General features: G+C 35.6%; 1 protein-coding gene across 5 annotated transcripts; it reads right to left on the reverse strand.

The window, feature by feature from the left end:
• Positions 1–11124: 11124 nt before the first annotated feature.
• On the reverse strand, positions 11125–44604 carry LOC105198305 (kinesin-like protein KIF13B). Of its 5 annotated transcripts, none has more exons than XM_039455342.1 (29): positions 44272–44604; positions 39743–39830; positions 28375–28538; positions 27283–27551; positions 26927–27174; positions 26722–26839; positions 26425–26637; positions 26078–26335; positions 25687–25936; positions 25435–25577; positions 25002–25349; positions 24512–24688; positions 23920–24445; positions 23586–23810; positions 23202–23468; positions 22865–23047; positions 22584–22775; positions 22217–22510; positions 21979–22121; positions 21567–21735; positions 19954–19971; positions 17720–17794; positions 16744–16895; positions 16222–16555; positions 15888–16141; positions 15573–15756; positions 15241–15441; positions 14941–15117; positions 11125–14864 (listed from the first exon to the last, which is right to left on the reverse strand). In XM_039455342.1, exons 1-29 carry the CDS (start codon positions 44324–44326, stop codon positions 14776–14778), a joined length of 5814 nt encoding a protein of 1937 aa, XP_039311276.1. In that variant the 5' UTR covers positions 44327–44604; the 3' UTR covers positions 11125–14775. The 5 variants fall into 5 exon arrangements, with proteins under 5 accessions (XP_039311276.1, XP_039311277.1, XP_039311274.1 ...); XM_039455343.1 differs by having other exon boundaries at positions 24512–24673; positions 44272–44603; XM_039455340.1 differs by having other exon boundaries at positions 23920–24673.
• Between the last annotated feature and the right edge of the window lie 6746 nt (positions 44605–51350).

Below are 51350 nucleotides of genomic sequence, written 5' to 3' on the forward strand. Positions count from 1 at the left end.
AGGGGTCATGATATTTTAAGAATGTTTATTATATGTGCGAGAGAATCTTTTCGTGTAAAATATGTAATAAGAAAAAGGGGGGGGGGCACTAATAGAAATGTCGATTAATTAGTACCCATATTTGCCATAATTACATAATGGTGTTAATGGTAACGTTTTATTTATCAATCGAACAGTTACTATACAATATCATCACACATCGTAGTAATGCAAAATTTTTTTCATTTTACAATTAGTTGTAATTATTTATCTGCACGGATACAACAAAAGATATTTATGTATATTAACTGAAACCACGAGTCTTGCGAAGACGAAACTTGAATGCTAATGGCTGAGTACATTGAACGAATGAGTAAGCATCGGACTTTTTTGGTGCACACGATTGCTGCTCTGCATTTCTCCGCATCTCTCAATGAATAAAGAGTTATCGTTCTTCTTTTCTTTGATTTAATTCGCTTAGATCTCTGGTTTTTTCCTTAAATTTTATTTGTAATTATTTCAGAATCTTTCATCGGTTCGTGAATGGTTTTTCGTTCTGTGCAAACGCGATTGTCATAAGGAATACTTTTCGATGCGTAAACAAAAATCCTACAATTATACGTATTTAGAAATAAAGATGTGTATATTAAGAAATTACTCTGCAAAAAATAACATTTTTTTATCAAGTAATGATATCTTTAGTATATTTTGATACATATACTTTCAGTGTTTTTAAAGTTAGATTACTCAAAATAATTATGATATGGATTTTCAAACAAATTTAATATTTTACTTGTGCATTAAGAAGTAACAAATTATGAAGTAACAAAGAATTATTTTTATGTGGAAATGTGTTTTTTTTTCTTTTATACACGTAAATAAGTATTTAACTTGAAAAAAGTTAATAAATTACAGTTTATGTGCTTCAAAAATGACTAGTTGAAAATAAAAATGAAATTGTTTAAAAGTAGCTAAGTTAAAAGCTATTATATATATATATATATATGTATATATATATATATATATATATATATATATATATATATATATGCACACATCAGTTCGGTAGTAACAAATTCAAAAGTTAAATAATAATGGTAAAAAATTAGTAGCTTTTAACTTAGCTACTTTTAAACAATTTCACTTTTATTTTCATACACATATATATATATATATATATATATATATATATATATATATATATATATACATATATATGTATGAAAGATAAAAAGTACACTTTGTCCATGAGGTTACTCCCCTGAAGCATGGTACAATGATACCTGCTTTTCAATAGAAAAGGAATAAGGATAGGTCGACGAAGACATCAGCTCGAGACGATCGCGTCCCCCATGCCGCGCCCAAAAAACTGTATTTCGTTCGCGCCAGTCCTTATTTATTTCCCTCTCTCTTGTCAAGCTTCGTACATTGTACTATAATTCTAATCATTTCTCCATCCAGCCGGTTCACTCGATCCGTTCGGTCATTCTTCTCTTCTTTGGACTCACCTGGTCAAGGTCACCTCGTCGCGTCGCATTCGACTCATCCCCTTTCTAATCATGTTAGCGAAATGATTATATCGAGTTTAATTAAAAAAAAAAAATAACAAATTTATAAAATAATTCCTCTCAGTCTATTGGGTCTTTTTTCTTGTTTCCCAGAAAATTACATTTATCAAAATTGTATCATCAATTAGTTTTACATTGACATTTCATAAGCGACTCATTGATAATGTGTTTTACAACTTTTCTTGTAGCGTAATAAAAAAAGGAAGTTTAATACAAAATCAAGGTTTGTGTTGACAATTTGAAATTTGTATAATAGAAGGAAGACTTCATTGTAAGAGTTACAATGAAGTCTTCCTTTTTCTCCAAAGAACAGGAAGAATACGTTAAACGGATTATGTATACAAGAGCCGCGCTTGCTGTACGGAAACTAACCACGGTATACTATTAATGAAAGCTGCACATTTTCCATACGCTTATGAGTGACTCATCGTAGAGCCTGCGATTCTTCGCGTAGAGAGAGACGCGAATATCGTCGGAAAAGGCATCTGTCGTAAAATCATCTAAAGAGTTGCTCTCTTATGAAGATTTATACTAGCAATTAAGTCGACTTAACCAAGAAATGAATCATCCTGAATTTGCATTCAAATTTTAAAACTAAACTGAATGAAAAAATGACGATATAAATGAAAGTGGTAATAAATATTGCAATTTTCTGACAATTCTATTACTCTAATGTTTCCTGTGTAAAACGCGAGCAAGAATTATATTAGATACTCGATGTCGGAAATTTCACTCTTCTTTTGTCGAACATACGGAAATTTGGGAATACCAACGTTTGTTGCACAATAAATATTGAAAGATGCTTTCATCGTGACTGATGAGTCAGCGAATTGTCCAGCGATCGTTCCCAGTAGTTGATCTACGAAAATTTTTTTCCTTCTTTCTCTTAAGAATCCTTTAATCCCGTAATCTATAAATTAACAAAAGAGACACGAAATGTAAAACGTAATAATATGAAATTTAACAATAAAAAATTTTATAAAACTCAATCGGGATAAAAAGCTACTCCCTATCCCGAGATTACGCTCTGACGTTCTGTCGTTTCATCTACGGTCGTAACCAGTTATGCAAATTGTAGCAAAATATCTTACCACTATACTTGCACAAAATATAGGAAATTTGTGCCAAAGTTCACTTTTCCGAGAACTTGTCGTTATCGCCTATATTTGATCGTTTTATCGCGTCTTGTCGCGTGTATCGAGCTCGATTATCCTTATTACGTTGTTAACATGCAGACTTGCCCTCGAACCGTTGTGATAATAAATCATTCCTATGCGAAAATCGTTCGCGTGATTATGCACATTCATCGTATTTCCCCTTCCCGTTTGATTCACATGCGGCACGATGGACCGTTCGAAAGGTCACCGTGTGCCAGATAACGATCCACGACGCATCTCGATGGAGGTATCTTTGCACCATCTTCCAATTAGACGAGACAGCCACATGTCTTTAATTCCACCGTTCACAGCGAACTTGAACGTATCCGCATAATCTCAAATGAATCACTCTAAGACTTGGCGAACTAAATGTCAACTTTTTTCGAGATGGAAACTCGCGGTATTAATTGGTAACACAACAACAGTCTTTATAAATTTTCGCGGAATGCACGATTACAAGGATTTCAAAACTGAGAGCGGAAGCAACAGTCCTGAGCAACAGTTCTGAGTCACCAAGTGTCACTTTGATCCAAGTGCACTTTAAGAGCAACGAACAAAGAAGGGTGTTGTAAAAAGGTCTGTTTTTGCCTCAAAAAAAAAAAAAAAAAAAAAATAGATATTGTTCCTCATATAATTTTGGAGACGAGCAATCCAATGGAATTTCATAGCACACTTCTTTTTATGATAATTGCAAAATTTGAATCTGACAAATACCAAAACATCACTCTGATTCTTTTTACCAATCAGCGGATATATATATATATATACGCTGCTTGGAAAGATGCGATGTGTAATATGTATTTGGAAAAAGCGTGGCTAATCGCGTTTTCATTTGCGCACGCGATCGTTCTTCTAACCGATGTTGTCACGAAAGCACGTGTTTTCGATTACTCGCGCCGCTCCGCATCGCAGATTTGTGACACAGTCAAGTGACGGAAGTCGAAATGACTGTGTATACGTAACTTGTACAGCTAGAAAATCAATGTTTTCGCCTTTACCACTGTGTTCAATGTAACGATCTGCTAAATTTCCATGAATTTCACGTGGAAGCGAAGACAAGCAGTTTTGTCATCAGAAATCCGAAGAAACGTTAATATGTAACTTGATTTTTTTTTCCAAGCTGGTGAGGTGTACATACATACGCCGTAACTCGATCCCTGCGCGTGCATGGACTTTCGAATTAAATATTATTGAATTATAATTGCCGAAATGTCGTTTCTTCCACTAGATCGATGTTGACACAAGTATTGAACGTAAAGCAACTGAAATGAAGAAAAAATGTGGCGCGCGATCGATTTCGCGACGACTTCATACGACTTTGTTGCAATTACGTCGTGGTTAAATTTCAATTGCACGCTTCGTTTCACGAAAATTGTCGCAATCGTCTCTGCGCTCGGTTCGCAGAACGTACTCTACGCTATATTTACAGATTTGTATGCCATTTGTTTTGCATACAATTTTCAGGTCTCTCGCTTTTATTACGCGACGGTTTTTGTGTAACAACTTAGTAATTCAACGTGCGCAAACATTTTCGTCATGCGGCGGTAGCGGCAGCGGCAGTCTCCCTAAAACGGCAAAGGTGAAACTCATCCTGTTTATTATAGGCAAAACAGCATACCTGGTTATTCCGTAGTGGTATTATGACCATAATAGGAATGCAGTGTAGCGATATTGTCAATAATATCGTTCCGTAACCCTAACAGTACAGATCTCCCAGGGACGTTCGTACGTCCTAAGGATATCCCTGGGACATCCCCCGAATGAAGTGTGCTGTTAGGGAAGGAAGAAGAAAGCGCAGAAAGTTCCAAATGCTCTTATCGATCGCGCTACTTGTTCGTACGTACGTGTCAATTACGGTTCGCGTGAAGCACATTTCTCGACCAATTATGTATTTCCATTTTAATTACATCCTCGGAAGTACATGACTTTTGCTGAAATTGACAATCGCGCGACTATTTATTTGAAAATTTCGTAGAAACATTTTATCGTCAACGAGTTGAGAGACTTTTGGCTAAGCATTTCTCTTTGCTTACAAAGAAACGGCGGCGGCGGCGGCGACGGCGGCGGCGGCGACGAAGGCGACACACGACACACAATTTACATTCACGTACGTATTGTCTATTGTCTACCTACCGTAGGAAACGCATTCGAATTTATCTCGCTGGCAGCGCGACAGTTGTTATTTTTTATTTCAAGTTATTAAATTACCTAGCCTTTCTTTGTTTCCTTTTGCTGATTGCGCGACGAGTACGTTGCGCCAGGGATTGCGCGCGACATATTAATTTTGTTGAAGATTATCGAAAATAGAAGGTAGGAAAGAAACAATAGTACTGCACGTGTAATCTCGAGAAATCTGAGAGACATTGTCTCGAGAGACGCATCTGCATCGACGCGGAATAAAGCGCGTGCGATGGACTCTTTTGTCCATCTTTACGATCCGTCGCACATTACTGGCGTCACAAAAAAACCTGACAGTACGTATTTATACATTATAGCGCATATATTATGTATACTTCATCTGCCAAGACAAGAGCAGACGGAGACGGCGGTCTGTGCTGACCATGGGTAGGTTCACTGATCCCATCGTCTTCGAAGCATACGTTCTTTCATCGCATCGCAGCTTTGAGATGCGAAATATATTCGCGACTCGCTCGTGTCGAGAAAAAGTCAGAGAGAGAGAAAGAGAGAAAAAGAGAGAGAGAGAGTAAGAGAGGGGGAGGGGGAACAAGGGAGAAAAGAAGAGAGGGAAAGACAAGGAAATGAAAAGTAAAGGGCAGAGAGGCACACACACACTCTCTCTCTCTCTCTCTCTTATACTCGAGAGAGAACATAGCCATGATGTGAAAGCAAAAGAGGGACATACGTTACATCCGAGTCCCCGCTCCGTCGGCTGCTGAATGTCAATGCCTGAGACGATTCCCAGAAGTAAAATAAGTCAGCTTCGCCGCGTCCTGAACCTCGTGAAAGAATGAAATTATTTAAATAGTGTCAGCTTCAACATCTCAATCAAACAATATATTTTTTAGAATTCTAATCTGATTATTCATTATTGCTGTTCGAACAAAGAAATATTATAATATTAGATGAATATTATTATATTGTTCGCAGATTTACGAGTTACATTTCAATTTTTCAACTGTTAGATAGATAAAGTTAATTCAACTTTTGTCAATGAGCGCAACTGCAGATGACACACGTGCTTTCGTGCGAACAAGTCATGGGCATGAACACGAAAATGCACATGAAAATGATTGGCGCGCGATTGGCCATGCCTTTTCAAAATATATACTATATACCACATCTTTGTAAACACGGCAGCGTTTATCCAGAAAGAGAGGAAAAAGGATGAGAGAATCATAATTTAAAACTTTGCTGTTTTGAAATTATTCTATGAAAACTATAAAAACTATATTGCTCTGCGTACGGGCAAACTGCTAACTTGTTAAACAGAAATTGCGTTTATTCTATATTTCAGTGATTGAAAAGTCAATTACTTGGAATTGTACATTCATCAAAGATTAAAGGCGCCTTACCGATAAAAAAAAATATATATATATATCTATATATATATATATATATATATGTATGTTCCGTCTGAAAGCTTTTTCCCAGTATAATTTGCCGAATTTTTGAATGATTCACCTTATTCGAGAGTCGATTGAAGATTAGGCGGATTTGATACCTGTCGAAATGTTACATGGTATGCGCTATGCGCCAATGACAATCAATGAATATTGTCATTACAGACGTTTAACTTTTCACCGAGGCAAATAACGACTGTCAGGGCCACTAAGGAGTACTATATATTAATTGCAGACATCTCTCGATAAGTCTCTCTCGAGCTATGGGAAAGAGTGTGCACGAGTGCACTCGCTCGCGCACGTTTCTGTTTGCGGTAGATCACGAGAGGAGGACTACACCTCCTCTTGTGCGGTGAGATGTTTCCGAGGACAAAAAAGACCTTGAAAAATCCTCCAACTAGAGTCACCGACATTCCTGCAGGAGTCATTCCATTATATTTAAATTAGATGACTACACACTACATTAAAAAGCCTATATAGCAAATTCACACACGCACACGTATTTGTCATGCAAATATAGGGTGTTCCATCGTCATACGATATCTTGATATATTCTTTAAATTAATTAGACTCGGAAATTCTACGAAAATGGCAACATTTTTTTTTTTTAACAATTTTCAACCATTTACAATTTAAGCGATTAGAGTTGGTCAATATCGCATAAAAATGATGGGTAATCAAGTTTATATTTGTGCGAGTATTAATCTCTCTCTCTCTCTCTCTCTCTCTCTCTCTGTGATTTGCACAACTTACAATCAGTTAATTTTTTTATGATTTCTTATGTGCACGGTATGTAGAATTTTTTCAATACAATTTTGCAATTTTATGCTACAAGATTAAGGAATAAATGCTGATTGAAGAATAAAAGTTAAACTGTTTCCGCTGAGTTATTTATTATCACACATCGAAACGTACAACGAAGCGCAAAATGCAAAACATAATAATAATAATAATAATAATAACAATAACAACAATATAATAGTGACAATTACTATGGTAATGATTATGATGATGATGATGATGACGACGATGATTATGATGATGATGACGATGAAATAAACAGATTTGTACGCAACAAATAGGGGGAAGGGGTTACTAAAATTAATCGTGTTAAATGTAGAATGCACACATAAAAAAAGAATTGAACCTTAATCGTGCAATTGGGTAATTCAATTGACGTTTAACAAACTTATGTTATTTATGTTTATTTCTTAATGCGAATATCACTTTGTTCTAAAAGATAAATAGACAATTTCTCTCTTAAATCATTCATACATAACAATTCGATGTGATATAAAAGAATATCTCGTAACTGTATATATTTATCGTTATTACTAAAGTATTGTTTCTTAAATGATAAAACGTAACGAAAAAAATTAAGATAGAACACATATGATTTCACTGTAGAAATTAATATAATTGCGTAATATATATCGTATAGTTTAATGTACATATATATATATATATATATATATATATATATATATATATATATATATATATATATATATATATATATATATATATACATATATTCGTGTATCCAGATTTTGGAACCAAATGTTGATTTGTTATTGTATAACTACAAACAGGACAAACAACAGTCGTTATCGGACTTGCAACGGATTCGTAGCAAAATCCGATCGACCACGCAAGATCGCACACATATGGAACATTAAATTATATTTTTATTATGTTCATAAAAATTAAAATGTACACACCTTATAGTTTAAGTGATACTTGTATCAGCTTCTATATGCATGTATGTATCGCGGTATGTATATTATTTAACAATAGAGGTATAGGTACTCTCGAGACGAAACGAGCTTATGAAATAAATATACGACTTTTTCCGACGAACGGGAGGATTTCGGAGAAAGAGATGATACGGCGTTTAGCTTACTCGAATGGATATTAATATTATTGACTGCTTATAAAATAATACTATTACACAATAATCATCCCTTGATTTGACTTGACACAGTTCTATTCTTCGTTAATAATAATTAGCTCTTGGTCTACGAGATCGAAAAGTACATTCTTGCTCTCTCGCGGCAAAGTATGGTAATCGTTCAAGTAACAGCGCTTACTGCAGCTACAAAAAGAATGAATGGCTTTCATTTGAATTTTAGAAGGAGCGTTACATGGAATATACTCGCTAATTATATTTTCTTTATTTTTACTTTTGCCTTTTCTTCTCACGAGTGCTGCTAAAGCAGGTATGTCCCTAGTGCGTACGCGTATGATTGAATGTGCATGTAATATCTACGCTCCTAAGTAGTGTGTGACACGTAAGAATATCGATGCTGCTGTTTAATCCTTAAACAGCAGAACGCGCTCCCTTAACCAAATCGCAAACTTAGCACTTGTGAACAAACTAGTTGTACGCTTTCATCTGAGCACGTAGGAATCACACAAACTTTTCGGAAAGATCCATCTTGTAATTCTCAAATTAATTCCAATGAAACTTGATTAGAGCATTCGTATCGTATGCAGTTTTAGTAATTTTATTGTGCAAGACAAATTTTGCTATAGAAGAATTAAAAAAATATTTTCCCTCTTTTTCTCTCTCTCTCTCTCTTTCTTCTCAAATATAAAATTAACAAATTAACCGAAGAACAGAGAACCGTAAGAGTCATCCATTATTAATGCGTGAATTTCTATCAAAACTAATGGTTAATTCTTAAAAAATTTACGCATTAAGAAATGACCCTCGCAATCCTCTGTTTCTCGATTTATTTGTAAATTTTGTTATCTCGTGAAAATATATAATTTACACTTGAGTCCTTACTACTGGGTGACTTTTCATACTTTTCATACGTTGCCAGAAAATATCACGATAAATGTAAAAACGTACCAATTTCTATATAGCACATGTCAGATGGATCGTGATTATAGAATATTCCATGCAAACATTCAGAGAAGTAAACACTAAGTATTATGCCAGAATACATAGCAGCACCAGTCCCCCCGTCCTCGAGGTTCACCCCGAGGTACTTACTAGTTGAAACGCTATCTATATCCTAAATATTGAAATTTAGATCTTGCTGAATCGACAACACGACTCGAATTGCTACTTGCGTAATGTCGAAAAAAACGTCACTTAAGCGGCCTCCTCCCATTTCATGTATTATACACGCATCTCTGGTCGATTCGCGCTTCGCTCACAGCTGTACATTCGTACAATCGTTTATTTCACAATCTTCTTCTAAGAATTAGGTATTTGATTCGAGATACATTCAGATATGTCTATAAGATAAACATATCAGAATTAATCAGTATTTTACAAAGATTCCTCTCACTTGGAGGGTTACATTTTCGTGTGTGTGTGTGTGTGTGTGTGTGTGTGTGTGTGTGTGTGTGCGAGCCGCAAAATGGTACTTTTGTACCAATTTCGCGTCGATGAATTCGTCGGAAAATTAGTGTGATACCATTTATCAAGTATACAAGTACAAGTAGATTTTTTTACGATTATACTTATACGACTGTGATACTCGAGGACGATCTTTCATTATATTGTGAATGAATCTTCCAGATACGATAGTTGATCGATATCGTTTTGCGTATTGTACAATAGAATGACTAATTAATGATTTAAGGTATTTCGAAGAGCAGTTCTAATTTGTACATTATGCAATATAAATTGTAAGAGATCTTTACCTAATAATTAATCGAGAGTCAGTCAAAATAATAAAATAATAAAAATGATGATTTACTCGGAAGGCTGCAGAAGCCTGAAGAAGAAATGGATAATAAGCATATTCGTAATTAAAATTTTATGTTATACGAATTACCGTTATACGAATCATTGACGATTAACATCCTACAAGTTATTTTTGTATAGTTTGGAGCTTTATACATATATACATGTATATATGTATATGTATATAACACCCCATCCAAATGCATATTCAGTGAATACAAACCGGCTAGATACCTTTTTTGTCTTTAATCACACGATGCAAAAATAGGCTTTCCTATTTCCGGTTATCTACAACCGACAGATCAAACGACACAGCGCATCCTATCGATCTACAGAGAATTACCGAAATTCTTATTATCTAGTATCGACTGAATCGTTCGTTATTTCCGGCAGAAGCTTTACACTCGCGTAGCGTAAAATCGTCAATCGACCGAAGCTACCCACAATCGACCGAAGCTACCCACTATCGCATCTTTCGTCCTCGCCTCTTACGCCGAATCCTTTTCTTTCCTCCCTTCCTAGCGCAAACATTTGGCGAAGTAGATGGAAATATAGGTTCGATTCGCAAAGATTCGCGAGTTTAGAGTGTCCAAGAGTATCCGTTTGAACCGACACACCATACCAAGGCTGGCTGATTCCTCGTTTCGATGAGGATCAGAGCTACGTGCTCAACCTCGAGTTGTTCTATCTCGACACATTCGTGAATTAGAATATACTTTCGCGATGTGCGTGTCAAGTCAACGATTCGAAAAGAGGAAATCGCGGCTCGCGTTAGCCGTTGCGCGTCGTCGAAAGACGCGCGAGCTCGTGGAGCTAAGAAGACTGGAATTTACCAAGTATATTGGCGCATAGAGTCCGACTGGAGTGGATCAAACGGATACCACGGATATCACGCGTTGTCTCTAGCGAATAAATTTTTGGGTTTTTGAAGCGATGGCAGTCAGAGACAGCCGTATTTGACATCGCGCATGCACGCGGATTGAGATAGTCCTATTTAATCACATCGAGTTAAACGCCTGAAAGCTGTCGTCGTGACTCTAACATATGTATAGTGTCGTCGTGATAAATACAATATCTACTTAACGTGGCTAAAATAAATGAGGAGAAGAGATGAAGCACGATGCTCACTTTGCTAATTTTTCTTACATTATTGTGTCGATAAACGCACGAGGACGAATACGATATAATGTTTTGTCACTTTTTCTTCGCACGCATACTTTGTCTCTGTTATTTTTCTCCTTTTCTTTTTGTCTTTTTTTTTCTTTTTATACATTACATTAAAATATAACCACCAATCTCGAGGCTTACGTTGTACATACATATACACGTGTAGGTTTTACATCAGTATGACCGTTCGAACGGCCTGACTGCGACATGGTTTAGAAGAGTTCCGAATTCAATATTATACGTAGTCTCGCATTTTTATTTATTTATTTTTTTTATTTTCTTCTTTCGCGTTTAATTGACGATTAATGAAGCGTGGGCGCTGAGAAACACGATCTATCGCGACAAGACACTCGCGAATCGAGGGTTGTTGAATATCACTTCAAGTAACCAAGATGGGAGTAATCAAGTGTCGCTTGTAATTTTATATTATTATGAGAGAAAGAAAAGAAAAACATAACCAGTGCTGATGCTGATTTAAGCGCGATTAACGTTATCGATTAGAAAAACGTTACTGTGAAGCTAAGCCTCGGAAAGCTTTGAAAAACATTACATATTGCTGTAAATGCACAGTCAACGATATTATCCCTTTTATTATGAAATAAAATAGAAAATAAAAAGAATGGTCCTCCTCGATCGTCTTGTCGACGCGATCTCTTCACTCTGCATTTGTTCGAGCACGCGCGCGCAGTGCTTTTACATACTTTTTGCTCACGTATCTCTGGGCGCGGGTGTCACAGAAAACAAACTGCTCTCGAGCTGTACCCTTCGCGTAAAGGCGCGTTTGCTTCCAATGATTGCGTCGACGAACAGTTTACGTAATTAATAAACGGCAGCCGTTCGAGAGACGTAGTGAGTTTGTGAGTTTCGTAATACTCGTATAATACGTTTCAATGGAGCCACGAGAACGAGAGCGTATAATAGCGTATTCGATGCTCGTGACGCACATGACATTTGAACACGAGGATAAAAACGAGGGAGCAGCGTGAACAGCAAAATATCGATTGGTTTCACAGCCATTAGTTAGGAGACTCGGTTTCAAATCATTGATCCCCTCTCGTTTACGACTCTTTGGAACTTGGACCGCGTAAGCGCGTGTCATTCGCGGCGCGATCGCGGATAATATTAAACTCGGAAGTCTTCTAGAGGCATTCGTAAAACCGATTGGTCGAAAATATATTCTAGAATCATTTAGGGTACAAAGTATAGCGTGAACGATTTTATCTTTAGACAATTGTAACGGTAAAAATGGACATTGTCTTATTGCGGGATGGAATAGGCTGTGTAAGCTCTCTCAATGCTAAATACTCCATTGCAGCTTCTCGAACGTTTAGTTTTCCCGACAACGTAAGAGATGATAATAAATACTTAAACATTGACCACTTGTAAGGCTGTGATTTAAAAAAAAATAAATCTTTGTTCGAGACTATTGCCGATGCCTTCTCTTCGTTACCATTTTTTTCCGTTTCAATTTAATTGATATTTTATTTCCTGTTGTGTCTCTGTGTATTTGTGTGGTTGTAAAAGAAAAACAGAAAAGAAAAAGATGACATTATTCTAGACATAATTGTCTTATAAAGGATTTATAAGACAGAAAGAAATATGATTTAAGAATTAATCTCGATAACGTATTAAGGTACAGTAATAGTGAAAATTGTGTGTATAATTTAGCGAATTTTGAGTCGGATTTTCTCTATCACATTGTCCACGTCCGTAAAATAGAAAGAACAAGAGTAAATCTTGCTTCACGGATGGTATATGAGTTTCAATGCGTCGAAAGGAATGCAAGAGTCGATTGCATTATAATTTCATAATTAAGAACCAAAGAACGCGTAGTGATCAAAAATTAAAGAATTTATTAATGTTACGCCGGGCAGGCATGTAGTATCACTGTGACACGTGGACTCTCTCTTAATATATTTGTTTCTTCCTCAACAATCTCGATTACTAAAAATGGACAGATGTCGCTGGTTGCAAGGTTTCCTTCTCGCAGAGGTAATTGTTATTTACGTACATAAAACTGGGGAGATTGTCTGCCACGATAAGGAAACGTTGCGCCATAGCGATTATTACATTATTACATTATATTATTATTATATTCCATAAATATTACACATACAGTAATATACTCATTATTGGTAATATAAGTATTGTTCTAATTGGACAGGAGCTGTTTTCACAATTTGGGCGAATGTACGAGTTATCTTAAATGTTAATTGCTTACTTTTTGTCTTTTTCATATTTCTTTACGACACAATTTGTTGTTACGAATTAAGAGGAAAATGTAGTAATTTTCGCCGTTTGATTTCACGCGAGACGTGATTACGTATGTAATGATTTTTTAAGAAGAGCTGAGTTTAATAGTGGAAAAGTGGAAAAAAAATTCATTAACGAGAGCAAATCACGTTACAGGATATAAAATGTGTATTAAATGTACTATCGTCCATGCTGTGCGTGAATAAAGCGAAATGACGTGGGTAACCCAAATATTTATCAAAAAACTTGGATGAATATATAACGTTATGCAACTGATACAATGAAACAAGCTCGTTTATTTAAATTTCTGCTACTTAAGCCTACAAACTTGATATTGCAACTCTGTTTGACATCTTGTATCTTTGGATTTGCAATTTGTCTCTTAAATTAATTAACAAAACACTTAAGAATCAGTTTGCAATCTCCAAAAATGCAATATGCGGTTAAAATGCAGTATATAAATTAAGGTGTGTCATGTTTACGTGATGGGATAACGGTGACAAGAAATGTATATTACAATACAAAGGAACTTAACGAATCGCGCTAAAAAATACAATATATGAAACAATTGTATACGTGTAAAATCTTTAAATAATCTATATAACGCGGTAAAATATATGTATGCAAAATGTTTTTCGACAATGTTTGTCCTTTCATTGGGCACTTTTCCGGCCTATAAATTACCACATGGTAATTTTGGAAAGTGTATCGTCCAATGATTTGTAAAAACGCCAAGATTTAATCGGTATATTATTATCGCGTTATTGTGTCGACACGGACCGATTTCATAAATACAAAATATCATTAACGTGGAATATGTACATCAAATTGTAGTTATCGTGTATTTCAGATTGATATATATATCGAGAAGAAAGGAAAGATGTCCTGCTGACTTTTGATTAGTTTAGAATGTACAATTAAATCGCAGAGTATATTGCCTTCTTCTGGCATAAAATATAAATGGTTCGTAATACCAGTCGTTAAAGTAAACTTGTGGAATGCTCCTAAGTCAATAAGCGTCGCAGTTGACTTTCGATACATGGCGACAATTATGCACTGGTCAATTATGCTACTCCCCCCCCTATCTCCTACTTCCCTATTCCCTAGTCAAGTAGTGAAGTGGACACGCTGCTCATAGGACATGACAAGTCAAAAATATCCCATGCTTCGTGTGTAGTACACATTAATGATTTAATATTCGAAATATTACTTTGTAGTAACTTCAATAATCAATAACTGCCCTAGTGTCTAAAGGACTGAAACATTGCTGCTACATATATCATATAGGCATGTAGCAATTAGGATATTTATGTCGTGGCATTTTTGTTTTATTACACAACGTAATGGTGAAGCAGTGTGTGATCCGTTTACTTGCCGCGTGGAAAAGAACGTGTACCTGTAGTAGAGAGGCCTTCTCCTCGACTGCGACTTCGGTGCAAGGAATGTAATCCTTCGCCTAAAAGACAATGAATGTCATTTTAACAGCAACGTATTCGAATTGATGAGATAAGATAAGATTGGTGCAAAATTACCTTTGCTAACACTCCTGCGCATTGATGTAGATGGTGCTGGTGTAGATTCTTGTTTGGTATAGCTTCTAAGCGCTCTTCCTCGTCTGTCTTGAATTAGCTTATCCATTTTAACGAATATACCACATTTAGATCGACATGTAAAATACCTATGGCCATTAACAGCACCATCGTTTTTACCTATAACAGTAAAATACAAACATGTTTTAAATCTAGTTAAAAAGTCTTGCTCTCAGAGAGAATGAATGAATGAATGAATGAATAAGAGAGAGAGAGAGAGAGAGAGAGAGAGAGAGATTTTACCAGTCGGAGCATCGAGTTCAACTCCTATCCAGGTGCCCGATGCAAACTCTGTGGGACCAACGTATGCTATAACTCCAGAATAGCTATAAGGACGAACCAAAACTGATTCACCAACGACGATCCAGTCTGGTAGAGGAGTTTCTACTCGAGTTAAATCGTGCCTTGAACCAAATGCTGAACTTTTATCGCTAACGTCATCCGCTGCAGAAAAAATCTTGTTAAAATACAGTAAAAAAATACAAAATGGTATATGGTATAATCTCTTAAAAAATAAACGTGTTGCCAAAAAATATACGAGAAATTGTAAAATTAATTGCTTAAAATAGCTATACCATCGATTCTCTCCGAAGAGCTATTGTCGCCATTTTCATACGACATATTAGGTTGTAGCGTTTGCTCCAAGTGTACTGCAGCCTTACTCTCAGAAAGTTGTGGACGGACCATAGGAAACGAAGCTCTATGCTGCGAACTGGTAGGCCTTCCTGTACCGTTAGAAGTCTTTCTTCTTCGCACGACCTAATTAATAAAATATGAATCATTTATCAATACTTGCACACTCTACAGGAAATAATCTACAAATTGTCGCAATTTTTCAAACAAAGGTTTCTCTATCTTTCTCTCTTTTTATTAAGCAAAATATAAAATACCTTGCCAGGTGGCAGTTTGGTGTGTACGATCGAAGTCCCCTCTACGGGACTATCGTCTCCTGAATTGGATGTCTGACTAATTTCCATCTCATGTTTTCTATCATTGATAATTTGATCATGTGTACTTTTTCTTTGAGTTTCGACATGAAATATGTTGGTATTGGTTTCGTTTTCACTTTTTGTAGAAGAAACTGGGCTCTCGATATCGGTATCCACATACATTCCCATTTCTTCCAGATTTTTTCTAGTATGTTCTATAAGAGGAAATAAGTATGTAAATAAAATAATATCAATATCTAAAACAATTGTTTCTCTCGTAGTATCCGTAACTGACCTTCTGTGCAAGAACTTTGTAAGATGTTCAAGTTATCCAACGTAGAGTTAACTTCGCACAAGTATTCCTCGGGCGTTTCCTCGACGAGGGCGCTATCCATTTTCTCGGGTTTCTTGCTATCGAGAAGATTACGATATTCTAGATCTGGAGTTTCATCCACACTGATGGACTTGATAGAAATGGAATCCTCCGATGTTAGGTTTGTCGTGGAAACAGCTTGAGAACCATAACCGCTACTACTCATACTTGGCGTATTGATCTTCGTCGATTGTAGTTCGACCAGAGAATCCAACGTGCGTGAGGAAGTTAGCGGCTTTACCGGTTTTGGTGGAGCCTGATAGCAAATACATACTTATACAGCTTTGATTCAATAGCATCATTACAAGTGCATATTATAACAAAGTGGCTAAGTTGTTCGCATTGCAACAAATTGATGCAGTAATCCAAATATCACAAGTCTGATGAACATAATATTTTTATTGTGATTTAACAAAAATATATTTGATTCAAAATATATTCTACCTGATATGCCTCGTATTCAGAATAATCAGCGTCGCTTTTCTCCTCGTCATCGTCATTGATAGGAGTAGACGCTTGGTTCCCTATATTTGATGTTTCTTCATGTAATGTGGTCATACGAGGACCCAGTTTACTGCTGACTATGTTTGGAGACGCTAGAACCAACACGATTAGATTAATAATGATTGATGGTAAGAGTCTATATATAGATATATATGCACACGTAAACCATCAGGGCCGATCTGACCATTCTAATAATTTAATTTTGTTATTAATTTTGCAAAATAGTTAATTTTGTTCTCATTCCTTATTTTAACAGATATTATCGGATGCTATAGGGTTTATTAGAAAAACATTATATATTGAAAGAGGTGCCAGGTCGGTTCCGACGTACACTTATAAAGACCATGCTCTTCCTAAAAATAACAAGAGATCTTGTATATATTCCACGCTTATTTATTGTATGTCATTAATTCATCAGTTTTATATTTAGCTTATTAATTTATCGATTATATATAATGTATAATATATAAATTTGTTTTTTTAAACTGGTAAATTAAGTAATCTAGATAATAAAAACGTAGAATATATAATCTAAAATAAAGAAATGAATTACGATGATCGGGATAACTCTATAAATATTAATGAACATTTAACATATATATGTGTATACTACATACTGCACTTTAAGCGCAGTAATAACGATTCGATGGTGATTATGATTACAAACTATCTAAAATAAAACACACTTAAAATAAAACAAAACCCAAACTACTACTTCAATATACTACACTAATTTCTAATTGGTTGAAATTAAAAAAAACCAAACTACACATATGTTGACCGAGTTCATCCTTTCAAACTATATTAAGAGTTGACATTTTTCAATTGTCATCATTTTAATAAAACTTTCTCTCAACATTCAGACTTGGTTGAAGAATAAAGTTTGAAAGGATGATCGACGATGAGTGTCACCTACACTTGGCAGAGGTAGATTGTTGAAGACGTGTCAATGAGTTGAGATTCAGGTTCAGATTCAGGAAAGTTGGTCTCGCTGAAAGGAGATAGATGCAATGATTATACTTCTTTTCCCTTTGTTCAACTAGCCAACGCTACTTCCTCATAATGGCGAGCTTCGTATCAGCTTTTATGAACTTATATACTGACAAATCATGCCTGCAGGCCACAGACACTAAATGGTGAGATAAGTAGACAAATAACGTATATTAGCCTACGCGTATTCTAATGCGGAGATTCCATTATGTGTATATGTCATGTCACAATACCATTAATTCAAACATCAATGTTTTATGACACAAATTTTGTGTGAGTCTCACTTTTCATTTTCTTTTGCACTAGGTACAATACTCCATTTTCCAAGAACAATTTTCACAACTCGCCATTGAATTTACAATTTCAAAATGCACATTGTTCAAAATTTGTTATGTTTAAACATATATTGCATGTTGCTATCTTTACGATAAGTGAGAACGATAAATACCTATTAATAATATATTAATAAACACTACATATGTAATTCAATGATGTACATCATTTAAAATTGTTTTCAAAGGCAGTAACAATCAATTTCAAATCAAAGATATATAAAAGACATATTTTTTTATATTAATATCATAATAGTTATCTCGTTTATAATTTAAATACAATATTTCTACTGTTATGAAACTATTACTTGTAAATGATTTTATTATACTGCTGCACTATCTTTAAACCATACAATGTCATACGTACTAACTAATATTTCTTCTGTCTCATATTCTTGTCTACCGTTATTTCCACATTTGTAGAAGTGTATCTTCAACTATGGAATGACTTTTCTTTCATAAGAAAGACAATGGAAAGATAGGGTAATACACTGATGTAACTTTTACTGATCTCTCCTGCTCCCCTATATTTATGGCGTACGGGAGGTTTATTCCGTCTCTCTATATCGATCTTTAATCAATAATCTATTAACTGCGCAGCAGAAATAATAGCTACGAAAACTACCAATAAAATATTTAGATAAAATTATATATATATACACACACATATATACACATATATACATACACACATGTGTGTATATATACACACATATGTTTAAATACGTAGAAAGAATAATCCTCACTTAACGTGTGTGTATTACTATAACATAGAAAATATTTATATACACATATATGTTACAATAAATTTTCTACACTCTATCTAAAATATCGCTCAGTGACACATTCACAAGTATATCTAATAAAGATTGAAACATTGCAACACTTTCCACGTATATAATGCAATAATTCAATCTTTTCTTTTATTACTTAACATGTTTTAGTCGATTTGTTAAATGCGGACAAATATATACGTGTTAACGTGCATTTAACAAATCATTAAGGGTTATAGAAATCATCTTGATTGATCCGAACATTTACAAGAAACAAAGTTTCAAAAATCATACGTCTTATTGCGAATTATGAAAATAGATATGTGGAAATGAAAATGATTTCTATGCAATGATTTTGATAAATAGTGTAACGACAGGGTGTCTGTGTGTGTGTGTGTTTTCGTGCGTGCGTGTGTATGTGTGAGTGCATGCGTGTGTGCGTGCATTGTGTGTGTGCGCACGTGCTGTGCTGTCGCGCAGTATACGCATACACATGAATTCACACCCAACACACACAATTAGTCGCTGATATTGTTTTACATATATTGTAAATGTATACTGTGTACACAGTATTAAATGTATACTGTGAATAATGTATATGTATATCAAATAGTATAATAATTCATATAAAATAAATAAGAAAAAAAAACAGTTGAATGAACAAACTTGCTAATATGCTAGGCACACAAGAAATACGTTCTATACATGCAAACGCAACTAAACAAATATTGGAAAATAACGTTCACATAATGAAATCGCATTTCGATTAAAAAAAAGAAAAAGATTAGCAATTTCTAGATCTCCTCGAATGATGACGCCAAACTTGTTTTGAACCAACTGAACTGAATGACGCTTAGACGAGAGAACATATTGATATATTGATTGTCAAAACGCATTCCCGTTCTGAATATTACTATCGCGAGTAACGTCTTTGATATACTAAGGCAAACTTTAAAAGAAAAAGACAGCCAGACTCAACCACTCACGAGACATATGTACTAATTGTCATTGCCTGTATGGCATCAATTAAATATCAAATCAAGACTCCATTTTACCTGAGTTGAGAATGGAGCCTTGCGTGGGCCGAAATAGTTGTAGAAGTAGTAGACGTAGTGTTAAACAGAGGAATAGATTAGTTGCATACATTAATTAGTCAATATTCATTAATTTTGCTGTAGGGTTCGTTATTTAAAGTTTGTTAGTGTTTCATTTGATTGTAACAAGTGGTAGAGCGCACTTAAATGTAGCTGCTAATACTAGGGCAAATCTGGGAAAGTAGATTTTACCATGCTCAACTCTCTTTATTATCAAATGATTATACTGATGAGTTGAATTGATTTTTACACGATACGAACTCTATGCTACTATGTACTGCAATGGGGAACGCGTTTATAATAAAATTGTCATTAAATTGAATCGTCAAGTTGAACATAGCTTAATGACATAACAATATGACAGAGAAAGAGAAAGAGAAAAGCTGTAATTATAATATGTAATGTAAGATTCCATAATGTAATATACTATAATTACTACTAATGAAAATGAAATTTCTAAATATTTTCAAATGATGAGATTGTCAATTATCTTAAATGATGGGGACAGTAGTACCCTTTCACAGTGTCACAAATCTTTCATCCGCTCGACCCAATACAATTTTTATACGTTTTGTAAAGTTTCATAACTTGATATTTAACAACGTACAGCGAAAAAATACAGAAATCATAGACACATAAAGGGTACATACTAATGATAGATGATATGAGTTTCAATTAAAATGTTAATTAAAATTGTAATCAAAATTAAGAAATTGACAGAGCGCATTTTTATTATTTAAAATCAACAGGTTCTATACCGAAAGAAGAGTAACAGAGGAGCTTGGGACGATCAAAACTAGGATGGAATGTAATGTGATCGTCATAGCCAAAGTGAAATATCGAAAACACTGCATAAGCCACATTTCAAAAATAAAGTGTTGATTTTTCATTGAATAAATCTCGACGAAGCAGATTAAGGCGGTGAAGAAAAAGTGTGGCTCTAACTTAAATAAAAAACTTAATCTAAAGACTAAAATCCCTAAACACGATGCTATTAAGTTTAATAAAGCCATTATTTTATAAGAATTTAATGGTGAGACTTAAGCAAACTAAATATTGCATTCAATATACGACGAATTTGCATATAAATAGTCGAAATCCAAAATAAAATTTGGTTAAAACCTATCGATTTTCTATCAGGCGTAGACCATTTCTAAATCCAGCAGAGATTATTTTCATAAAAATTACTTTTCTGCGAAATATTTCACTTATTATACAATATTATAAATGTAGCGTATATCTTGAAAATATATCTCATACTTGACATGAAATGGATTATTATGAATGATTATGAATGATTGCACGAATGAATGTACAGTCTATATGAATGAAGGGAGCTGTGTGTCACGGTACTTGTGTGACTTTTACTTTCTATGATTTCATAAAAAAATTTCTTTTGTATTTTCGCTTGACAACAGCAGCAAGCATAATGAAAAATAATAAAAAAACAAACGTGTATGTATAGACACTTATACATACATACAAAATTAAGAAATCATAGAATATTGTCTATAACTATAATATAATGTATGTTATTTGCACATTAATATTTTTAATAGAGAGAATATGCTTACCGATTCCAAATGGCTTCGGTGGCGCAGATATAAAGTTTTCGTCATTTCTTGCGTGACCTATGGATGCACGTCGCGGATGCGGAAGACCATTTTCCATATTGAGATCTGTGACACTTTCCGAGCGAGTAACAGCATTCAACGAATCCATTGACATATCGAATCTCATAATCTGTGAAGATTCATGAAAACTTTTTCATTTGAGAAATCTAATCACATTGCATTAAAAGTCACATGCAAAATAATGGAGAAGGAACACTTTTAAAGTTGCAACAAAACTTGAAATAGAATTTTAATAGAGAAACTACTTGTGGTGTTTCGATAATGTAGAAACAAAAGGCTTTTTCAAGATAATAATTTTATAACGCGACAAAACATTTATAGAGAAAAACAAATGTCGAAGAGATGATAATACCTGAGAAAAGTTCGGAACACTCGCAGTCTTGCGCATCAGTGGTTGTCCCTGTGCTTGTAACAATTCTTTTATAGCAACACTTTGTCGTAATCGGTCCAATGTCAATATACTTTCGACAGCTGATACACCGCGAGTATATTTTTCTATAGACATAATGGGAAAGGTTAACACTAAAGATGATACTCTTTAACATGCATGCACTTTCGAGATAATCGAAGAATCTTATTTCATAATCTACCTATGTAAGTTTCTCCATCGCATAAACTATTATCTTCCCCGCTAGCAGCGATTTGCGCTAAGCTCTCACGATCTTCCAGCTCTTCACTCGCTTTTGGTATGTTCGAAACTACCTCGTAAGTGACACCGGTTTGCATTAAACAATCGGTTCGAACGATTCTCTTGAAAATTCTATCTGTAATGCTCTGCCTCTTGTATATGTTTAAAGCTAATCTTTTACGCAGCACGAGGTCCATTGGTGCTGGATGCGATAGGCGAACGGTAGTCTTCAAAATTAGAAACACCCTTTCGTTCGCTACAAACGAACGCAATGCACGTTAAAATACAGAAAATCACTACTTGCTTGATAAAATGTAAAGAATAATTACCGTCGGTCACTCTATTAAGATGTACGTTATCGTGTATACTAGAATCCCAAGCGGCAATGGCACATACATCTTTCTCTAAATGTCGAATAATAGGCAGATTATAGAATTTGTTTCCGTGTTCCTTAGGTAGGATCGAATTTAATCCCGTCACTGATACTTCTTCTCCCGACTGATGCGTTGAGAGATCATCGGCTGTATATTATTTAATCCAAGTAAATGCATTAATAAGTCAAACAGAATGCACATTGATAACGTAATAAAAACTTTTTTGTATACAATACCATTGAGATCAAGAAATAAAACAGGAATATGTGGTTCCATCCCTGCGGGCGGAGTCCAGTCGGCAGGAGCACCGGGAATACCTGAACCCGCTGCAGGAACTAGAACGGCATTCCGTTCCTCCGTTAGACTGACCCATTGATCTACGAGACTCTGCTCTCGTTCCATATCTTGTTCCGTTTTATCTACAGAGATAAGCAAATGGGATTATAAATGTAAGAAAGTGAAAGAGAAGACAAAGGGACAAATTAAATAGAATATTAATAGACTTTAGGTTTATATCCTCTTTCGTCGCTGGAATTGTCTCGTTACACTTACATATACATAGGTATATATTACCTTGTTTATTAATGAGTTTCTGAATTTGTTGATCAAGGTATTGTCGTCTTCTCATTAAAGCATCGCTCCACTTGTCTCTCAATATACTTAAGTCCTCATCTTGATAACTATCTAATGGAATTTGCAATCGGTTTCGTACTGATACACTCCCAACGGCTATGTTTAATATCGATTGGCAAATGATCGGTAGTGTTCCGGAATTTTGTACTGGTTTCACTCGAACTTGTATTCGACGTTGTTGACCTTGTCGAAGTTGATAAATACCACCTAAAAGAAAAGGAAGAAAGAAAAGATGCAATTACTTAAATATAAATAATAACTAGAACGTGTAATGTATGCTTTGAGAGACAAGTCGATATTACATACATATATCTACATTCTCACCTGTACATGTATCTTGCTTCATTGCAGCTTCAACAGGCGAGTATTCTCCCTGCTCGTTCAGTTCTTGTATCTCCACCCATAATTCAATTTTTCGCGTTAATTCAGACCATCGATCAGCGAGCGATCTAGCTTTCGCCAATTGCTGTTGTTCCACTTCCCACCCAGGTTTACTCCGTGAGAAACCTGCGCTGCGATGGCCCCATACTTCGATACTCAATGCCCCTTCTGAGAAAACAATAAACAAGCGCGAATAAATATGCTCGTAATAATGCAAGAGATGCACTCATTAAAAAAATAATGCATATATAAAGAGGCAAAAGAGCACAATTCCTACCAGCTGCGTGTTCCATAAACTCCTCCGTAATAGGAATGGTAAAATCTTTCGTATGATCAAACTTAAATGCCAAGGAATCCCTCTGTCCAGTGATACAATTCGAATTGGGCAGCTCCGCGTTTACCACAGGCGGAACCACTATCGGTTCTGGGTGATTCCAAAACATGTATTGACAAAACACAAAATGACTTAACGAGAGTGGTAATCCAGTGGCTTGCTTTATCGTTATGCGACAGGTAATGTGGCTAGATCCTCCGGAGTAATCATCCGTTTCCGAGGACGTTGAGTCCGCGGAAGACTCCGAAGCGGCCTCGCAAATTCGATCTTGAGGAAATTGTCCGGATATACGACTTATTTCGACTTGCAGTCGACCAGCGACTTCTCCTTGCTGACTAATAATCGGAGTATGATAATCTAATCGTACGTCGTGGAATAATACTTCTAAGAAAATATTTGCAACTCCGATAAGATTGTGATTTTCTTGGGATTCGTAAAATGGATCTTGTGTTTTCCCTGGTACTTCATCCTGTAAGAAAAATAATTTTGTACTTGCTGTTAAGGAAATATTTGATATATAAAAGTATGTGTATACCTTGATCATAGGTAATCGTTGACAATTATGAGGATCTTTTCTTTCCTCGTACATATCTCGCATATCGACTAATTTATTTTCTAGCTTTTCCATGGACCAAACTTGACTTCCCATATTCGTCCTCTTCACTAAAATCGCGGGCTCACTCACAAACGCGCCTCGCTGAAAGAATACACTCTACATATCGAAGAGTGCGTGGGAAGAATGGGGAAAAAAACAAAAAATACATAAATTAAAAACAAGAACAAAATATAACGGAAAAATAAAAATCAGAATAAATAAAATGTACGATTAACATTAATTGTAAAAATGCAAATAATAAATAAATCGATAAAAGAAACAAAGAATTATAATAAGCGAATACTGTACGAATATGATAAATCAGGTAAATTTGTAAATTAATAAGTTGAAAAAGTCTGTATTTAAAACATAACAAACACAATATAAAAACATGAGTGATGTAAATATAATATCTTTTGTTATCTTTTACCTTTCTATTCGGACTTAGATTATTCGGAGGAATCTGCAGGGTGACACTAAATTTCGTCTGTTTACCCATCTCCTCAGCTAGGACATTAGCCTCTTGTACCAATGCATTAGCCTTTAAGATGTCTGTCTTCAATTGACCCAAACTCCGCTTGAACATCTCGTCTCGTTCCTGTGCCCACTTTTCAACGCGCATTTGCGTTGTTGGTGTGCAAGCCGGGAGTTTTCCACCCTGGCTACCTCTTAAAGGATCGTACGGTACATAAGGCGAATACGGCGTTGAGGGAGATAATATATTGCGTAATTGTTGAAACTGTCGTTCATATTCCAGCCTCTGCTTCTCGAGGGCAACCTTTTTGAGACATGTGCGTACAATATGAGCGTATAATGCAAAAGTATTATTATACAATGCTTATTAAAGCGGCGCAAATGTATACCTGCTTATCTTCCTCGTGTTGCTTCTCTAGTCTCGCTATAGCTCTCTGAATTGGATCGTTTGAAAGTTCGTTAAGCATGAGCTCTTCTCGAGCAAAGTTGTAATCTATGTTTTGAGCGGGAGTCTGCGGTTCGCTATTGATCGCTGCAGACAGAATAGTAACAGACACATACAGATATATGCGTTACTTCCGATTACTTGGAGACATTGATAAGCTTTATTTATGAAATCAATATATTAAACCGAGTCGTACCTGTAGCACTTCTTGGACAGTTAACTCTGAAGAAATGATGATTTCCCCAAACAATTCTATCGCCATGCTGCAGCAGAGTCTTGTTTACAACTTGCGTACCGTTGACGAAACATCGAGCACCATTTAATGGTGTCATGTACAGGCCTGATTCTTCTATCGTGATAACACAGTGTTCCGGTAGGATACCCAAACCGTGTAATTGAATATCCTGTTCCCTTTTGGCTGAACGACCGCCTACGAGAGTCCTTTCCTGAAAAGGACAAAGATAAGTAACGCGATTAGAGAGAGAGAGAAAGAGAGAGAGAGAGAGAGAGAGAGAGAGAGAGAGAGAGAGAGAGAAACATGGCCAACAACAAAAGGTATACAACACCTTAAGATACACTTTATTTACCTTAAGGTAATAAACCAACAACTCGTTCAAGCTTGGATCATCGTTCAAATTAACCAGGTAGTATTTGCTCTTTTCTACTTGAATACCAGACGCTTGTACGCTTATTCCCATTTTTTCCAAAGCTTGCTGCCTCTCGTGTTGTAGTCTCTCGGTTTTCACTAGCTTCTCTTCCCACGTCTGTGACATTTCCTTCATCAGTCGTTCCGATTCGGACAATTTTTCCGTAATGTCTGTGCGTTGTTGGCCAACAATCGATCCCTGAGCCCAATCAAAATCAAACGTTTTCATGGAAATTTTAACGCAAGAAGCTCATTAGTAGTGTAACGCAATAGGGAAGGTTCTCTTACTGTGGCATGTAACAACATTTCCTTCAAGGTTTCCACCTCTTGTCTAAGTTCGCGAATAATTCTAGCATTCGGATCCTCATTAACAACAGCATGATTGACTATCCTCTTCGCTCTATCGGCATACCGAAGAGTCGATAGCGTTTCCTCGTAATTATCAGCAGCTGGTGATATTGTGGCTACCATGACAGTTTTGCTATTGCCACCAAGATTATCCTGAAAATGTCGAAACGTATATCGGATATTCGATATATAAACGTATCTTAAAGCACCCTGTTGGACGCTAGGAAGCTAATGTACCTTCAAGAGCCACGTAAGAACAGAATCTCTGTAGGGCACAAAATTATCCTTTTTCTTGTTGTTGCCGGAATTTTGATCCGCCAACTTTGAAATGACTAGACCCAACGTCGTTAAAGACCTATAAATTAACGCATTCTCCATTATTACGCATCTTCGTGTTGACGCGAACGAAAATTGATTTGTACGGGGCGTAAAGGGTATTTACTTGTTAATATTGCTTCCTTCTTTAAGCCTATCACCTACTGCTCCAGTTTTCACAGCCCTTTCGCTCCCAGCTAAATCCACCAAGCTCATCCGCGAGACTTTTTCTCCGCTGACTCCGCTCTTCGAGTCCGTTAGAGTCTGCGTGAGAATTACCGAGAATACGGCATGCGAACGAGAGCTCTCGGAATTCATATTTGTTGCCGCGACCGTTCGCGACTTGTTGCCCTCCGCCATGAGGTTGTCGATGTCCTAAAGTTGAACATTTTAATAGATATGGATCGTTCGGATTCGACAAAAATTATTCACAGATATGAAAACAAGAGTGTTGATAACAAGAGAAAAAGAAAAGGCTGTCACCTGAAAAGAAGTAACAGCCAGTTGGCTCAGCCCATCCACGTAGGGCCCCAAGACATTGTGCTCTCTGACTTTGAGTGATTGCTTATTTGGTTTCGGATCCAAAAGATCGTGCACTTTTTCATTATAAATCTCCATGTACGAAACCTCGACCTTGTACGTGAGCTCTGAACTTTGCTGTTTCGCTATCATATCGAAGAGATTGTCACACAACCGTGGTATTATCCCTTTGTTATCACCACTGCCCATCATCGTGTAAGACTTTCCGGAGCCTGTAAGAACAAGCCACGCACGTGCGAAAGACGACGTTAAATCCTCTTTATCGTTTTAAATCATTTTATTCAATATTTACAATATTCTGTAAGTTTAATACTTAATTAAATAATTACTCATTTAATAAGATTGTACACTTTATTCGGATGATATTTGAAAAATTGTATATGCGAGTTGTGTGTCGGCGCCTAAAAAATTCTATTTTCTTTCTTCGAGTTTCCCTCTTTGCTATAATTATAAACGTGATACTTGCAATAAGCATTTACGTTTAATTATAAAAATAAAAATGTTTAGTGAGACGTTCCTCCGAAAGTTAGGTAATCTCAAGTGATTCGATATAAATAAACGATCTATCGTACAAGTTCGTAAAAAAGAAATAAAAAAAAAAGCGGAATAACGATGCATTAGCTCCAATCACGCGATTGAGTAGAAAAGATCTTTCAGTGCTCGTGAAGAATTACAAAGGTATTTAGAAATGTGCGATCTCATCTCTTTTCTCGTCGCACCGTTTTATCCTCCTCCTCATCTTGTGTACGCCCATACGAGTATCGCATATAGATTACCGCAGTGTCTCGTTCTGCTTCGTGGGTCAATGTCTTGCTCCGCAGAAAATCAACCGTAGCCGTTTATCGACAACCGAACCGATTAATCGCGTTATTTACCGTCTTGTACACACTCGTTCATGCTTCGATCATTAACTAACGCATTCTTTCCAACGTGTCAACACGCGCCTCTCAACTTGAATTTAAAGGCTTGAATTATATCGCACAACAGTGGCTAAATTAATTGTTTTAAATATGACTATTGCAATTGGTGTCATACCAGTTTGTCCGTAGGCGAATATACAGGCGTTGTAACCCTGAAACGCATTGTCCAAGATATCACGACCCAGGGCGTCGAAAACAACCTCTTGACTCGCAAAATTATCCATTCCAGGATCCAGAGAATAAAAGCAGTGATCGAAAGCGAAAGTCTTTGGCTTGTTCCTAAAACATTGATAGAAAATAGTTGTTATAATCGTTGTAGTCAGAAACATTAATCTATTATCAGAAACATTAATCTATAATAAATAGTTCTCTCTTTTAAAAAAATCCTCCGTCACATTATTGTTAATTTTTGCTCATGTTACGAGTCGATTAATAGTGATGTTGAAAAAAGAAAAGAAGAATACAACATTCTTGTTCGATGACAAATGATCGAAAAACGAAAGAAATCTGTATGCAAGATTTCTGCGGAAATACATTACACTATGCAATTGTAATAATACATTATTTACTTTAAAATAAATGGATACCGAGAACTTTCGAGACACCTTACCAATTTGGTACATTTCACGTGTGTGTAATAAACATTTGTGAAAAATTTGTTACATATACGCGCGCGCGCGCATTGTACTTTCTTATTAATTACCCATGTATATATATGTGTGTGTGTGTGTACACACATACACAGGAAATTAGTTTCCCTACTAGTACGAAAAGAAATCTTTTTGCGCCGATGAAATTTGCGAAATGTCCAAAGTTAAATCATGCACAGTGAATATGCAAATACACTCCGATTGAAGATGAAAAGACAAATATATGATACAAATGGCATTTTATTTTTCAATAGTATATTATTAGTCCTGTTGATAGCATAAATACATTAGCACTTAATTTTCTCGCGCGCGAAATGCTGCATCGAATTATCGAGAAAATATAATGCAAACGATAATTATAATGCTATGAAAGCGATTATAGCGAATCACGTATGTACAGTCGCATGCGTATTCGAGTGATCTCGCGCATCGAAACGTTCGAACGCGGAATAGAACGGATCGCGCGACGCGACAATGGGAACGCGACAGCCTTTGTGCGAGAGATGGTGGACTGCGCGGCGGCGCGACGGTAGATTTGCGGCAGTGGGTGACCGCTCGATCAAGGGAAGAAGAAGAAGAAACCGACCGACCATCGCGTGACAATGAGATCGCCCCTTCGAGATTACGTCCTACGGTTTCAAGTGGCCTTCGACACGCGACACAGGCACCGGCGCGGCGCGACGCGGCGCGACGCGGCGCGGCGTCTTGCCCCGTTAAGTTTTAACTTAAACGACTTAAAAGTAATGCTCAACGTTCAAATTGCGAGTGCGTGAACTAGGCTACCGTCATGACTTTCGAAAGTTCAATTATTTTTTTCCAGACGCTTCGAAATAGTCGTCTGACGACCGATCTAAGCGATTCCTTCGCGAGTCCTGCTCTTGTACCTGTAAAGAAGGACTGAGGGCAAGTTGATTTTATAATAACGACTAATGAACATGTATGATTATGACTAATTGAATGAATTTATAAATAAAATAAAACTTTGGAGATAGCTATAGTTGTGTTTGTACACGCAGCAAACATTGCTACTCAATTACCCAGAGTATTTCGCCACAGGTATTATTCAACAAATATTGTCCAAATATCATATATTATAGACAAGTAAATATTTTCAGTCTTGCATTTTTTGTTTTTAAATTACTATGCAATTGTCAGAGTATATATTTGCCATTCCCATTTAAATGACAAGAGTAAATCTTACTCGATATACTCCCGTAATTTCCTTTTGTTTATCCGTCTTATTACAATATTTGCATACCACGAATTTTTTTCGAAAGTGAACTAATGGATCAAGGAAGGCCCAATTTTATCCTGCGATTATAGATACACGTAATACGCTAATTAGTTAATAAGTGATGATAAATAATAAATTTTATAATATTTTTTTTTATTTTAAATACATTTGTAAGTAATTTTATCGGTTATCAAGAAGTAACTATAAAATTAAGTAGTTTTAAAAAAAATTTATTTTAAAATTAAAAACTTATTAGTTAAATATATAAATTTTAATTCATATATTTTACAATATTTATATATTTATATATTTTACAATAACTGCGCTTGTCGAATTACATATGAAGCCACAGGGAACTTGTGTGCTCATTATGTAAAATTGAAGTTCGTATCTCTCTTCACACCACCAAAAAGTGTAGATGGATCACCAACGAATTAAATTCGTGGTCAGGATTGGTTGTTCGCCACCAGGAAAATATTTATAACGTTCGGTATGTGACTAAATTATTGTAACAAACGTGATGAGGCTCGATTCTTTTAAATATCGTTAAAAATATCTTGTTAGTTTTAAGAAGAATTGTTTGGCTGAAGAAAGCTAAGTAGAACCGAAACGTATACCTTTTGAGTATAATTAAAATTTATCTTTCTCTTTAAAATAATGAGAATCATTTATATTTGAATTACATCTTTTGTCGCTCGTTAATTTTGACCGCCTTATTTACTTATATATATAAATTTTACTTTGAATCTTATTTCAATTTTTGATAAATTATATAAAAACTAATAAAAATATATTAATAGCATAACTTAATATGTATATATTATTTCTTAACTCAACAATGCTATTATTAGTCAATTTAGTCACCACGGCCTTGGGACTATTTGATACACGAGGAACGTGTTCGAAAAACATTAGTTTCTTATTTCAGTTATTAGCTTTCACTTATTATTAAAATATTAAATAATCTAATTCATCTATAATAGTAAATGACTTGGAATTAGCTTTTTCGATAAATCTTTCAGTTTTGTCTGTACAAATTCAAAATTGAAAAGTTGATCAACTAATCCCAGTCTACCCTGCTCTCCGATATTCAACAGTGTTAAAATCGTAAGAACGCAACTGTAGCAAAATTTGTTGAAAAAAAAAAAATGGAAGTGCTCTTCGTTGTTCTGTATACGAATCCAATTCGTTGCTGTGCACGTGTATTCGTCGCGTGAGACTTTATCCGCTATTCAATCTTACATAATGAAGAGAGATACTCATTTCAAACGAAAAAAATTCCCTCGATGAAAAAACGACGTACCTATATTGTATTATTATATTCGTATTTAAAAATTTTAAAAAAGCTCACTCAGCAGCCTCGCTCAAACTGCTGACTTAAACAAATGTTTGTTTTTTGCTTGTTTCGCATCTTATCGAAATATTCCGTGGGTATTCCGTAGTCGAGAACAAAAGGAGAACACGTTTTGCTTTCTTGGTGTACTCGACGCATTTTTTATCGTCCGACGCAGTAAAAAAAATCACTTTGAAGTCGATCTTATCTCAATCAAATTTTAATATAAGACGAAAAGCATACGGAATCGTAGATCACAGTCAATTACGTGCTTGGAAAAAAAATGTCAAAAGGCAGTAATCAGAGCGTCACGAGCACGAGTCTTAGAGAGCAGCATACGCGCACAGACTGCACAGACTGCAGTCAAAGACTTTGACTTTGATCGATCGTATTTAGCTCCATTTTTTCGCTCAACGACGATCGATAGACGACAATATTCCTCCGACTCTACGTAGTGCACGAGTATTACGGGCAAAGTATAGTAGGGCGAGTGTATGTCCGCGTGGTACTCGGGTTATTGCACGTTATTGAATAAAAGCGAGGGTAAACGCGTCATTGCGCCTCAGTTGAACAATGTGAAAATAATGGCTCTATGCGATTTGATTACATCGCGATCGATCATCGCGTCTTTATCAAGTCTTTATTAAGTTTCGTGAAAATTATCGTGGATCAATGATAAATCTTATCAATTAAACGAATATACGCGAAAACGAAATAATTGTTGTGCGGCTACTCAAAATAATTTCCATGTCGTTGTTGCTTATATTTACTAACGAGTTTTTTCATGAATTATTATTATACCAAATTAAAAATTAGAAAATGTGATTCCTATATTATTGAAAATATCTCACGTTCGGAATAATTCGAAACATTCCAAAATACATAGTTTGATATTAATTAAACTACATGTGCTAGACGTGCTACGTACTACGCGTGCAAGATAATCGAGCTGTAGAAACGTTGAAAATTTTCTCTACTTCGTGTACATATGGATAATAAAAAAAAATTAATCTTAACTTTTAATACAAAAATCCTTTTTGTTAAACGGCCAACGTGAATCGCCCAAGAAATAAAAGTAGAAAAAAATAAGACATCTCGTTGTGTGCACACATATCACAACAAAGGAGAGGGTGGAGAATATCGGTTGTACATCTCGAGTATCCTTCTGCTACATATATGTACTATTATACAAATAGACATAGTGTTATAAGCGTAAATATTAAAGGCAACTCTGGCCGAAGCTAGAGTTGAAGTGCAAACGAGCAGTACAAGTGAGAAAATAACATGTGTAAAAATGACTTTTTCTGAATTACGTTTTGCGTAAATAAAAGTAAGGTCAACTATTTCTATTCTTCCTTTTCATTAAAATGAAAGACGCGATTCGCAAGCCGAGATTAGATCTGAAGGTCAAGTTTAACTTTCGCATTTTTACGAATATTAAAGGTTACCATAGACGACATATCGATCGGTCGACGAAATATATCTTTAGTTTTGAACACGGTACAACGCGTTTTCTCTCTTTCGACGAAAGTCTCGAGAAAGAAATTTCACAAGATTGTTCGATCGTTGAAGAGCAATCTCGTTCATCATTTTCAAACAAAGTTCGTTGTCTTTTTACTTCCGCTACTAACGTTTGCATGTAATCTACATCTCTTTTGTGACGTAACGATAGAATTAAAAAGACATAGAGAAACGGGAGTACGGAAGAAAAAGAAAAATAGCAGAGAATGATAGAAGATGTGGATCTCACCTAGACTAGAGCTGTAAAAACGGATGTAAAAGACTGTCAGGATGTGTCATCCTTTGTTAGCGAATTTACCCGCGATTATTACCCGGCCGGCCAACCGATCTTAGGACAGGATGGGAGAATGGGGATGGGGCTTCGGCACATTCAGAGTCAAGTTATTCGACTGTTTTCTCCAAGTTGAAAGATTGTCACTTTAGGAAGTCACTTTATGAGAAAGAACCGGAGAAACGAAAAGAACTTGGAATAACCGGTAGAATATTCACCTAAACGCTCGCATTCTCGACAAACTGCATTTGTACAATAGTACTAGTAGTGTCGCATAGCGTCGCGTCGCTTCGGATACAATTAGAATTGCAACGATAACTCGGATATATTGTACATATGTTGCATCGATTCGATTTGTACCAAACAGTGGCTTTTATCCAATTGATTCATGTATCTTATCAATACAGATAGAATGTTCCAATGTGCGCGATTCGTAATCGTTTTGTTCCGTACAAAATGCCTACGTCGAAATAAATCGATTTCAATTACGTCGATATACGTTACAAAAGCCGTAATCGAACTAGCAAAGCCTTGTAAAAGTGGACAAGGACGCGCGCGCGCGCGCGTATCCCCTTTTTTATCTTTGTCACTTTCAGTCACTAATGTATGAAAGTAGATTGAGCGTGACGGATCCAATCGATCCGAAAAATTCGCACGACCATTTCCCACTTTTTGGCTCGCGATAATTAGCAGGTATGTGCGAACACACCTGCGTGTGCAATGGTCGTCGGCAACCCGTTACGCAACGCAACAACCAAGGTAACGTACACAGATTTTCCGACCTATATCGCGTTTTATCGCGTTTCAGCGCCGCACCGCGCGTCACACGGCGCGCTACGCTACACTCATTTAATCAGAGAAACCTTTGATTCGTTAGATTTGAACGTCCAGAAAATTACATTGTACACGTTAGTACACGGTCGTGGACTATCATATCTCTAACAACGGGACTGTCTTCCGACCAAGCCGAATGAAATCGCAAGCGAGCCAAGTACGCGTGTAACGCATGTAAATACGCCGAGTGCCGACGCGTTACCGTCTCTCGCATTTTCATCCAAGCCGACTATTGTTTAGCGTAATGTAAGCTGGTCACGCATGGTGTGCAGGGCGTGTGCCACACACGTGTCCATTTTCCTTCAGTTAATTTCTTCAAAAGAAAATAAGAAAAGGACACCGTGACAAAATGATACGCCGATCACCCGATCACCCGATTTCCGATTGTTGTTTGCACGCGAGTGTAGGGTGTGCAAAATCAAATAGTTAGAGTGTGTACCACGCGACTGCGTGTTAACTTACTCTAAATGCCTTTTGCTGTAAACGCAAATTATTTCCAAAATAATTGTGATTTTTAAAAACCAAAAAAATTGGAGAGGATTATAAGAAAGATATATTAGTAACGAGATATTTCATGTTAATATTGCTTATTGTCAGTATGTACGGTATGTGCTTATACTAATATGTGCACGAATTGTGTATTATAAATTGTGGTAAATTGACACGTTATAGATTAGTCGATTTATTCCTACAGCAATGATTTACATCATTTTCTATGCTATTTTAAATCATTGATATTCCCATTTATGTCACGAGAAGTCACGTTTTCTACATTAATTTTATGCATAGAGTCTACAGCTTCGAAATAGCGTAGTTGGAGCGTTCTTACTAGTCTATAATCCCACCCGCATATAAAGGTAGGTATTTAATGAGTTCCAGATGGATAGATACGCAAGGACGAAAGACGAGGCGAAAACCTTCGTGCTACGATAGTGATTCCATTGTTCATGCAAACTGACATTAATGTAGAAATTTTTTATGCCGCTCAAATGACCCATTTATATAAACATATATAAATGTACATTCGCATTGCGAATGTACAATAATCTCACCACTCCACTTGATACTTTTATCGATGATTAATATGAAGAGAATTTTTTTCAATCGTTAGACGAAATAGGAGATAAGCAATAAAAATGCAGATATGAACGAAATTAAGAAGAGACGATAGAGGAGTGAGACGAGGGGGAAAGAGGCTTTCCTTTTTTGATAAAGAAGCTGTACAAGCGTGTTCAGGATGTTCTAGTACTTTTCCAGCTACTACCGAACAGAGCTTGCTCCATTTCTCTCTCTTCCTTTCTCGCAGTACTTGACACGTGTGTTAAGTATGCGAGGCAATGTCTCGCTAGCAAAGTCTCCTCTTTCTCTCTTGAATGTATGGCACGAGGACGAGCCTTAGCTCTCGGGATGTGAATTGATCGATCGCGTCATCTCATGCCGTATACAAGTTCTCTCACCTTAATGAGTCATCCTCTGTCTAATCATCGGCCGATACCCAAAAAGAAACGAATACTCGGGTAAAACTGTGCGTTCTCTTTTTTCTAATATCGCTTCGTGTATACTGAGTATAAACTTGCAAATTTGTGTACGAGCTTAAATTAGAATCGAAATTAATTTAATTCAATTAATAAATACTTAGGCAAAAAATACTTACATAAAATGCAACAAACAGACAGAAATAATTCGTAAATTCAAAGAGGTTAATGATCACCATGAGCGAGGACAAATGCTCAAGATAACTTGTGAAAAGAATCGGATGAAAGCATCGTTGCATTCAAAAAACCTTTGGCACAAATCCACGCATGTTTATCGCAAGGACTTGCAGCTATGTGTCAAAGGAATTGTAGATTACATTTCACAGTCGACAATTCTGGAGAACACTTTACGGCTCCTGAAAGTCTCCGTCGCGTGGAGCAATAAAAAGCGACCTTATTGATGTGTATGGTCATTATCGCACATATCTTATAGGCGCATAAAAGCATGGCAAAATATACAAAAATTCAAGGATATAAAAAATATATTGTTTTAATTAAATCGTAGATAATACTTTTTTCCGTACAATCATAGAAAATGATACAGATTTGCTAATGATTCAATCAATTAAACAACGCAACCTCTTAAATGGATAAAAGATTAATAATTAACAAGATTGAATTATTTAAAATGATTGAAAAAAGTAAATAACTGCTATCGATGACTCAATAATCCAATAATATTCCCTCCCAACTGACGTCATGATAATTAGAGATAGTAGAAATTCGTCATGGGGGGAGGGAGAGAGAGAGAGAGAGAGAGAGAGAGAGAGAGAGAGAGAGAGAGATTAGAATATTTATTTAGCTCCAAAGCTATTTATAATACGATATTCACAACTAAAAACACTACATACAGCAGAGATTCCATATAATTAGTATAATTAACATAATAAAAAAATATTAAAGTTTATGATGCCTCTCTTCAATTATATCGAACATATTTTATACAAATAAATATAAACATAACTGAGCATAGATTGTCAGCATATACTCAGACACATTATACTCATTGAATCACATCTTAGTTATCACGCTCTCTTTTCCTTATACACAGCGCTAAGCAATCTTTTCAAATTTTGAATTCTTTGCTCCTCTCTAGTCTCTTACATTTACGAGTATGTATGCGTATATTATTTTTTTTGTGTACTTTATACTCTGGATAACTCACTAACTCTATTTTATTAGTCAAATAATTTAGACACAGCCCATCTACCATCTTAAATATTAATATGCATACATTACATTCGATTCTCTCTTTAATCGACATAAACTGCATTGTCGCGTATTCCTTATTCTCATATATCTACATCTAAGCATAATTCTCATTTTCATAATTTTGATTCTGTAATTTTCACAAATAATCCAAATCAGTTTTACTTGTTAGTTCTACTAATATTGATGAGCAATAATCAAACAATGGGGCAACTATCGATTTATATCATTAATCTCATCAAAGATGTTAGGTCTGCACTAATTCTTCTTAATACACTCAATTTTGCTTCTATGTTTTTTTAATGGTGTAATTTATATGTGCTGAAAAACTCGAGTTTTTGTCAATCACTATTCCTACCTATTTGCCTAGTATCTCTATACAGTATTTTGGTTTTATTTACATTTAATTATAATTTATTCACCTCTAATCATTCCTCAACTTTCTCTACTTGTTTAATTAGTTGACTAGAATACCCTGCAGTATAACTCAAGGCATCATCAACAAATAGTCTTTTCTCACAATCGTCATTCATGATCCCCTAAGAGAGAGAGAGAGAGAGAGAGAGAGAGAGAGAGAGAGAGAGAGAGAGAGAGAGAGAGAGAGAGACAGAGCCGGGTGTATTCAATTCCAGAAGAATCATACGCATTGGTACATTGATACTAGAGAAAAACAAGGGAGAAGATAATTTCACGCAAAAACCAACGCCGTTCTTTCAATATTGAAGAATGCAATGGCTGATAACTCGTAAAGAAATTATACATCTCAGAGTTTATTCACAAGATTTTTCATATTTCCACTTTGTTTTCGCTTTTCAAGTAGGCAAGTATTGGCGATTAAATAACTTTCTTCTATTTGTATGCGATTAATGTTAATGACACGATTAATAAACTGCAAATTAAGAGATATGGAACATTGTGGAAACTGACAGTATCATCTCTAATTTTTCCGTTTTTTTTTTTTTTACGGCAATGAACACATATCCCTTGTTACAACATGAAAACAGCCTATAATTCCTTAAGTATATCAATATTAGCAAACCGATAATACAATGACACTTAAATTTTGTTCTATGTATATACGAAAAATTGGCATATACGTAGAGCGTGATCATTTTTTATAGTAAATATAATTTAGTTTTTTATTGGATCAACGAAATACGATACGATAGCCTTATCGCATTTGTGCTACTACGTGCGCGCATTCTTTTATGTCAGTAATTATACTGCTATGATCATACGGGAATAATCACTTAGGACAAATCGTTTCACTAACAATAAGATCTAATAAACTAGGCAATACTTAACTGCGTACATTTTATATACACTCGATAATAATTCGATAATTTGCAAATCCATAAGAAATTATTGAACAAATAAATCTCTTGCAATTAAACGAACCATTTATCAAATGTACTTAATAAAAAATGAAGTCTAATTCACGTTGAAAATAAATAAAACTTAATTAAAATAACGCAAGATTAAATGTTTTATTTAAAAGTTGCGTTTTCAAGAGCAATAACAAAACATGATTACTTTGCACCGTCAAGACGTTACTGTAGAAGTTTGCATATAAAAGAAAACATTATTCGTCTATATGAAAAATAATCGAAAGTTATATCGCTGTATTGCAAAACGATATTGAAAAATCGACATTGCGAAGGGTTGAGCTTAGTGTTTGGGTTGCCTTGGGTTCTTTTTTGGTGTCATGATATCTCTGTAATATTATTGCGTAATTGTAAGATTTTTTTTAACAGAATTATTTACGTATGTTGCAATAATTCCCCCCCCCCTCTCTCTCTCTCTCTCTTTCTCTCTCTCTCTGCTCGTACGTACGTACGCGTAAAGAATAGATTTTTCATATCTTATTCATATCTGATTTGTGCGCTTTGTTTTATTTGGCATGCAAAATTGAGACGATTGATTGCTATATGGGCCAAATGGAATATCTTATCGATGCTTGCACGCGATTAGGAGTGTCTACGTATATCATAGTACCGCGACCTTTCATCGATCCGGCGACACGTGCGTAATTCGCACATATGACGCCGTTACATCACCTGCAGAAGAGAAATAAAAATCCGCGCATAGAGAATAAAAGTCGCGAGTTTTCTCTCTACGTAAGACGATATCGCTATCGCCATCGCGAGTCATCGTGTTGTAAAAATAGCGTGACATTTTATCGATCGTGTAACATACTTGTAAAAACGTCGCGACTGTGCCAACACGAAACAGCGCGAAAATAGGTTCACGAAATTCGATTTCGATCACCCTTCGCGTTCGTCCACCCTGCGCGGCGCGAGGTTCAGTACACTTGTGTCCGAAGATAACGTACCGTAAACACAGACCGAGGCGACGCGCATGTTAATCCTCGCATCTCCGAATATGCACCTTTCGTTACCTATGTACACTTCTTAATCTCAATGCGTGCATTGATCCGAGTTCACGTATCACGAATGTACAAAGTACGTGAAATAATTTCAGAAAAAATGTCTGATGAACAAATAAAAAAAAATCTATCACAGTATATAATTCAAATTTACTTTACACCATTTAAACTATCATATCGAAACATCGTGGAAACGACAGTGTTATCTGAAACGCGATAACGATATATGCTTTAATTATCTCTAGGTGTGAACATGATTTCGAACGTTATCAATTGATGCGCGGCGTTAGCGCTTTTAAAGACGGAAAGACGTGAAAAAGCTTTTTCTGTCAAGTATCATCATTCATCATTCGCTCCGCTGCTCGTTGTGATCGAATACATTTTCGACTCCACGCAACGCATCATCCGTTCTGTCTGTCAATAATTTTGCACGGTACATTCTGTCATCGTAAATTTGTCCTGAAAACGTGAACAGAGCGAGTAAGCGAGTAAAGATCGAAAATTGCTTACCGATCGATCTTGTCCATTGTAGACGGATGTTGCAAGATGGTTTGTTGCCCCGTCATCTCGACGACGCATTGCGTACAGAGTTCCAGCTCTGTAATAAGAAAAAAAAATATCAATTAGGATAGATAATACAGAATAACTTCCTTCTTACGTTATCTTTACATCGAGGTTGTATTTTAGATCAAATAAATATATTTCATTTTTGTTTTTAATCACATTACTTACAACGTTAGATAGTATGATATATAAAATTATCGCACCAACTGATAATTCTATAAATATTACGCCAAGTTCATTATATCTCGTTTATTATATCGAAATACAATGACCTTGTACATATTTTAGTCATATCTCACTATATTTCCCATTGTCTCTCACAAAATTTCATCAAATTAATCAAGAATTTACTAAACGTGACGTCACAGCAACAACTTTTACGCAACTTTTAGTCAACTGTGGAGCAATTGTCTCGTTACGTACAGTGCGTTGCATTGATGCCTGGGGTACCGATTTTAGGGACCACGTTTCTTTCTTGATTATTTTTATGTTCATGACTGAAGCTGTGGTGATCGTTGACAGCAGCATTTGGTCATGAACGTAAAAATAACTAAAAAAGAAACGTGGTCCTTAAAATCGGTACCCCAGGCATCAATGCAACGCACTGTACATAACGATATTCAATGCAATAAGACGATCGTTCGACAGTTTCGACCAAATTTTGATAATAAGATAAGGCTACACTGTTATTAAGTATGATTATAAGTTGCGCCAAAGCTTAGCATTCAATTAACTTGACACGTGTAAAAGACTAAAAAAATATGTACCCGGGAAAAGGCTGACTTAAGAATAAAGTACATAAATTAAGGAATAATTAATGGAATGGCGTCAATTGTCATTAATCTTATATTGTGATAACCGTCAAAAATAAACAAATGATAAGTTTTTAATACTAATTTAATTAAAAAGTGTTTAGGAGCTTATCACTTGGATCAGAACTTTCGTAGCTTTGGTTTCTATTCTATCTATTAACTGTTTGTCTATGGAGAGGAAAATTTTATTTTGATTTTTTTTATATTATAAATAAATAAAACTAAAATAAAGTTGATGTAGCTGCACGACTTGTTATTGACATAGAGAACATAGACGATTAAAGTTTATTTCTTTCATTAAATTTGTTGTTTTCATTCCAATTCAAAAAGAGAAATTATTAGAAATATTACATATGTTGTACATTTATTAAATTCTCGGTACTCTTAAGAAATCCTGAAAGCGAAATCCTTTTCTCTCGATGTATGTAGCGATAATATATAACTATAGAGAACAAACACTACGCGCCAGTCTAAGAATTGGCGAGATTCAAGTGTTGCCAGGTGTTGGTGTTGAATATACAGCCAATAGATGAACAGATCAGAGACATTAACTCAATATGGCCAAAAAAGCACAACAAAAATCGCAGAGTTCAAACAATTGCTCGACATATCGAGCGACGATAGCGAGAGAATCTTTCTTATTTAAATGAAATTAAATCTTTTGCGTGTACAGAAAAGCAATTTTTGTTACAACTTTCTCTTTTTATTATATATCTTTCAATTACAAGCTCTACGTGGTGCCGTCTGTGCCATCTATCTAATAACATCATCTAATAAATTACAATACTAAACACTATTTTCCTTTTCCGTTTGATTGAGTTCCGAAGGTCTTCTCAGTGAGAAGACATTACATACGAAAAATACACGTAAACTTCAATTCTGCTTCACAGCGTAATATTCATATTTATCCGTAGGTATAACGTATTTGTAGAAAGAAAGTGAACTGAAATATAACTGAAATATAAAAATGAGAGTGCTCTCTTACTTATTTCCCGTCAACTTGAAATAGTTTAATCGGGTCAGTTTACTCTAGAGACCGTTTCTCTCCGTGCACTTTCTCCAATGAATTTCTTGGGCTTGCTATTTCATGTCGTTGTATTATACTATCTTCATCTTTCGCGAAATAAATCATTTTGACGATATAGAAGCACTCATAAGGCCACAAGAATCAATATTATTCAGATTAGTTTATTTATTTTCATATTCTTGATAATATAATTATTATATAATTAAACTTGATTAAAGATAAGGAAATGACCGTGACGGTAACGCTACGATCGGGAGAGGGATGATGACTCATAAAACTAGAAAGCAAATGGCACACGGGCCTCTTTGTACGTTACTTTGTAAGTGCGATGTCACGTTACCGCGTGCTGTAACAAGTACATCGAACATTTCAATCAAGTTTAGAATATGCGGTAATAGAGAGTGTGATACTTCTCTCCAAGACGAGATATACAAGTTTGATTGGATATCGATATGCATATTAAAACTCTTTATTAGATGCCTTAGTTCCGTTCTAATTAACTGATATCGTGTTTCACATAAGTCTATCGTATGTCTACGAAAATCTATGACGCATTAAATTATTATCCGTAATTGCACCTTGTATCGTCATAAAGATGAGTCGAAAGTGCAACGCATGTCCGACTTTCTAGTAATATCAATTACTATACTTTTTTTATCCAAATATCATGCTAACCATTTTCGATGTCACTATAATTTTCAACGTAAAAGTAGTTGCATATATATACAAGTGTATATATGCAAAGAATTATTTACGTAATTGTAATTTGCAAATAATTGTAGGAATTGTAGAAAAGAATGTCATGTGTGTGCGTGTGCGTGTAAAAAAGAAGATAGACTTTGAAAAATTGAAAATTTGATTAATGTAGTTCCGTTAACGATAAAAAAAAGAATCGACGCAACAAGTTAAAATAAAGAGAATCACGCTTAGCTACATCGCGTTGTGTAAATTAAATCTTAGAAGCGTGAAAGTTTAACGATTAACATGTAGGAAAGAGAGGGAAAATGACGCAACCCCTTCACACAGAATCGCGTTAACTCCATTTTCGTTCGTGCACTCTGCTACTCGTTAAAGTCAGCACATGCAGGTATTACGCAGGTGATGCGCAATAATGACTCGAACTTGCTGCAAATTGTTCCAATATACTAATAAATAATAGAATAATAATGAGTTCATAAATAACAAAAAATTAAAAAAGTGCCATTTTTCGGTCAAAGCGAATCTTGATCAAATCTGACGATCAAATTAATTTGAGATATTATTTCTAGCTCCAGTTTACGATTGCGTTTTACGATTTCGATTATATCGGCGCTCACACATCGCGCGTCTCAACACACACACGCGCGCGCGCGCGTGATTTGCACACACATGTGCAATTTAAAAAACGAATCTGACAATCCAACACTCGCGACAAGTGGTCGGTAGGTAAGTTAATGACAATTGGGAATTTACCTTTCCACTACACGTGTCTCTCCTCGGAAATTCGATCGGAAAATGTAGAATCTTCGATCGAAGATATATCGCGGGTTCGAGAAAACACGTTTCCCCGATCGGATCGATATTCCAAGGTCATCGGACTAATGTCACCGAAGCGTGGCGTTTTCTCTCTCTCTCTCTCTCGCGCGCGCGCGCTTTGTCAGCGCGCTTTGTCGCACTCTTAGGGCCTTTTTTCTTCATTTTAAATTATTCATCCAATTAAGGATCTAATACGACAAATCGCTTGTATTTTTCCTACGCTCACAATAATTGTACAATACGCGTTGACAGCTGGCATATCTGGAGATACTTTGAACCTTGGAAATAATTCCACAACTCTCACGAATCTTGTGCCTCCATCACGGACCATTGATCGTTTGATTTTGTTCGATGTCAAGTTAACGTTTATTAATTAATGTCTATCTGTGAATCGTACAGTTGTGCTTAACACTCGGTAAGAAGTGCAGATATAAGAATCACGTTTTAATTTTTTTTTAAGAGTTATTTTTTCTAAACTATGGAGCGAAACGATTATTCATCGCGAATCGTCTTGTGACGTGATCCAAATGGAAGTCGAAGACAGCACGAATTTGCGTGGAAAGCCTTAAAATCTCATGTAAATATCGAGTATCTTTTTGACAGGTCTTCGATCCTGTCTCCGCTGGAGCACGCGCGTAATCGCGGCTGTCTACCCGAGACATCCGCACTTGTCTCTCTCTCTTTCTCTCTCTCGTTATCGTTAAAACGAGAGAGAGAGAGAGAGAGAGAGAGAGAAAGAGAAAGAGAAAAAGACAGACAGACAAGTGCGGATCGAGCGAGTCGAGCGAAAATTCTGTACACTTGTTCTGCGTTGAGTTACAATAGGGCTCTTCGATACTGAACCCAGAGAGTCAATTACAGTACTTTCGTCGAGTATCTCTAGACCTCTTCTCCGAGATGACACACGCGTGGCGTGAGACGAGACGAGGTGAGGAGGCGAGAGGTGTGGCGAAATGAGACAGGCGAGGCATGGAGAGAGGCGCGCGCGACAAGGCAGCAAGGCGAGGTGAAGCGAAGCGGAGTGGAGTGGAGTGGAGCAGAGCGCGGAGCGCTCCGCGCTCCGCGGGGCCAAATTCCAACGGCTCCGTTCGAGAAGTGCAATAACGACGAAAGATACGTACCTCTGCGATTATACGGCCGGACCCGTACGGCAACCTTTATTTTATCCGTAGCCATGACTTTTGCACACCGGTAACGCGCGCACTCGCGCTATCACACGATCGCGAAAAACGCGTTTGGCGCGATTACACCTGCACTTGATTACGTCTACTCTCGCACGATTCGCACATTATTCCCCGCTACATTATTTTCAACCCATACCGCGAACCTGTCATCTTTTGAACGATACTGCGTCTACACCGAGCCTCCCGTGACACACTTCGCCATATTGCTCGAGCCCGTCATCAGCAGCAGCGCGCTTCGCAACGACAATCGTCCAGGCTATCGAGGCTATCGAATGAATGTGCTTCCAAGAATCGCCGTTAGGAACGCTCGCGGTTCGATAAATGGATGACGTCACCGGTGCGATGCGCACGCGCGCGCCTCTCGTCGCTCGTCTCTCGCACCTCGCACCACGCATCTATCGTCCGCCATTGATTCATCCCTCGATTAGGAGTATTGGGAGAAAAACGCGAGCAAATCTTTTGGCGGGAGTTTCTCAACATGGAAAGACTTGAACAGAAAAAAAAATCATCAGTTGAATTTGCAACTGCTTAGGTTGCGTTTGGAAACATCACCAGAGTGCTTTTCCGTTACGTATCATCTCAGCTTTGTTTAATATTTAAAGAACAAGGTCGATTATTCTCCTCATATTCAAACTGTGATTGGTCAATTTCTTACGGCTTAAAACTTACTACGCCTATTGTAGACCGGGATTTATCTTTCTTTCTAATAGCGCTTTCGAGTGCAATGGATTTTATTAACCCAACCAGAGTCGGGTGAAAAGCGTCACATCTATTTTAAGTTCTAATTGGACGATTCCAGTCTATGGAGTCATTAACCCGACTCTGGTTGAATTTAAAATCTACTCCGCTCAAAAGTGTTATTACTCGACCAGTCAAGTGTTAACCAGTCAAGTGTTAACCGTGATTGGTTATTTTTCTAGTCAATTCAACTTAATGACAAATGCGATTGACAATTCCAATAGAAAAATCAGTCGATTAAGGGTACGTTTGGGGAGACGCTATTAGCCTTATTTGCGTTATTCTTTCTTTAACATTTATTAGATATAAAACAAGAATAGAATGATACAAATAGCAGTAATAGCGTCTTCTTAAACAGACTCTATGAGTACGGCCAAGTTGATGCTTATATATGCTTTGAAGCATTCTTTGATTGGTCAATTTATAAAATTCTTTGTTCTGATTGGTTAATCAAGTACTACAAAGCATTTTTAGCGGTACCAATTGACCGCTGCCTATGTTAACCGCAGGGAGTTGTGAAATTTTTTCTTTACGGCGCGGGCGGAAATGTGAAAAGTGAAAATCTTTACCATTGCAGAGAGGAACCTGAGAACGACCATGCCGGTATTTTTCCTAATGCACGAATTCCCGGCGCAATAACGACTCACATTCATTTTGGCCGGAATGTGAACTAAAATCACATCCATTTTACGACACTGCCGATAAAAATGATTCAAGTGCTACAATCATGTAGTGAGGATAGGCCGATATTCATAGTTGATTCTTATATTTAAGACCATCTTAATTTAACTATCACATATACAGAGTGTTCGTTATTGGTTGTCTCCACGTTTTACCATAGGAGCACGCATTTGTAATTTCTAATATAATAATATGTTAAAAATACATATCCGTCGGTAAATCATACTCCTATGATAAAACGTGGGGACAACCATTAACGAACACCCTATATGTATGTATGTATGTATGTATGTATGTATGTATGTATGTATGTATGTATGTATGTATGTATGTATGTATGTATGTATGTATGTATGTATGTATGTATGTATGTATGTATATATATATATATATATATATATATATATATATTAGGGTAGTCCAAAAAAACCGACTATTTTTTTTCTTCATATGCTTCACCAAAAATCAAAAGTATATGTTGCAAAAGTAAATTTTGTTTGTTGTTCAGATTTAAAAAAAATGTTTTAGAGGTTGCTGTAGTCGTTTAAACACGCGAAAATCGGCGGAACATAATATTTTAATTTTTTTTAATCACATTGAGACATATCTTGTTGAATTGATTCTTGAGATATTGTTGCCAGGAATCAAATATATAAGCTTGAATTTTTGTAGCAAAAATACTGACAGTAAGTCATTTATTTAATTCTTAAAAACTCAAATTTTTACAAAAATGAACATTTAAAGGCTTAAAAAAATCTATTTTGATCAATTGCAGTCGAAAATTGTTTATGGTATCAATTTTCTTGTTTAATGGAGAATATATTATGATATATTATGATACAGAAACTTTAACATTTATAGATAGCGCAACAGTCATAAAATGCATAAGAAATGCGATTTTTCTTAAGTCTGGTTAATGCTGATTTAGCTTTAAAGTTGCGTAACTCGGTCAAAAAAAATTGTAGAGAAATTTAAAAAAAAATATTTTGTAGGTAAAATGTTGTAGTTTATGGAGTTTTACTTAAATTGTTCGAAAAAAATCGTTTGTTGAGCTGCAAAATGTCAAATATACGAAATTTTAAGGAACAAAACAGGGTGTGCTTTTTTACTGCATAGGACAAGAAAGTTAATAGAATTTTGAAAATTTGTTGATACAGCGTTAAAGTTGAAACTTTAAGCTTCAAAATGCTTTTTTCATTTTTTATCTACAATGATTTTTTGCCGAATTACAGCCATTTGAAAATAGCTTAATTTTTGGTATCTGAAAAGTTTTTTTTTTATTTTTTTTTAGTAGTGTGCACACACACACACACACACACACACACACACATACACACACAACAATCCGTAGTCTAGATTTTAATAACGTATTCATTACTTAAAAATAAGATAAAAATCCTAACATGAAAATGTTGAGGTTATAATACTTTTTAAATGAGAAGCATTTACAGTAGGTGAATCAGATAGTTTAAAGATCGCGCGCTCAGTTACGGTATATACAATGAGTACATACAGTAGGTGCTCTTGCACTTTTATAAACTTGTTATTACATTGAAGTAATTACGATGGTATTGAAATGCTTTATTGATTAAATTATATTTAAATATAAATTAGTATATGCATTATACATGTCATGATCATACAAAAATATTACAGGATATTAAAAATAATTATAATAAATTGTCAAAATTTACGAGATGTCAATAATTCACAAAACAGCCAACTTTAGAGAAGAGATAAATATATGTCATACAACTCAGCAATACTTAATAAAAAATGTGTTGATAGAAACGCAAAATTCTTTGACACGTAATTACATTTCCATTTATATAAAATAATGTTTTATACAAAATAATTTGCAAAGAGAATTAATTGGAAAGCTATAATTGATTTTTAATCATAGTTTCAAGTTTTTGTCATAAGACTATTACCTTTTTTGTATCAAATGTTATAAAGGAAAATGTAATCCAATTAACGGTTTGTAATGCATTATTACTTGATTTGATTCAAATTTGAATTAATTTCTAAATTATTGAAGCATAATTGACAATTTCATGACGATGCGAATAATAATTCATTCACTTTATTTTAATATAACAATTTTTTATTAAGTGTAGCGTTATTCTGACGATAATTTTTGGTTTTTACAGAGAAAAATACATAAGAAAATGTAGGAATGGAGCGATCACCGAATGGTAACGAAATCCTTGAAAATTTGTATACTTCCTTATTTGATTTTTGACGAATATTATTTAAAAACTTCATTTCGATAGAATTGCTGCGTTATAACGTATCATCTTAGCACAATTATTCAAAATTTTTGTCAATTTGTGATATTATTATACAAAATAATATTTGCACAATGTGCCTATTGGGGAATATAAATATCGTAGTATGATGTAATGATATAAAACATTATTTCATATAAATGGAAATGTATTATAATTACGTGTCAAAGAATTTCGCGTTCCTATCAACACATTTTTTATTAAGAAGAGGCTAAAGTAACAGAAAAACTTCCTCGACGTTGGTTCTACAGATCACTGCAGATTATTTTTTGAGCGAAGCCACAGGCTATCGCTTTTTGTCCATCGCATAGATCTGTCTTTGTTTTTTGATTATTTTGCCATTTGCGAAAGTCCTATCAACTACTGTTGAAGACCATATTACTCTGTTTATGACAGTTCAGCTTTGCTGAGCGAAATATGCACTTTAGTAACAATTTTCTGCAAGATTGCTGTAAATCTTGCAGCAGATTCTTGAAAGATTCTGCCAACAGGACGTTACGATCTGCTTCCTCATTCTGTTTAATTTTTCTGAAAAATTTTGCAGTCAAATTCTTGCAAAAAACTTGTATATATATCTGCTGCAAAACTTCTAAAATTCTTTCACCAAAATATTAGTGTAGTTTTAAAATGGATTAAAAAAAGATTAATTTTGAATTAAACATTTAATTAATGTACAAGATTAAATAACAATACAAATTGTTATTTACATGTAAAAATATCAAATTTTATATGAAACAACGTTCCACACAAACATCATGTTTGAAAAGAATGAGAGCGAGATTTGTCTCAAGATTATAACAAGCTTTTATACAGGATGTTCCATTTTAATGGAGCACCCCGAATATTTTCGTTTTCTTGCATTTTACAAAAAAATGTTTTAGACAAAAGTTGTATGGTTTCAAGGGAGTCAGTGTAAGGTGGTGCCATTAATTTGACCTTGAATAGTTGCTTGAAGGTCACGTGAAGAACAGCTTCGATTTTTTAAGTGGGACCGCCTACTTTTTATTACATATTCTTGTAGCTTATCTCAAGACCTTTCCAAAACACTACAAGAAAGTTTATTTTCGTTGAGTACTTTCCAAGTTATGAGGCTTAAAAGCTACGGTGTATTGTAACTTTCAAGCGTCACAACTCGGAAAGTACTTAACAAAAATGAACTTTTTTATAGTGTTTTGGAAAAGTCTCGAAATAAGCTACAAGAATATGCAATAAAGATACAATATTAGAGTATCGGTAGTTCCCTAATTAAAGAGTATCGGTAGTTCCTTAACATTTTTTTTATTGCATTTTCTTGTAGTCGATTGTGAGAAATTTTCAAAACACTATAAATAAGTTTATTTTTGTTAAGGACTTTCCAAGTTATAACGCTTGAAAGTTACAGTATACCGTAAGTTTTCAAACCTCACAACTCGGAAAGTACGAGGTGTGTTCAAAAAGTATCGCGAATTTTGTGTTTTTTCAAAAATTATTTATTTATTCATGAATATCTATTTTGTCCCCTTCAAAGTAATCCCCATGAGATATTATACACTTGTGCCAACGGTTTTTCCAATCTTCGAAGCACTTCAAAAAATCATTTTTTTTTATCTTGTTCAGCTCCTCCTTCGATGCCGTCTTTATCTCGTCAAGCGTAGCGTAACGTCGTCCTTTCATGGGCCTCTTCAGTTTAGGGAACAAGAAAAAGTCACAGGGGGCCAGATCTGGGGAATACGGTGGCTGCGGCATCATTAGTGTGTTGTTTTTGGCCAAAAAGTCGCGCACAAGCAACGATGTGTGAGCAGGGGCGTTATCGTGGTGCAAAAGCCAATTTTTGTTCTTCCACAAATCCGGGCGTTTCTGGCGGATTGCTTCGCGCAAATTGCGCATAACTTGCAGGTAATATTCCTTATTGACCGTTCTACCCTGTGGCAAGAACTCATGATGCACCACGCCCCTGCAATCGAAGAAAACTGTCAGCAAAACTTTCACATTCGACCGAACTTGGCGCGCTTTTTTCGGTCTTGGTTCGTGCGGCAGCTTCCATTGAGATGATTGAGCTTTGGTTTCCACGTCATAACCATAAACCCACGATTCGTCACCAGTTATGACCCTCTGGAGCAAATTTGGGTCGTCGCGGACAGAGTCCAACATCTCATTAGCAATGTTCATGCGATGTTGTTTTTGGTCGCAATTGAGCAATTTTGGTACGAATTTCGCGGCGACCCGTCTCATGCCCAAATCATTGATAAAAATCGAATGGCACGAGCCAATCGATATGTTTAGGTCCTCAGCAACTTCTCTAACGGTGATTCGACGATTGGCCAATACCATTTTCTCCACTTCATTAATTTTTTCGTCTGTTGTTGAAGTGCTCGGGCGTCCGGCACGCTCTTCGTCGTTCACATCTTCTCGGCCTTCTGAGAACATTTTGTACCACCGATAAACGTTGCTTCGGTCCAAGATAGCTTCTCCGTATGCCACAGTCAACATTCGGAATGCATCCGCGCACTTAATTTCGTTTTTCACGCAAAATTTGATACAGGTTCTTTGATCCATTTTTTTGAATAGGTAAAAATCGAAGACGATCCAAAACACGTGCAAGCAAAGCAGCTGTCAACAATTAAGTGAACATTCAAAATGGCCGAGCTTGTCGGCATAAGTGAGAGACATGAGTACCAACATAACGCCACAAAAAGATCGAAATTCGAATATACGTAACCCGCGAAAATTTAAAATTCGCGATACTTTTTGAACACACCTCGTACTCAACAAAAATAAACTTTCTTGTAGTGTTTTGGAAAGGTCTCAAGATAATAAGCTAAGAATATGTAATAAAAAGTAGGCAGTCCTATTTAAAAAATTGAAGATGTCTGTCACGTGACCTTCAAGCAACTATTCAAGATCAAATTAATGACACCATCTTTTTACGCGTATTTTAATTTTAAAAAAATTTTTTGTGATTCTGTAAAGCCAATTCGAAGATATCTAGTGCACTATAAATGTCGGTAATTCGCGGTATTTTAGCATCTTCTTAAATATTGCCGAGTTGTACATACAAGAGATACATGTATGACATATATGTATCTTTTCTCTGAAGTTGGCTGTCTTGTGAATCATTGACATCTCGTGAATTTTAACAATTTATTATAATTATTTTTAATATCCTGTAATATTTTTATATGATCATGACATGTATAATGCATATACTACTTTATATTTAAATATAATTTAATCAATAAAACGTTTCAATATCAATAATTACTTCAATGTAATAATAAGTTTACAAAAGTGCAAGAGTACCTACTGCCCAGGTAGAACACGAAATCATAA

The sequence above is a fragment of the Solenopsis invicta genome, chromosome 12 (genome assembly GCF_016802725.1).
Source record: "Solenopsis invicta isolate M01_SB chromosome 12, UNIL_Sinv_3.0, whole genome shotgun sequence".
Lineage (NCBI taxonomy): Eukaryota > Metazoa > Arthropoda > Insecta > Hymenoptera > Formicidae > Solenopsis > Solenopsis invicta.

Bases quoted from the DNA above. Each gene is read 5' to 3' on its own strand.
- LOC105198305 (XM_039455340.1), bottom strand. From the start codon at position 44,326: ATGGCTACGGATAAAATAAAGGTTGCCGTACGGGTCCGGCCGTATAAT. The intron at 22,776-22,864 runs GTATTGTATACA...AATAATATACAG, and splicing joins TTTATTTCTTGATCTCAATG to CCGATGATCTCTCAACGCAT. The intron at 22,122-22,216 runs GTAGATTATGAA...TTATGTCTATAG, and splicing joins CGATGGAGAAACTTACATAG to AAAAATATACTCGCGGTGTA.